Consider the following 67,722-nt stretch of genomic DNA (forward strand, 5'->3'; position numbering starts at 1 on the left):
ATATAATAAAGCATAAACGACGGCCTCTCACAGCCATCCTAGGCGAAGAACTTTCCAACAGACTCATAAGAATCCTGGAATCCTTCACACGGAAATCTTAACAGGCCACAGGACTGCAGCTGGTGATTCCATTGACTCTCCGGCGAACACGGCGGTGCGGCATACGGGGCTATTAGGCCGCTGCCGAATCGCTCTCGAGCTCTTCCGCCGGCTACGAGGGTACGGTCTGTGAGTAGAATCTTCGGCATCCGTAACCTGGCTCGTATTCCCTCGTTTCGACCTGTCATAAACGACAAATGTTGCTTGCGTCGAGGTGTTTTGAGCCCATGTAACCACGTCCAACGTTTGGCATTTCTTTAGTCCAACGGGACTTTTTACTGTGAATTGGGCATTTGAAGAAACTTATGAAGAGCGGTTTGCCTACAGCTCAACTGATCCATGATGCTTTTCAATCCGTTCTCTCGAATATAGCGGCCCATCTCTTCCTTCAATGGGAGGGGGCTGGCTGACTCCCCAAATTCCCTGCGGGTGTATTAATAGCTATGCTATTCTTCTACTCATATGGAGTATGCCGGTCCAAATACGTCAAGCATGTGGCAATTGAGATTGATGTGTCCTCCCTCGGTCGCTTGAAAAACTCTCGAGGACTTTGAAACTTGAATCCGTAGACGAAACTTGCACATTACATCGTTTTGCTTAGACGTCAATACATCAGCCGCCAATATTTACAGCTTGAAAACCATGAGAGAGAACGCAGTCATAGCTGTGATACTGTCGCGCTGCTACCACTCGAGGCACTTAAACCTGCGTCTAGAACTGGTATATTTTTGTTCATCTTCGCAAGTCTGGTAGTCCGTACACTAGGTGTGTGTTATATTGATCTACCAATTACCAGATAAGATTTATGCCTGGCCTCCTCATTCCCTGGGGTATGGTGGATTCCGTAAGTACTTTTGAGTGAATTGTAGATTTTGCTTGATCACGCTATGTCTGACCTTGGTAAGCTTAAAGTCAGTTTGCTGTGAGATGCGCTGACGCCTAAATTCTATTACTGGTGTGCTTACTCTATCCTCACATACTAGAAGGACGAGGCGTACTGCCGTATCACACTGACAAGAAAAGCAGTACTGGTGATAGGTCTTTATAAGTATGTGACTTTTTCCTACCAAGGGGAGATTTGTTCATGTTTGAAATGTCTCTTAGCTGTGTACCTATTGGTATAGCCGTAAATAACACTCCGAATCCTTTTTCTTAGCAAGTTTGAGGTCCACGTAGCTCGTCTACAGCCGCAAGATCCAGCTGTTTCAACATCATCCGAAGCGACAGACTCAGCTGACACAGTCAAATTTACGTACTATTATACGGCTGTTGAAACCCCACTAGATGTGAGAACCACACAGCTAATACACTATTACGAGTAGAAAGTGTGTCAGATGGAACCCCCAAACGATAATCTGTCAGACCCGTCCACCAACTAGATCAGACTACAGAGGCGCTATCCAAGTTGGCGCCCATGATTCGACAACCAACGCGGAAATGGGTTACCGGAGGCGGCTCGCTTCTTTTGCCCCGGGATCTTGTGCATGTACCGGCGCTTCCCCCGCACTTTGCCCCCACTAGCGCTGGCTTGAGACGGGCCGAGTTGGCCATTGAGCCCTTGTGGTAACATGTACCTAGTTTGATGGCATCGTCGTAGGGATACACCGTCACACGGGTAGAACTGATAGCATTGGACTTGAATCTACAGCTGCCATCAGTTACATGTGATGATTGTTGGACGAAAATGGTATTGTACCTCCAACCCTGAGGCGATAGCTTGCAGCAATCTCACAACCCTGCACTACGCGAAGCCGGCTCTTCCGACCCCGCGACATCGGTTGCGGAGAAGCTGTAGCCAGTATGGCCGGCGGGTGCGGTGTGAAGCTACAGTTCAAGCTACCCTCCATGGCATTTCGCGCCCGCACTTGGCCACGACACCTCGAGCTCTGTGATTTGACCGGGGGGCCGGCTTGTATGTTACTCCCCCGCATTGAGGGGGCCAGTGGCGCGCTATTTTGGCGGTAATTGGGAGGGACAAACTAGACCTCGACCTTGGCGATCTGCATCGTCCATCAAACTCTACAGGCCTGGCGGAAAACTGTTGAGAGTTGGGCGGCACCACAGCCTCCAGACGTTGTCTGAAAGCCTTAGAAAGTCTTGCGCATGCCGTCTCCTCCTCCTGCCCCCGATCTATCTCCGGAGGAACTCCTCACAATGAGTTGTTGCACCGGTTCTGTCAGGTGATGTCACATCACAGCCTCCGGTGCGGAGGAACCAAATAGTCTTTATGTGGAAAGGGAAGTCGCCAGCTCACAAGGTTTACTTTGTGTATCCCATCCTTGATGCTGCTCTCCCATCGCCCACCGCCCACAGCTCATTATTATCCATCAGTGCTCTCGTAGACTTGAAAACAAGACAGAAACCATGACAGGAGCCTTTCCAATAAGCGAGCGGATTGAACCCGGCTCGGTGAACCTGCCGCCCCGCGCATATCCCCCCTCAGTCCGCTCGACATCTGTTGATGCGGGGAAAGCCGCGGCAGATGTCATCGACGCCTTCAACGCCGCGTTGAGATCCAGAAACTACAGGGACCTCGCACAACTGTTCCTCTCCGACGGCTACTGGAGGGACCACTTGGCCCTCTCGTGGGACCTGCGCACCCTGAAAGGCAGAGACAACATCCAAGGCTTTCTCGACGGGGCGTGCCGCCTGAAGGAAGTCGTTATCGACACCTCGACGGCCTACCGGGCACCTCACTTCGCCCCGGTCGACGCCCATGGACAAGTGCTGTGTCTCCAGTTCTTCGTCAAGGCCGACACCGAAGTCGGGCCTGCGGAGGGTGTGGTGCGGCTGACCCAGTCCGGGGATAAATGGGAGATATTCACCTTCTACACTGTCCTTCGCGGGCTGGAGGGCCACGAGGAACCGTTGCGTCACCGGAGGGAGAAGGGAGTCGAGCATGTGCGCCAGCGGGAGAGCAAGAACTGGAAGGACAAGCGGGAAGATAGCATCAACTACGTGGATGGCGAGCCTGCGGTTGTGATTGTCGGTAAGCGCGATCCCTGCGTCGCAAGGTTGGATCCGCAACTCACAGTCATTTAGGCGCCGGCCAAGCCGGCCTCACGGTCGCCGCGCGGTTGAAGATGCTCAACATCAACGCGCTCGTGGTCGACAAGAACGGCAGGGTGGGCGACAGCTGGCGCAAGCGGTACTACCAGCTCGTGCTGCACGACCCCGTGTGGTACGATCACCTACCGTACATCAGCTTCCCAGACTTCTGGCCCGTCTTCACGCCCAAGGACAAGATGGCCGACTTCTTCGAGGCCTACGCCAACCTCCTCGAGCTCAACGTCTGGATGTCGACGACGCTCACCGGGTCGTCCTGGGACGAGGAAAAGAGGCAGTGGACGGTGACGCTAGACCGGCAGAAGCCCGACGGGACCAAGGAGACGCGGACGCTGCACCCCCGGCACGTCATCCAGGCCACGGGGCATTCCGGCAAGATGTTCTTCCCCGACATCAAAGGAATGTCGGGGTTCAAGGGCGACCGCCTCTGCCACAGTTCCGAGTTCTCGGGCGCGCGGCCGGGGTCCAAGGGCAAGAGGGCCGTCGTCGTCGGGTCCTGCAACTCGGGGCACGACATCGCGCAGGACTTTTACGAGAACGGTTACGACGTGACCATGGTGCAGCGGAGCTCGACGTCCGTCGTGTCGTCCGAATCCATCACGGAAATCGGCCTCAAGGGCGTCTACGACGAGGACTCGCCGCCCGTCGACGACGCGGACCTCTGGCTTTGGAGCATGCCCGCGGAGCTGTTCAAGGCGCTCCAGGTCGGCATCACGGAGCTGCAGAACGCCAACGACGCCGAGCTGCTCCGTGGCCTACAGGAGGCCGGCTTCCGGCTCGACATGGGGCCCAGCCACGCCGGCTTCTTCGTCAAGTACTTCCAGCGCGGCGGCGGGTACTACATCGACGTCGGCTGCAGCCAGCTCATCATCGAAGGCGCCATCAAGATCAAGGGCGGCGAGGAGATCGCCGAGGTCCTCCCCGGCGGCCTGCGGTTCGCCGACGGCTCGGAGCTCGAGGCCGACGAGATCGTCTTCGCGACGGGGTACCAGAACATGCGGACGGAGGCGCGCAACATCCTTGGCGACGCGGTCGCCGACCGGATCGGCGACGTCTGGGGCTGGGACGAGGAGGGCGAGTTCAGGACCATGTGGCGCAACTCGGGCCACCCGGGCTTCTGGTTCATGGGAGGAAACCTCGCGCTGTGTCGGTATTTTTCCAAGATCCTGGCGTTGCAGATCAAGGCGAAGGAGGAGGGGATCGATCAAGGGGGGCAGCCAAGCGGCGGTGGCCGGGACCGGCGGGTGGCCTAACTAAGCTTTGATAGTTTCGGCGTCAGGTATCTGACATTGGTATGGATATTCTGTTTCTCTCATTCCGATCCCATCATGCGACGCCCGCTCCGCAGCGAGTACGCGTCTGCATGGTCGTGTTTTGCGGGCTTGCGGCCAAGAGTTGGAGATAGACAGAGTCGACGAAAGTGATGGGAACCAGGGAGAGAGTAGCGTCGACGCCCCTGTTGCGCAACCACGATGATGCCTAGTTCAAACCCGATCAAGTCTTTTTGCTGGCGTCGTTCTACAACTGTTTCTACTTCCTACCCACAAAAAAAAAGAAACTCGCAGCAGTACCATGCTTCTGGGCCAGTTTCACGCTTGTGCTCTGGGGACCGGAACAACAGACAGACAGACAGACAGACAGGCTTTGCTGATCGACACGCGCTGCTCCCGAGTAACATGCTGTGTATCCGTTTGTTAGTGGGGCTTGAGGCCGATTCAACCTCCTATTGTTTCTCTTCCCGATGCAGATCTTCATTCAAACCTTATCGGTATCAACTTGGTGAGTAGCTCAGACGTGTACGCCGTCGCTCGACAGACTTCATAACACCCTCACGACATAGGCAGCGGTGCTAGTTGGCCGCGGCGGGGTTGAATTGGGCTTAAGCGTGTGGGTGAAACCCCGTCTCGTGGCATTCAGCTGCGCCCCCAGCCCCTCCGCCCCTCCCCCTCTTACTATGCGTAAACTAATGCGGACCAATGGTTGCTGAACGATGGCACGGCAGGCCCTGGTTTCTGCTGGGTTACACAGTCATTCTGGTAAGCCAAGAGAAGAAGCGATCTTCGAGATGATGGGGACTCACCAGACACCATCGTTTTGCACCGGACAGTCGCTAACCAAGAACAGATGGCCAGGGCTGCGACAACAGCGAGCGTTGCTGTTTCTGTCTGAGACCTCGTCGAACCCAAATTTCAGGTTCGTCTGTTAGTCGAGCCACGTCTCACGGTGTGGCCACCTCGCAAATCGCTCTCCTTGGCCGCTCTTTTTTCCTTCCCCCATCTTGAGGCAAAGTCCGAGAAAGCTTTCAGCGCTCGGCCGGATGCCTGGACGCGCCTTGCAGACAAAGCAAAACCAACCCGGCGGCGCAGGATATCTTGGAATGCGCTGACATGACATGCTCTCGAGTCATGAGAACTCTCATATGGGGGGAACCAGTCTTCCGACCCTTGAACTTTCTCTCGCTACCCGACATCCCCGCCGAATGGGAATATGAGCCTCTTCTCTCCCCTGCCCCCTTGTCCGCCCCACAACGCTCAAGTTGGTTACGGGTTGCGCCCAGTTCGAGTGTTGTGTGTTGTGTGCCTGGGTGCCCAAGTCGGCGGGAAAACAGATCGACAAATTGCCGTGTTTAAAGGATGGTTCTTACTAATGAACTCTATCACGTTTTACCTTCCTTTGCCCTTTCTACAGAATGATTTCGCGAGTCCAAGCGGCTGTCACGTCACCTCGTCGTCACTTGTCACAACCGCCGATCTGTCCGTTATAGCGTGTGATATTGTCCTGCAGGTAAGTCGATGCCTTATTGTTGGTCCATCGTGTAATTTGCCGACACAATGCGGCAGCCAGGGGAATAGGAAGAAACACCCTCTTCTATTTCTGTATATAGCTGGCGGCCGCTGACACTAACCTGTTGCTAAGCCCTGAAAGTTCAAGCGGGTGGCGGGCCAAGGCCGCAATCGGACGACGGCGCAACGCTCAGGGTGTGAACGGCCGCTGCTCATGAGCAGTGATTAGTGGCCAGGGGGCATTTCCGGCGTGCATAAATGCTTCCGAGCGGTATCCGGGCCCGGATGCTGGCGGCAACTAGAAAGTCAGATTTGTGTAATGTATCTTTCTGAATCCCCCGCATCCCTCTACCAAAAGAGGGAAAGCGTTATTTAAAACAGCCTTTTTTGCTGTTAATCTTAGCATTGAAAAAGGGTAGCTAACGTGATTAGTGAGTAGCCTAGATGTGCAAAGGAGGGCAACACTTACCTTATTAGTAGGAGTAGTGATAGTGATGGTGATAGTGATAGTGATGGTGAACCCCTCACCTCTAACTTTCACGATGCTTGGGGTTAGGGTTAGGGTTAACTATTACAGTAAGCGGTGAGCTACCTACGGTCTAACCCACTTTAGCGGTACTTCCAGGGGTAGCACAAGTAACGAAAAGTCCCTTCTGGCCACTAATCACTACTCATGAGCAGCGGCCGTTCACACCCTCAATGTGCCATGAAGCGTGCCAGGGCAGCCAAGGGCTGGGATGAAGGCTTCCAGAAGACTAGAGAACAGACGTTAGACCAGCGTCCCGAAGGACGGTTAACCGTTGACATTTGCAGATTGACGACGCCTTGTGATCGCCGACAGGTATGTGGTCGCAACTTGTGGCTTGTTCTTCTTGACCCTTTTCTCCTCTCCCGTGAAGCCAGCCCAGCCCAGCCAGCCAGCCAGCCAGCCAGCCAGTCACGGATGATGGTCGGAGACGCCCACAAGGCGGCAAGCGTCTCGGGCCGGGATCTGCGTTTGTTTTGAAATCCCAGAATACCAAAACCCTAGCGGGGAGGGAATGGCCGGCTTCAATTCTCCGGCCGACGCCGTGTAGAAGTGAGTCCCGGAGATCTGGTCTTCCGTTACGACTCGTAACAGGACTCGTGGCGATGCACGAACTCGATTCACGCTAGGTGATAGCCTTTTTCTTTTGCCCTCACTCAGCTCAGGGGGGGGAAGAGGGGGACACCACCATGTTGTCCTTAGCCGTAGTCGCAGTCGTACGTTCTGCGGAAGACTTTCCCGGAGAGCACATCCGCCTGCTTCCCTCCCTCCCTCCCTTCCTCCCTCCCTCCCTCCATCCCTGCCACCTCCATCTGTAACCCCGGTGAGACTACAGCTCCCATTGGTTCCTACCGCTTACACGAAATACACCATGTGGCCCCTCTTCTAGGCATCTCGCCCGGGAAGGCTAAAACTTCCTGGTGGACACGCAGAACGCCATGGGTGTGACCTAGTTTCGGCATGCACATGGTGCGGTAAACTTGCGGCGTCCCCGCTCCAGATACTGATCTCTCGGGGCTGTCTTCGTGTTGGCTGGTCCATCCCTTCGAGAGCGACCCCACGGAAAAACCTCGAGCCACGGGCCAAACGTTTACCTAGTACTATCAGCGCCTCTATTACGACGTTCAAGCAACACCCTTGCCCTCCGCAGAGATGACCCGACATTCCACATCGGGTCTTAGCGTATGTAGGACCAGAATTGCCCTTCTGTAGCCGCATAAGTTTCGATGCGGGCAAGGGGCCTAGGTGAGAGCAGGCCACACGGACGGAAGGGGGGTGGGATAAATATGATGAAGCCGCGCTCATTAGGTTCTGTCACCTTAACCCTATATTCTGTGCGATTGTCCTCAAATCCGAATCCCACCTTCACCATCTCATGCTTCGACGCCCAGCAGAATCATGACGGCAATCGTCTTCCACCAAGCACTCGGTGCGGTGCGGCATGTGCAGAGGGATGCCGCCGCCGAGGCCTCAGTCATCGACCATTCCCGAGATGGCGAGAGCCGTATCCCAGAAATCCTCGCCATACTCATCATCGGCACCGTCTTGTCGACATTAGCCGTGGCACTGAGAGCGTTTACGAGGATCAAGATGCTTCACACCTTTGGCCTCGATGATGTCCTCATGGTGGGGGCACAAGTGAGTGGCGGTCCTCTCCCTTTTCCAGATTTTCCAGAATGTCTGCTCACCATGCCGTTCAACTAGGTTCTCGTAATTGGGACCGCAGTGGCCATCGGACTCGGTGAGTCTGCTTCGCACTGCGAAATCAGCGACGCGTTTTACTGACGGCACGAAGAATCCTCGTGGGGGCTTGGCAAGCATTCCTGGGTCCAGCCAAAGGAGGACTACATTCCCTACATGAAGGTATATTGACGGTGCAAACTCCAGACCGGCCCTGTACACACACAGACACACACGTTGCTGACATCTTCTCTCCCCCAAAAAAGTCATTCTATGTCTCAATTATCCTGTACAACATCGCGACGACCGTCGTCAAGATCTCCATCCTCTTACAATACCGCCGGATATTCGCCAACAACCTGATGCAGACGATGACGACGTGGGGTCTGGCTTTCATGACCGCCTGGACAGTCATGCTCTGCTTCCTGCTTCCGATGATGTGCCTGCCCGTGGCGGCCTTCTGGGATACGACCCTCAACGGACGCTGCATCGACCTCCTCGCCAGCTGGTACGTGATGGCGGCAGTCAACCTCTTGGCCGACTTTGTCATCTTTAGCTTGCCGATCCCCGTCATCAACTCGCTTCAGATTCCTCGACGCCAAAAACGGATGCTCATCTTTGTCTTTGGTCTCGGATTCCTGTAAGTGGCCATCCCCCCCCCGTGCTGGCTCTGGTGGTGCCCAAAGACTTTGGAAACTCGGAGGCTGACGTGAACCTCAACAGCACCTGCATCATCTCCGCCTTTCGCATCAAAACCCTTCGCGTCGCAGCTCAGACCCAAGATCCGTTCTGGGACAACGTCGACGCCGCCACCTGGTCGTTCCTCGAGGTCACCATCGGCATCCTGGCAGCATGCCTGCCGACCCTCCGGCCCATATTCGTCGCCCTCCTGCCCCGTCTCTTCAACGGGTCGTCGTTACATAGCAGGTCCAAAGGTCAAACCACGAGCGAGCCCAGCAGGCTGCAGGGGAGGCACGAGCTGGGGCGCCATCTGCCGTTGAGCAGCACGGAAAGACTGAACTACCAAGCCCAAAACGATATCGAAATGTCTGGACCCGAGCCGGATAGGGCACCCGAGTACACCGTCAGCGTCAGCTCGGGGTCACCAATGGTCTCGGAAAAGATGTCCCGGGCAAAAAGTCCCGGTGGCGTGAGGGATGAAAAGGCAAACGTCATGGGGCAAATCAGGACCACCACCGTCGTCACACAGCAGGTCACTTTCGACAATGCAAAACGCAGCCCGACGCAATTGTAGAGAAGGACGGGTTTCAATCCTTGTACAATCACTCGGTGGCCTTTCACTGCTGATATAGTTTCATTTATAATGACATTATTCCATTCGTGTTGCAAAGAGGCGCCCCCCAGCCCGTGCGCGGCATAGCGCGAGTCACGCTTTGCCCCCCTTGGGATTCGATTCATGACATGAGGATGTTGCATCATACCTTTTTGACCTTGAACGCTACCCGATTGGTGACCTGAGGATGATGGTGTATAACAAGCTTCTAGGCTCCCGAGGATCCCGAGGATTGGTGTGGGCTTCTCACTGCAAGGTATCACCTTGGAAAATCAAGCATGACCAACAGCCATGACTAGGTAGCACTGAAGCCCCCCCCCCCCCCCCGGCTTGTAGAAGGCTATAGAGTGGGAATATTCTCGGTAACTATTCCTTTTTCGTTTATTGCAAGTATTCGTCCAACACACTCCTGGGCTCTACATATTTGCCCAGAGGCTTATAGTTGAGATCGTATCCGAACGCTCTCGGCCCGCCGATGTCCAAGCCGGCCTGTGTCTCTGTCCAGCGCGGCGAGCAAGCGATGCCAACTACCGTGACCCTATATCCGTACTTGAACTCGGGCACCCCGAGAGCCCGGCCCGACTCGTTGTCCAGGATCGAGATCAGGTCAGGCACTGCCGCCAAGATCTTGGTCTGACCGCTCTCGTCGGTGTGCTCGGCAAGGATGTTCTCATTCTTGAAGGGGATCTTCAGCATCCCGCCCACCGCCACCGCGGTGGCCCTGCCCTTGATGCCGGCCGACTCGTCTTCGTCGCCGCTTTCGAAGGCGGCAATGTGTACCTCGCCATACGAGTGGCCCTTGAACAGCCGCCTCTCCACCTTCATGATTTTGCCTCGGAACAGCACCTTGGCTGCGTCGGCCCCGCCCGCCTCCTCGATGATGGACTCGGCCACGGTGCTCATGGTGTTGGTGGCCTGACAGACTGCAATGCATCGCCCAATGCGCCACGCGAGCGAAACCGTGTTGAGGACACCAAACCTTTTGACTCTGTCACTGGTCGTCGGCTTGGCCGCCATGCCCACCCGCGACCCCATCTCAGAGCACGACGCACGCAGAGCGCGATCGACGATCTCGTCGTTCGGCGCCCTCGTCATGACAATGGTCTTACCGTCGCCCGAGTCGATGGCGCAGGGAACCAACTCCAACGGGGCATGTACTGCCAGTGTGGTCTGCCAGTATGTCGGGTAGGCCCTCCCCATCCAGTCGCCGTCGATGATGGGACTGTCAAAGAACCGTGACGACCCGACGAGGAAGGGCTCCAAGCCGTTGGCGCCGCCGATCTCAAGACCCATCACTGCGTCGAAGGAGTCATGGCCGAAGTACTCCATCAGAGCCTTGAAGGCGTCCACCGTCTCGATAGATTGCAAGCGCTCTATAGACACTGCTGGGGAGCCCATGTGGCCTGCAAAAATATCAGCATAAAGAGGTTCTGGATTGGGTCTTCAGCCAAGTCCAAGACGTACCGCCCCAGTAAATCACATCCGACTCCTTGAGTGAGGATGCGTCAACCACACGCATAGTGTGGCCTGCTCGGAGCATGTTCCGCAGCTGGATCTTGGAGGCTGCCGGGCTTCCGCCCCCGGCGCACCCAAGAACATAGCAGCCGTCGGCCAGGTACTCCAAGTCTGTCTCGGTTATGTGCCACTCTGCAACCGCGTGTGCGTTTCGGACGACCGTGGGCTTGTACGTCGCCGGGTCGACCTTCTTCTCCTCGTGGGTGGCACGAGTAAGATCTTTGGTCGCCTCGACCAGCTCCTCGTCCTCTCCGTCCTCGCTTCCTCCAACGACCTCGTCGAGCTTGGCGCGGAGGTCAATGTCGCCGACCGCCTTGACAAGGGTCCTGATCTGGTTGGCAACGTACTGCAGCGGCATGGTCTCGATCTCGGCAATCTTGATGCTTTCGGGGACGGCGCCGGCGGCGACGGCGCGCTCGACTGCCATCTTCTTGGCGTTCTCGATGGCCTGGCTCTCCGTCTGGTGGGTGGTACCTTGGACGATGTCGACCGCACCGCACACGCGTGCGATGGCTGCGCCGACCGCATTCGCCACGTCGTGAAAGGGTGGCCGGATGAGCTCAGAGGCCCCCCTGAGATTGTCAGGGGAAAGGATGGCGCCACCTCCGACGAGTAAGACGGGGACGGGGTCAGGCGACGTCTTGATCACATCAACGGCGCCCTCCAAGAGTATCTGAATCCGCGACACCGCCTCTTGGACGAAGTGCGGATCCAGGCTCTTGGCTTTCTCCGTGGCACCGACGACTGCCATGCTAGCTGCGACTGCGACGTCCGTTGTCGTACAAACATCGCCCCCAAAAACGAGACCGCGAGTGACCAGCTCAAGGCCAACAGACTCGGGCCCAACCTTGACCTTGCCGTCGACAGCCCTCACGATGGAGCCCCCGCCAAGTCCGATGGAATGGAGATGAGGCATGGAGTAGTTGACCCGGACCCCGGCAACGGTGACATAGGCCGAGGCCTGGCGTGGAATGCCCGAGGGGAGCAAGACGCCAACATCGGACGTTGTGCCGCCAATGTCCACCACAATGGCGGAGCTGTCGGCGCCGGAGTCCAGGCCGGCGAGGTAGGCGGCGCCTCTCATCGAGTTGGTCGGGCCGCTCGAGAACGTCCGGATAGGAATCCTGGCCGCTGAAGCCGCGTCGAGAATGGTGCCGTCGTTCTGCGTGAGGAAAAGGGGACAGGCGAGGTTGAGCCTCTTCATGGCGAGCCTGAATCTGCTCACGGTTCTCCGCGCGTAGCGCAGGATGGCGCCGTTCAAGATGGCCGCGTTCTCTCGCTCGATGAATCCGATGCTCGCGCTGGCCTCCTTGCTGCAGACGACGTCGACGCCGGGCACCTCGCGGAGGATGATGTCGCGGACCTTCTCCTCCTGCCCAAAGGCCTCGTCGATGGGCGAGTACACGCCGGACACGACGACGGCGCCGACGCCGCTCTCCCGGATCTTGACGCACTCGGCCACGACCTGGGCCTCGACGACCGGCGCCTCCTGCGAGCCGTCGATGTGCAGGCCGCCGTCGACGATGCCGACGTAGGACTGGATCACGGCCGCCAGGTCCGGGGGGAACTCGGCGAACGCTGGGACCTCGCGGAGGAACGACTTGCTCAGGCGGAGGACGCCGACGCGCTGCAGCCGGCGCACGTCACGCTCGATCACGGCGTTGATGAAGTGCGTCGTGCCGATGGTGACGCTGGCGATGCGCTCCGGGGACTCGGTCAATCCGGCCGCCGCGAGGACGGTGCTGACGGCCGTCTCGATACCAACGCTCGCGTCCGGGGTGGTCGGGGTTTTGAAGTGCGCCAGCACTCCGCGGTTGGCGGTGTGTTGAAGGCTCAAGTCGATGATAACTGCATCAGTGTTCGTTCCTTTCGACCACGGAGTCAGTTGGCTTGCTTGGGCATGGATGATGGCTGCGCTCACCTCCAACATCGACCCCAATGCGCACGGTTCTACATGGTGGTGGTGGCATGTCTTCCATGTTGACTGGGAATGCGATACTGCACCACACTTGGCCAAACCTTTAGGAATAATTCGTGTTTTTGGCCAGTATATGGCAGGCAGTCCGAGTGCCAGGATAACATATAAGCAATTTAAGCAAGCTCCTTGGCCGTCAGACAGCCACCTGGTGATAAATGACCCCGAATCAACATTACGCAAGTTGTTTATAAAATCTCTATGTAGCTGGAGATCATCCCCCCGACTAGGCGGCTGAAGCGGTTAAAGGAATAGGAATAACCAGCTCCACGTCTGTGGTATCACGTTTCCCAGAGCCCGTTTCGGTGGTCGGCAATGGAAACTTTGGGGGGATAGCAAGATAAGCAGGTTTAAGCAAGCAGGTACAAGCGTGGAGCTTCTCCGATCACCATACGGTCAAATGACATTGTTCTTTGATGTCCAAGGGCGAGCTTGCGGGGTGACCCTGGGTACTCCAGCTTGGAGACGTTGCAATCTTGTCCAGAGACGCTCTTATCATCTCCTTGCTCCACAACCCGGTTGAACTCTGATAGGCATCTCGCACCGGCGACCTGGTTATCAAGTGGTTGGGGTTTGACCCCAATGATAAGAGCTATTAGTGCACTGAGAAACACCACGCGGCGCTGGCTATCAGTGGAGGCCCGATGCAACATACCCGAAGCCATACCGAGATGTAAGAGCGCCACACGAGCTGCGTCTCGCCGCATGCCGTTTTCTCTTTCCCAAGCCGGATCCATTAAATCAAGGCCTTGTCCTCGATCCCGACATCGAGACGTTGTGGTCGCACTTCCTATGCATCAACCGACATGAATCTTAGCGGTATCGTCAGGTGGCTGCGGCTGCCCGACAGCGAGGTGGCCGAGTCCAATGTCTGGATCAACGACGACATTCGGCCCATGCCGCCGAGCCGTCGACGATGGACGTCATGGACCTTCATCTCCTTCTGGTTGACTAACCAAGTGGCCAGTAAGTGTCTCCTATGTTGTGTGGTGTCGAGAATCCGTCAACTAAGGCGCCGACAGTCTCTAACTGGCAGTTGGGAGCGTCTCTCGTCGCCGCAGGGCTCTCGGTCTGGCAGAGCGTGATTGCCATCATTGTCGGGAAAGTCATCATCGCCCTCGTTGCCATAGCCAACGGCATGGTTGGCGCTGAATGGCACATCGGATTTCCCGTGGTATCTCGCTACATTTGGGGCGTTTACGGACAGTATCTTATATTGATCCAAAGAATCATTCTTAGTCTTGTCTGGTTCTCCGTCCAATCTTGGACTGGCGGCCTGACAGTTGTCAACTGGTAGGTGAACTCGGGCTTTGCCAGGCCTTGGTAATTAATGACCACTTGACTCTAACGTGCCGTCTAGCCTGTCTGCTATCTTCCCTTCGTTCGAATCACTGGGCAACGTGTTCCCCGAGTCTTCGCATCTGACATCAAAGGGCTTCATTGGCTGGATTCTTTACAACATCCTTCTTATCCCGATTCTCTACATCAGACCCGAGCGCATCCAAAAGCTCCTTCTCGCCTTCAACGTCATCTCATCAGTCACCCTGGTGAGCATCATGATCTGGGCTTTGGCAACTGCAGGCGACGCGGGTTCTCTTGTCAGGCAAGGGTCCAAGTCCATGTCCTCGAGCGAGCTCGGGTGGCAGATTGTGCACGGAATCACCACCGTCATTGGCAGCATCGCCGTCGGCTTGACCAACCAGCCCGACTACTGTCGGTTCGCTCGCAAGCCGGGAGATCAAGTTTTCGGACAATGGTTCAGCATCATCTTCTTCGGCGCCATCTTCCCCACCTTTGGATGTCTTGCTGCGTCGGCAACTGGCGTCATTTACGGCGAACCGATCTGGAACCCGCCCTTGATCGTGCAAGCATGGCTTGACAATGACTACAACTCCAAGAGCCGCGCTGGTGCCCTTTTCGCCGGCCTTGGTCTTCTTTGCATCCAGCTCAGTATCAACTCGGTTGACAACGCCTTCTCTGCCGGCATGGACCTTGCGGGCCTGTTCAGCCAGTACATCAACATCCGACGCGGCGCTTACATTGGCCTCGTGCTGAGCATTGCTCTTTGTCCATGGGAGCTTCTATCGTCCGCATCCGTCTTCATCAGTGTTCTCTCCGCCTACAGCGTCTTCCTGGGGCCCGTGATCGGCATCCAGATTTGCGACTACTTCATCATCCGTCGCCGGAGAATTAAGCTATCAGACCTGTATCACCCCCACTCCGACGGTTCTTTCTACTACTGGAAGGGAATCAACCCGCGCACTTTCGTAGCCTGGGTATGTGGCTTTGCGACGCAGCTACCAGGGTTCGCGGCCAGCGTCACTCCTGATAGCGTCAAGGTCGGCACAGCATGGATCAACCTATACTACTTGGCATTCCCTCTTGGCTTCGCCATCTCGTTCCTCCTGCATCTGGGCATTAACACCATGTGGCCACCCCCGGAAGCTGGCGTCATCGATGATGTAGATTACTATGGAACCTTCACGGAGAGCGAAGCCAGGAAGATGGGAGTGACGCTGCTTGAGACGGAAGTTCTTGAGGGCTCCCAGAAGGTGGTTGATGTAGAGACGCCCAGTAAAGGTCCCCAGGCTTGGCTTAAGTCAGTATTGAAATAACTGTTGAGCATGGCGATGTGCTGGGTCGAATGACTACCACGAATTCTATAGTTCATGTAAATTGTCATATTCAAGACCTTGATCGGTGGGATGATTGCTGATTATTAAAATTTTACAAACAAGCTGTGTTTGACTCCGAGAGCCAACGTGTGAGATGATATCAAATACCATGATGCCAAGGCTCTTGATGCTGCTCCAAAGTGGAACTCACAGTGATTGATACTCATTCCGTATTTGCTAGAAACTGACTAATGGTCGAAATCTTGGGTATCTACAGCCCAATGTCTTCTTCCAGTCTGACGACTCGTCGCATCATAGGTATGTCGCTTCCCTTGTAAAAACAAACACTATTCTAGATATACACCAGACATCAAAGACTCGTTCTCTGATCATGTGAATACGTTCTTCATATCTTGCCCAGGACTCGCTTGACAAACGACTTCTTACTTGGTCTCGGAGGAGGCTGGTTGATGGACCGAACCTGTCGGAGCAGTCCAAGAAGAGTGGCCACAGCCAACGCCTCGGCTTCGCCATTGAGATTCCCCGAGAGCAACAATACCCCCTCGCTGTATTCGCTTGGCAGGCCACAAGCGATTCCAACATGGTGATAGACGGCATGTATGACTGGCTCGCCGTTCTCGGCAACCTCGGCCGTGTCCACGAGTGTGTATCGTAATGTTCCGAGCTCTTTTGGGAGAACTTGCCATTCGAGGTTGGAGGGCACTGTGACTGCTCCATCTGGCAACGTATGCGAGATAGTGAACCATGGGTGTCGCACTGGGATTGCACCCATGTACATCTTACTGTCTGGTACAGGAAACGAGGTCGCGACGAAAAGCTCTATGGCTTGCGCCGTGTTGAGCGAGGTGAGATGAAAGCCACGGTCGCCCTCGCGAGGTAAATGCCTGCAATGCCTTAGACCTTGTAACCAACTCAAATGCATCTTCCCCGCCTTGCACAAAACGTACATCTTGACTATCTCTCCGTTGCGGCCTAGGACTCTCCTCTCGACAGTCACGTCCGTCTTGGAGGAGCGACTCTCAAAATTGACTAGATAGCGGACGTCTGCGCCGGTGCCGTCTCCGTTTTGTCTCTTTATCATAGCCAATCTCAGCCTGTACTTGTTGCTTCCGATGAACTCTGTTTTTACGGCCTTGGCATAGGTCTCTGTTATATCGTATAGTGGGAGATGAGAGGTAACATCTTGATGCTCTGGAACGTGAATGATGCGAGAGAGATGGGCCGGGGTGGGCTTCAGATGACGCCCTAGGCTTTGATCAAGGGCTACATCAAGAGCCCCATCTGGATGACTGAGGTAGTTTCCAAACCCTGGAAGTGCAGCCATATTGGGCAATGCTGTGATGAGCATCAATGCCGAGGTCATTCTCAAGTCTACTTGGGGATTGATACCGTCATGGACAAACAGGGAAATGTATGAAGACTGTAGCTGCCTGTCTTGAAAAGGGCGATACTGATACCGGATGAGCTGACAGGGGCACGTGTCTGTTTGTAACAGGATGGCGTGAAATTAATGATGCATCGATCGGGATATCTCACAACGTAGCTTGGTTTCGTCAATAATACAGAACAGTGTGCGATATGCGATTAAATATTCGCGCGTGGAATGATGGTGACACCTTGGCAGATGCATAGTACGAGAGGAAGCTATCTTCAAAAGTTCACGATATGGACAAAAAAGGAAGAAAATTCTTCATAATCAGTGCGCTACAGGTGGATTTCTAATACGCATCACAAGTTTAGGGGGCCATATGGTTGCCGTCGCATGTGACGTCGATACGGAAGATGCTGTCTCAATAGGTAGATAAGAGCTCGCGGTTTGTAACCGACTTAAACCCAAATGGACGGTAGCGTTGCATAAGGGTCAAATGACGGGATGATCGCCAGCCGTCATACTTAGAAACCGGACTGTTGCACGATTGGAGAAAGAATATGATTTGCCCGTGGAAAATGATTTCCGTCGCGGACAGAGGGCGTCGACAGGCTATGATCACTCCCAAATATTGACACCGCACCATGCTTTGCGTGCCATGATAGTCCCGGTGTTAAGCTTATGTGAGATAGGGCCATGTGAGCATCGCCCCGCAAGATTACCAATGTGACGGTCGAAGGGAGGAAATTAAAGGTACAACACTGGACTTTAGAGAAAATGGTATAGAAGATACACTACGGTGGTCTGTATGTTGCCTACCGTGAAGAACTGGGTGAGTAATACCACTATAATATACATGTATTAGAGATGAATATCGTAGATAATAACATTCCGGTGGCACACCAAGACCATCAAAGATGTATGAATCCTTGGCGCTACAAGAATCCGCAACGTCTATAGACACACATTTTACGCATTCTATCATTTTCTCTGACTGGTTCATTGGTTGAGAGACATGCAGGAACGAAAGAAATGTAGATGTCACAATAGTCAGATGAAGTCATAGTATAATGTTGAAAATCAAGGTAATTTCGAACGTAACTAATTAACTAAGAGTTAAGCAAGGTCTTTAATGATCTATCAGTCTGGTGGACGTCGAGTTCCATAAAGTATTATCTATCATCTGTCAGATAAGGCATTATCAATAACATGGTTGTGTCAACATTATCTTGCTACTAGTCAAGATGGCATAGGATTTCGTTTCTATTAGAAGCGATTAGGGGTTTACCCCTGACAAATCCCACAAGCAAAGTCATCTATCCCAGAGGTCTCTTCTCCCTCTCTACAATACCTAAACGAGATAGCCCTGTCAACCAAACAACAAAAGGCATACCACCAGGTTATCTAAAAGTCAGTATCTCTTAACAATTAAGAACAGGAGTATTGTCCTGTTCCCTCTCTCCCACTCAACTCACAAACCAATACTACCTACCTTTTCAAGTTTATAACACTAACAATCAAGGACTTCCAACACTAACATAGCCTTTCTCTTGTGACAATCCCTCCCAGCTACTCTATCTCTTCGTCCTACCTAACTAATTCTTCCTCATATCGTTTACCAGCTTCTGTTCGTTACAAACTCCATCCACTAATGCCATATATACTTAGCCTTCTGCCCTACAAGAATGCACTAACGGTGGTCGACAATGGAAATTCCTTCTGCTGATAACAGTTTCATAAGGCGCATCTTAAATCTAGATCCTCGGGGGAGGCCGACCGTGGAGGAGGTTCTCGAGGATGATTGGTTCATAGAGAAATCAGACAATACTCGGGAACCTATACCTCCCTTCCCTACTAAGCATGAATGCGAAGGCTTCAGCATGTAAAGAACCTGGTTCCGCTGATCGTGTGGGTTAGAAAGACGAGGGATCGAAGAACCACGGATATTTTTAGATATAGGGGTCTCCAAAGCTCATCACCTGATATAACAGAATGTGACTAGAATAGACATGCGATCGTTTTATTGTCGGAGACTGAGATCCAGCGTTGCAGTCAGCCGACATGAATCTGCCGTGGCGTTGTCGGGACGACCTTCCGACATGATAAGCCATCCGATCCCGACATGTCGGCACGTGAGCACCGCACCGACGCTTGCTGTTTCCGGGCGCGGCCTCCCTGTCCAAGACCCAACTCTGGTCATCTGGCCATTGTTATCTCGTAGATCTGAACTCAATGCACCCGATGGCGGCAGGGCATTGCGAGATTTCGGTCCCATCGGTGACCCAATGGCGTCCGGATTCCCCTTTGGTGGCGGCCCTGTCTTACCCACTTCTGAAGTAATCATTAACAGCCAGATGAGCCGCAGGAACCCTTGTGACGTGGTTATAGCCGCAAATCTATACGTCAGGGCCGTATACCCCAGAGTGTACAAAGAGGCTATCGGAACGCCGATGGTGGGGTCGGCAAGTCGGAGAGATACTTCCACGATAATTTGGAGCGGCCGCGACTCAGAGTTTATGCCGTCCATAGCCGTCTAGGATAGATAAATACTTATGCTCAGGCACCCTCCCACCCGTCCGCTGAGTTTAACCACATCACGCGTATAACTCATTCACGATGTCCGCCAGACTCGTCGTGTCCAGCCAGGCGCCAGTGCCTTTCTGCAGGTCCTTACGCCTGCAAGGAGCGACGAGATATTCCAGCACCGCCGCCACCACGCCGGCGGCCAAGACTCAGACTCTACTTTCAACCACCAAGAAGTCGCCTCTATCCAGATTATCTACAGTCAGTCTGGTGCGGTCACTTGCCCTCACACAGTTCATGTCTTCACCACTGCTCATGAAGCCCGCGCTCCCTCTTCTACACTTCATCTCCAAGTCCAAGATGGCACTATTCAACCCCGACCGAAATCCCGTTCTTAAGCGTTTACTGCGATGGACCATCTACGACCACTTCTGTGCCGGCGAGAACCTGCGAGAAGTCACAAAGACCGTTTCTGATGTCAAGCGAATGGGGTATCAAGGCGTCATCCTCAACTACGCGAAGGAAATCGTCCTGGACGCTCAGGAAGCCAGCGCCGAAGGACACGCTGGTGATTACGCAGCACCCTTCTACGAGATGGTCGACTTGTGGAAGAAGGGAAACATTGAGACACTTCACATGCTGGCTCCTGGCGACTTTCTCGCCGTCAAGTAGGTTTCTTCTTCGACAATGGTTCTCCCACAATTGCCCAAACTAACACATCTCCTCAGGATTACCGGTGCTGGTCCCATTGCCGTGGATGCGATGAGAGCCCGCGCCCCTATTCCGGACGTGATTCGTAAGGCCTTGGATGAAATGTGCGACGAGGCCAAGAAGCAAGGCTCCCGTCTCTGGATCGACGCCGAACAGCAAGCCCTGCAACCTCAACTGGACGAGTGGACCATCGATCTGATGAGACACCACAACCGCAACAGCAAGCCTCTGGTTTATAACACCATCCAATCATACCTGAAGGCCTCCAAGGCCAACGCCGAACGTCACATCGCACTGGCTGCCCAGGAGGGCTGGAGCCTGGGTGTCAAACTGGTCCGCGGGGCCTACATCGAGAACGAAGTCCGCTCCCTGATCCACGACACCAAGGAAGACACCGACCGCAACTTTGACGACATCACGGACATGTTCATCAGCCAGAGACTCCCCGAGCAGGCCAAGGGCTGCGAGTTCCCCTCGAGCGCGCTCTTCCTCGCGACACACAACGCCGCCAGCTCCGCCACGGCCATCACAAACCACCGTCGGAGGCTCCTCGAGGGCCAGGCCACAACCGATCTCGAGTGCGGGCAGCTTCTCGGCATGGCGGACGAGTTGAGCTGCGAGCTGCTCGACAACTATGACTCGTGTCTGACGGACTCTGGGCTGAAGAGGGACGCGATCCCAAAGCCGTTCAAGTACCTGCCCTGGGGAACCGTTTCGGAGTGCATGGGATACCTGCACCGTCGGGCGGTGGAAAACAAGGGAGCCATCGAGCAGAGCTCGCACATGCTCGGATCTCTGAAGAGCGAGCTTCGTCGTCGGGTTTTCGGATGAGAACGCCGGGGTCTTTATTTTATGTCTTTGTTTCAAGCGATGCATGATGAATTATACCTAGATATCCCATAATGGCAGGCAAAAAAACTGAGAAATACCCAAGAGGCCACGGTTCCTGCTGCAGGATATGACTGTGAAATGAACAGAGCCCAGGATGCAAGGACCCAGCGACGTGAGCCGGGTTTTCATCGCCCAACGATCCATCCTTTTCGTCCAACTCTAGCTATGGTGCAACTGAGAATGACTGTTCCAGCGGCTCTTCTCTCATTCTTGCCTTGATCACGGAGTTCTCTGACACGCCATCCCCATAAACGCTCGACTGTTTTGCGCCAGGTATGGCGGCCCCTTGACGGAAGGCCGACTATGAACCTGGGCAGGTCACGGCCAATGACTTAAAAATAGCTGAAGGGTGCCAAGTTTCTCGTCGCAGCCTTTGATAACGCACTGGACACTAATGGCCCAATTACGATGCCGAAGACCAGCAGTTGATAGTTTTCGATCAATGAGCGGTCTAGTGCGTATGGATCGACATCCCCCTGGGTTGGATCGTCGTCACGTTCGGTTCGGACGCCTTGGCTATATTATGTCGGACTTGAGTTTGGGATTGGGTCACGTTTATTGATACACTAGAATGATCTTATGTGAGTGTTTGAACCATATCTTGTTAAAATTATTTATTCCTTACTCTGCAATGAACCATGGCAAAGTGCTCGAACCCATTCCCAGCCTAAGTTCCGGGGCTGGTAGCTCGTCTGGTGTGGCAGACGAACATGATCATCACCGCCTCCGATAAGAAGCCCAGATGTGATTGGTGTGGAAAGCATCGGGATGTCTGCCCGATCTCCACCCTGCAGGCGTCATCAGCTGCTTGGGAATGTCGGATGCGCCGCCCGACACGGGCATTGCGCAACGACTCGGTCATCCCACATCCGTATAGCAAGAGACTTTCCAGTATCTTCTCCAACGCAACCTGGCTTCTTTCGTTGGAAAAGTCTTACGCAACAAGAATCCAGGTTGTGCGGCTGTGGCATGTCAATCCGTTGGCGTTGATCCACGCATGGAATCAGCCCATGATGAATCCAGCTGATAAAACGAGTACATGCCATTCATTCATTCTCTCTATCTCTAGAGGATTCTTCAAGTCTTCTTTCAGTACCCAGCCCCTTTCGATCCTCTGCACTTCTGTTTATCATCGGATTTGCCGAAACAGTATACAGAGCAAATCGGGATGCACAGCGGTCATCTCTCGTAGTCTATGCTACACCCGGCTTGGCCGTCCACAACTCCAGAGCCGGAACTTGTCTATGACAAACTGCTCCCCGGAACCAAGTGGTCTCGTGCTCGGCCAACCCCCTGATGTTCAGAGATGGCTCTGTAGGCCTACGATTCGCACCGCTGTCGATCTTCCCCGCGAATGACGCGTATCTCGTGTCAAACGCGATACCCACCAATACTAACCCTGGAGTTAAGTTACTTTAGGGGAAGTCTCAACTTTGTGGGGTAAAACGCAGGCTTGCAACCCCCCCGAGTGATAACGACTGGAGTTGCAATATTGGCTTGTCGGCTACCTTCGGCGAGTAATTCTACCCCAGACAGACACCATGTCCGATAAGCCTGCCACCAAGAACGCTAGTGCCTCTGGAGCCTCTGTGCCGAGGTCGGTTCCCCCTAGCTTTGCCCATTCCATAAAGATGATAGGGCCCGCACGCATAGAAGTTATCGGAACGCTGCTCCGACATATCGATACTCAGACTCAACGCGATAACCTGTAACACCTCACCGAGGGAACGATATGAAGTTTTCGACCCGGCCGCGCGAGACCAGTTCGCCATGCCGCAACTAAGCCAAGGGCAATACAAAGTGACCAAAAAGTGCCAAAAAGCGTGCGTGCGTGCGTGCGGGCGGGGGTGTTCCGCCCCTCGTCCATTCCGACAGAACATGAACAAGAAAATGAGGTCCAGTTAACTGACATTATTTTATCTTTCCGGGCAAAAGATGCGAAAGATGTCGGGTGATGAAAGTCAAGTGCTCCGGCTCTCAGCCTTGCGCCCGTTGCGATAGGAAAAAGCACCGGTGCATCTTCGCCGCCGAGGACAAGCGGGTGTCGGTGTCGGAAAGGTGAGTTGTCGGAACCCCCCTCCCGACAACGATTGCTTCTCAGCGCGCGCGGCGGTGATGGTGAAGAAGCTGAATCCGTCCCGCAGTTACCTACGTGAACTTCAGAACCGGAATACCGAGCCGGGTTCTGACCGGTCAACGAGGGCTTTGAGTCGGGGGGTCGATGTTGAGGTTGAGGATGTGCAGAGCCGTGCATACGCGACGCCGCTTCACACTTCCACAGGCCGCAGTGAAGAAACGACGAACCAGCTGGAAACGCCAGGCAATGGTAACAATCACCAAATATCCAAACCGCACATCAACAGAACCCCCCCGACTCACAGGTTGTTAGTAGACAGTCCAGCCCTAGGTGGTCCTGCCCCGTCAGACCCTGATAGTGAGGTGGACGACGGTCCTTCAACCCACAGAGATGAGGGCGAGATCGGACCGGGATTTTGGCAGAATCCCCTTGTCGACAACGACTACACATTCGCAAAAGTGGGCGACCGGTATTGTGAGTAGAGACCGTCTCCCGTGGTCGGACAAGGACGTGCTGTGCTGATTCGGAGCTCGGTAGGGTACATGGGCCCGACCTCTTCGTGGTCTTTTTCCCGCAGAGTCCTGGCCCTGCTCGGGAAACGCATGCCGGACGCCGCCCCGGACCCGTGGCATCTGCCGCACGAGGGCGCCTTCAGGATGCAGTGGACGCCCCTGGGCGCCGCCGAGACCCCCGACGTGTCCAATCTCCCGCCGCTCGACTACGCCATGTATCTGCTGAACACGGCAAAGTTCTACCTCGGCGCCGTCTTCTATCTCATCGACGAGCCGTCCTTCGTGAGGCACATGCGCGAGCTGTACGAGGACCCGGTCGGGAAGGCCAGCTCCTCGAGGCTGTGGTACGCCCAGTACCTGCTCATCCTGGCGTTCGGCAAGGCCTTTGTCGTCAGCAGCGGTCCGCAGGCGACGGCCCCTCCCGGGGTCCAGTACGCGACGCGGGCCATGGCACTGCTCCCCGACTTATCCGGTCTCAGCCCGGATTCCATCCATGCCATCCAAGCCCTTGCGCTGGCGGCATTGTACTTCCAGTGCTTGGACATGAGGTTGGCAGCGTATCAACATGTAGGAAGACCCTTCACTCACCCCCCACCCCCTTCTTATGATAGTCCAGACCCTCGAGCGGACGGGCTGACACAGTCGCAGATCGGACAGGCACTGCGCATCGGCATCGTCGAAGGCATCTACAGACACATGCCCGAAGACGTAGTAGGCGCCGACTACTCGAGGCGCTGCAACATTGTGTTCTGGGTAGTGTACACCCTTGACAGAGAATTTTCCGCCCTCATGGGGGCGCCGACATCGATCCGGGACGAGGACATCACTGTCAAGCTGCCCTCGAATGGGGACAGCTCCCTGGATGCGCTGAACATGACCCTGCATGTCCGGCTCTCGCGCTTGATGGCACGCATTCTCACGAGTAGGTTCTCCCTAGTGACGATCCCTCTCCGCCTCTTTATTATGGCTTCACTAACCCCGCGCCTCAGCCGTGTATGGTGTTGGCAAGGAGTTTGATGGCTCGCTTGTCCCAAACACCCAGTCTATCCTCCGGGACCTTGCGCGTCTATCCCGAGACCTTACGGCATTGCTCGACACTCACTTCCAAGGGTCTGTCAGCAGGGCATCGAGGATGGCATTACGGCTCATCCTCTCTTACCATCACGTAAGTCCACAGCCGCTCAAGGAGCAATCGCAATTGACTAGCTAACATTGGTAGTGCGTGGTGCTGACAACGCGTCCACTGGTCATGTGCGCTCTCCACATGCACATCGAACACTCGGACATGCGGCAGTCCCATACCGTCACCCTGACGCCCCCCGTCGCCTCCCTGCTGCAGTCGTGCGTCGACTCGGCGCAGACGGTGCTCAGGACCCTCCGCGTCCTCGGCGACGAAGACCTCCTCGAGGCCTTCCTGCCTTTCCAGCTCGAAGACGCCTTCTCCTCGGCCTTTCTCCTCCACCTCATCCGGGTCATCAGCCCGTCTCTCATACAAGACGACACCTGGTGCGAGAACGTCACGAACGTGCTGGACAAGATGATTTCAAAGGGGAGTCTGGTCGCGCCGCTGCGGAAGCTGGAACTCAGCCAGCTCGAGCACATCATGTCGGCCCTGACGCCGCCCGCGGAGGAGCCGCCGACGCCGCCGCCGAGCAGCGCGAACCCGCACCATCATCACCACGGACACGAGCATGGGTCGTTTCTGGACCAGATGGAGGAGGCGGGGTGGGACATATTCGATACGGGGTGCATGGGCGGTCTTTCGCCGCAGGCGTTGTTGGATCTGGCGGAGCGGCTGGACGTGGAGGATCTGATTCAGTCTGTCGATTCCGAGGAGGTTCACAGAAGATGAAATGAGGTCTGGCTAAGCGAGGACGGCCGTCGTGTACGATAAACGCCGCTGCGTTCATGCATTTCACGAGTTCATTCTAGGTACTCAACTGAGGCCCCTCGTGGACAAAGCTACAAAGACTCTCGCACGGCAGACTTGAACTATATCACGCATCGACATTAGCGTCTCACTGCGAAGCAAACTCGTTGCAACCCGAGCATGGGTCATTGGCTTACCGGAATGACCTGGGCCTTCTCGAGATCCCACACATCGCTCTTGGCATAAATGTCGTCCCTGATGAGCTCCCAAGCCTCTTCGGCATCCTTGGCAGTGTAGATGATGACGCTGCCCTTGAAGCTAGGTGTCTTTCCTTCGGTTGGGTGCTCTTCAAACATGGCGCCTGCATTCATACACCGTCCCCATCAGACTGACAGCTTCATGTGAGAGGGGGAGGATTGAGAGGACGTACCGCCGAGAGCTATCTTTCCATTGCCCGCATTAGTCTGAGCACCGGCCAGATGCGTGCTTCATCGTGTCAGCCTCATCATCACAGTGCTTCATTGTTCTCAACGGCAGGTAGGGAGTCTACTCACGCCCTGACCTCCAACCGCCGCGCGAGCGCGTCCGGCTTATCCGGGAGGATGCACAGGAACTCCTTTGCGCTGGTGGCCATCGTGCGGTATCTGAGACTGAACGGCGAGGTCTGGCTGGCGGTGCGGGGTAGGTTTCTAGCGGCGGGGATGAATCTGTTCCTCAAGACTCGTGTGGGGATGGACATTGTGGACATGGATGGGACAAAGGGACCGCGCAGGCCCTCGAATGCTTCCTGGGGCGTATTGATTACACCGTCATGTGACCGGATCGTACACGAGCGGAGCGGAGGGAGCAGCACGACATCGGAGGGGGGAGAGATGAAGCACGGAGCTCGATCGAGTAGTTCCGATGCCGGAATAGAGTGCCGAGAGTAGCCGGCAGGGCATCTGTGGCTGGAGTTCCGCTTAACAATCAATCCTCTACTTTATGGTTATGCCACCAAAAGCTCGTATGCACTTAGTTCAAGAAGAATAGGCTTGTTTAACAAGCGAGGCTTTTTACCGCAATCACCGTCTGAGATACCCAAGACCGCCGTCAGAAAGAAATGTAATAAAAAATAAAATAAAAATAAAAAGGAGAAAGGTTAGGTCGTGCCCGGGCTCGAACCGGGGTTGCCGGAAGACATTTGATAGCAAGTGATCAAAATCCGGCTCGATGGAAGTCAGTACGTGATGAATGCCAGAGCGCTTCAACGAGAACCTACAGTGATAACCACTACACTACACAACCACTTGTGTGTGTGTGCTCGCAGAGCGGAGGCACGCGATGCCCCGAGTATGTTCGAATCCACCTTAAGACTGATAGTCCCGCACGATTACCTCGGCTTTTCTCAGATACGTCTTACCCCCGGGTCGGCAGGGATACGAAGAAGGCCACACACCATCTGAAACAAAACGATCATGATTGGATCCTCCAATGTTTCGGTGGTAAGCTTGTCTTGGGTTACATATATCCGTACATGACCGTTGTTATTCAAGATAGGTCTATACAATTACTAGCTGTGCATCACTTAAACAATGCCATTCTGTAATGTCGTGTCCACGGTAAACTGATACTCAGTCCGTCCGTGCAACGCAATGCTCTTGTTGCCATACATAAACTGCCCTTTCGTGTCCATAGGAGCGCTAATGGTGACCCCGATCTTATCACCATCCTTCCGCCACTCGACGCTGAGCTCCCCACCAAACGCGGTGACGACGCTCGCGCTCGCCCTCTTCAGCCCCAATGCCACCCCGGATGCCGGTGCCACAACCCAGTTCCTGTAGCCGAACCCGTCGGTCCCCTCGACGGCCCGCAGGCCCGCCGCCCATTCCGTCAAGACATACGTCGGGGAGCCGCCCCAAGGGTGGCCGAGGCTCGTGAACAGGCCCAGGCCGGGCTCCAGCGTCGCGGCGTTGACGTACTCCCAGCTCGCGCCGACGGCGCTCTTGTTCTGCGCCTCGCTGGCGCCCGGGAGCATCGCGCCCCAGAGGCTCCGCATCAGCTCGTCGGCCGCCTGCGTGGCGTTGCCTACGAAGAGCGCCGAGAGGAGGAACCCATTGGTGTTGGGCGAGATGTTGACGCTGCTGTCGTTGGACGGCACGGTCGAGGCGTCTTTGTAGCCCGGGCCGAGCTTGAGGCCGGACAGCAACGCAGCGATGGAGCGGGCGGCGCGGTTCGCGTCCGCCACGCCCGAAGTGATGCAGAACGAGGTCGCCGCCACGGAGATATTGCTCATGTCCGCCAGCGAGAGACCGTACGCGCCGACGTCGTCGTTCCACAACTTCTCGTTGATGGCGTCCGCCAACGAGCTTGCAGCCTCGCGATATCGCGTCGCGGACGCCGTGTCGTCGAGGGCAGCGGCCACGTCCGCCACGCCCTTGAGGGCCTGGACGGCCTCGCACCCGATCGCGGACCCCGCGTCCGCCGGCCCGGTGAAGGCAAACCCGCCCGGGAACGTCAACAACCCCGTCGTCGAGTTGATTTGCGGCAGAAGCCAGTCGACCACCCTCTGCCACTGCGGCCACGTCGCACTCGCCCACGCGAGGTCGTTGTGCAGCCGCACGTGGTTGCTGAATGCCATCAGCCCCAGGAGCTGGTAGTCCTGCAACCCGAACGCGCCGCCGCCTTGCGGCCCCAGCGCGTCCGCGGCAGACGCCAGATCGTACCCGAGGTTGGGGCTGATGTTCATCTGGCCGTTGGCGATCTGCGAATCGATCAGGAGCTGCAGCGTTCCGCGCGAATGGTCCGCCCGCGACGTGCTGGCGGCGATGATGCGCGTGGTGTGGTAGAAGTCGCCGAGCCAGATGAGCCTGTCGCGCTTGGGCCCATCGACGCACGCACTGTCGGTGTTTGCCTGGGTTCCGTACTCGACGAGGACGTCCGGGGTGGTGAGGTTGTTGGCGTAAATAGTCGAGCCGTTGACGGTGTCGTAGACGTGCGCGTTTTTGAAGTAGGCTGCTTGGTCCTGGTACGCGCCGAAGCCGATGGAGCCGGTGAAGTCGGGAGAGCCTGCGTACACCAGGGTGCCGCTGGTGAGTGCCCACGGATAGTCGGATCGCGAGATATTGAACACCTGCGTGTCGTCGATGGAGACGGCAAGGTGACCCGAGGGAGCCATGGATGCCTTGATGTGGTACCATGTGTTTTCCTTCACGTTGAATGGAACCTTGAAAACGTCGAGCAGGAACGTTGACAGTGATGTCTGGTTCACAAAGTCGGCTCCGTAGGCCAGCGAGATGGTGTTGGCCGGCGTCAATGTCGTGTTGGTGTTGGCGAAGCGAGTGGTCTCGGGGAGCTCACTGGTCAGCAGCATCATGTATCCGTTGCCGGCCACAACACCTCCCTAGGCGTCGCGCTTAGTTGCACAGTCTTGCGGATTATATGGGAGAAAGAGGGTTGGGTCTTACAGTCATGAACCAGCTTCCGCCTTTTTCGATCTTGGTGTCGAACTCCAGTGTGTAATTGCTCCAAGACGTGCCCTTATACGTCGCGGCTGGCCGCGTGCTGCGGGCCAACACGCCGTCTTCCTCGCTCACTTGCCATGTGGCTTTCTGCGTGCCCTTGTCGAAGCACGCCGCCGTCGCCGCTCTGGCGCCGAGCTTCCAAATCTCATTCAAGGTCTCGTCATCGCTGTCAAACTGCCCAGGGAGATCTTCCGGCTCGGCCGTGTCAATGGTAGCAACGAAGCCTACACTCGAGATTTCCACCGTGCCGTTGGTCAAGAGCCTGATGGACTGCCACTTCTGGCCTCCTTGGAGCAGCGGAGATGCAAGCCGGCCGGTGGCCGCGACGTCGAACGTCTCGACGCGGAAGTTGTTGCTGAGCATGTTGGTGAATGTGAACGGCCCGTCGCTGAAGGGATGGTTCAGCCCGTCAAAGTGCTCCGTGTACTTGACTTCGATTTGCGCCGGGGCACTGAGGGAGGTGACGTCGAAGATCGGATAGCCTGCCCTCTCAGCTCCATAGTCAAGGGTGGCTACCGGGGTGTCTGGGCTGAGCGTGAAAGGTGAGAAGGGTTGAGTCTGCAACTGGACAGCGTTGCCAGTGGCTACGCCTTTCGGGGTAAAGATACTGTACGAAAGAAACATTAGACTCCATAATCGATTTCTAGTGCTAGGAAGCGGGTGGGACAGGTCCTCCTACTTGGCATTGGTTGAATCACTTGTCGGTAAAGCTATCACAGATCCGATTGCAAACACTAGCAAGAGGGAGAGAGCCTCCATGACAGGCGTTACACTGACGGTTGGGCCTATGAAATATGGAAAGACATATCCAGAAGTCAAATAGTCAACCGGCAGCCCAGCCTTCGGTACTTATATGAAGAAGATCTCGGTCGTAGTGAGCCCGATCCCCTTGGGAGTGGGGCGTCCTCAAACTATTCTTTAGCAGTATTCGGGCTATTAGTCGCCGACTAGTCTTGCAAAGTGACGAGAATTTGAGATGACTCTCCAGGGGTGCGTTCCGAAGAGGGGAGACAGAGTAGCATTACCCCAGACAAGGCATACCCGGCCTGTGGGGGAAACGCGGGGAAACACATTCGGAACTCGAAAGAAACCACACTTCCCGAGCCGAACCGACGAGGTCGGAACACTTACATCAACTTCCTCGGCGAATGGGTGACGTGGGTCTGGAGAAAAAACCAGCTTGTCTTCTCGATGATTATTGCCAGCACTCGCCAAGCAAGCGCTAGGTTTGGTGCATGGCAAAGTAGGTGTTTGTTCAAACTCCTCACTGACGTCTTCCCATGTGCCCCTGCCAGGCAAAGTCAAACGACAAATCAAAGTTCATATTGCGCGCATTAGGTATCATTAAAAAACTATTACCATCCATATCTCCGGGCCAAAGCTTGTTCACGTTGGCCACCCGGACACTACCTATGTACCTAACCCTACTTGTCATTCTTCTTCTCGTCTAGGCAGATGCACAGGGCACACATGAGGGCCATGTCGACCCCAGGCGCCACGGTGAGGGCGTAGGTTTGTTTGCCCCCAAACATGTCGCGCGCACGCAACATGTTCCTGTCGATCCTGCCTAGAATCTGGCCAGTGCTCGTATCGACAATGTCGGCCTGTGTCGACAGCCAGTTGCCCTTCATCTCGAGAGTTTCGCTCTTGCCGGTGTGGGGGGACACAAAAGTCGCTGTCGCCTTGGATCCTATGACTACATGCCGTCAGCTACCTAGTCTACCCCTGAACAACGTTTAAACGGCAAACACTCACGCGCGAGGCTGCTCTTGACTTCCATAATCTTGTTGCCCTGCGGGTCCTGCGCCGCGAAGGTGGTGTGCAGGTGGAGATGCTCCTTAACGATGTCGAAGAGGTGGTTCCCTGACATGTCGTAGACGGACTTGCGACCCGAGATGGACAATGCTTTACCCTCCACCCGGAGGATGGGCTGCCCGTTTGCGAGCTTGATATCGAAGCTGTCGCCGGTGAGGGACAGCATCTTTTCCTTGAGGATGAGGGTCTCATTTGTTTTCGCCGTCAATTGTGGAAAGATGCCGACAGCATTGTTAGCCTGGGGTAGCTGGTGCACTGCTTGTGCGGCCGCCATCTTGACACTAGGGATATCTGTAGCTGTGATCGTTTGGTAGCTTGGTTGCTTTGTTCCGCGAATTATGCCTTCCAAGTTGTTGGTAGAGATGCAGTTGGCTGTGGGTACGCTGCTGTAGCAAAGCCTAGAAAATAGGGATGGGGTAATGAAGAACAGAAGACGACGATAATTGGGGATTTCGGCTGTTTTAAGTGAGATACATGTACATGTGAAATACGAGACCTGCTCTGAAGATCACGCCTATCAAATCGGCTCAAAGTCCGAACTTCAGCCTACCCAACGTACGTATGCGGCTGAGCAAAGTGCGGGAGGCTTTGTCGCAGCGCCACTGGTCAGCTCTTTGCAGGCTTCAGCATAGAGAGGGAGGCGTCACAAGTGAGAAGTGACGAGGGACTGAGCGTTGGGAGATCCAAGTCAGCACATACTCGCGGTGACGTCAAAGGATGCACCTGTGCACTGAGACCGAACGCTCGGGGGGGATTGGGTACATTTTCTGCTGTTGACATATTCAAGAAACGGAATGGGAAAAGTCTCAAGCTAATTTGCCATGATCTAGGTACGGGTCCAAGTGACCAAGCACTTTTGCGTAAAACGTTCATCTCTCTGTTTCAATTCATGATCTCTTACTTGTAGAGGCTTTATCCTTCCCTGCCCGCCAACCTTCGCACTGTTCACCCAAGTACCTATAGCAGTTGAAAGGGACTCTGGAAGCCTTGGCTTATAGGATTGTTACGGTATCCCATGCTGGTGTGTTTCTATCTGGAAACCTTCATTGTGGTGTTACTCATCGGGCATGATGCTTATAAAGACTGTACTTGAGTAATACTGCGTAGCGTTGCGACCTTGAGGAAACGCCTCGGCTACACAGTTCATCATTCTGTCTCGCCAAAGACAAGACTTTCAGCTAAGGCTTACTTGCGGAGAAGCTAGGACGCTTAACGCCAAACGCCGAGTACCTACTCCGTACACGTGAGAGACTTCATGATGCACAGCCATATATCAATGTGGCTGTGTACTCCAGCCACTCGCCACCTATCGTCATCTCGCAGATGACGTGCCTGTTTACGCCTCGGTGGATCTGCATCTCCGTAGCTAGAGGCCGCCGAAACAACTGACTTTGCGGAAATGTCAACCAAACATCGCGACTATAACTTACTATGAGTCCTGGTAGCGGAACGAGCTTCATGTTAACCGCGAACCTTCAATTCGAGGTCGGCCTGCACTATGCTTTCTCAAGCCACTCTTGGATCTTCTAATGGCCTTGGGATAAATAACCGTTGATCTTGATAGTCTCATTCATTTCGTCGTGGCCTTGAACTATTCATCGTAGTTGGGTTAGTTGCATGCAGATGTTCAATTGTTCATCGATATTGAGCAGATGTGCAGCTCAACAACAGAAGGCCCGCTCTTCACATTATCACCGTCGCATCAATTGAACTAGCCTTGTTTGAAAATGTAGTCGTAGTAGCGATACATGACGTTATACTAGGTTAAAGAAGAATCTATTAAACAACACTTGCGCTAGGAGTTTAAGGGAACATTTGTAAGCTATAGTTGCAAGAACAGCCTCTTGCCGCTAAATCACCAACAACAACTATCGAATTTCTTGATGATTCTCCAGAACTGCACCCTTGACGTTGTGCGGTAAATTGACTGACAAGCAGCTGACATAATAATGTAAAAAGCGTGTATAGGTCAACTGACCCGCCAAACACACTGCGTCTAACCGAGGTTTCTCCCGTTTTGACAGTACCAACTATCATGTCCACAAGAGTCGGAATTCTCTTATAAAAGGCTTAGTGTGGCCCATACGACCGGCAGGCGGTCTTCTTGGCCGCTACAAGTGGACCGCGGACTTCTTCCCGGGGTTCAACAGCGAGGTGGTGACCGGACTTGGGTGTTCGTCCTACTCCTAGAAGCCTAGGTTGGAATCCTGATATGTGACCATAACCCTGCAGGCTCGAAGGTCTCGAACGGTCACTCCCAGCGGCCACAGGCTCGTGGCGTGTTCAAAGGCTACTTTTTCAGTTGAAGTATCCGTACTGTGACTGGCCATGACCCTTGCATGGCAGCTCTCACCATAGACTCCCGAGAGGATTGCCGATGCTTGGCAGCCGAGATAACGCCGATGACAGTCCCCAAACCAGTAACTCTAACGATGTCGTCGCCCACGTATTAACTAATCCAGTTCGTACGGTGACAACCGGCACGTCTGACGACATAGTCACTGGCATGCGGCTTATTATCAGCGGCAAGGAGTGTCAACTTTAGACTGCAGAGAGACAACTCTGTCACGATCCTAGCGCGGAGCAACACTCCCACTTACGGCACCGCGCAGAAGCTCCAACGATGCGGAGCCTGTCACCGGGCTCAACCAGTGTGGAGATGTCATTGAGCCTCAATTGGGATAGCCCCTCGCTTGAGGGGAGTCAGGCTTTGACAAACTCACCGCACTGCGCTATTCTTGGTGGATCCAATCGCCCTTCTCCATGGACCAACACAAGAAGCATAGACGATATTGCAGACTTAGTGCACTTCATGGTCCACAAGTTACCACAAGTGTTCTCTCAGAATCAACATGACCGCCCATGCCTTTATATGCTGTTGGTTATTGCTGAAAATGAACTACGTCTCTCAGTATGGCGATACGGCTTCGAAAGAATTGACCCGATCACACTTGGGTAAGCCTTTTTCCAAGCTAGCGCTTCCAACTGCCATAGATGATGATACGCCAAGCAAGTCCAGCAGCGCGGACCCTTGTCTGCAACGCGAGATCCCCACACCCCGATCCTGCGCTGATTGGCATGATTCCATGTCGATATTGCCTGCCCGCCCCTCGTCGCCCAGAGGCCAAGCCACAGAAAGCAGCTACGGCATTGTCTCTATCACGTACATTTTGTTGCGCACAGTCTCGGCAACTGTGGAACCTCTGGGGTTGGATAATTTCCCTGGGGTAATGGGGTTGACCAGACTATCCGGGGACCAGCTTTTGGCTCGCGTCTGACCGCACAAGATCCCATTCTGGTACGATAGTTCCGGCTCATCCTCGTGTCCGCATCCCACTCCGGGGGCAGCCGCGGGCCATAAGTTTAAAGAGTCTCACCGTCACTTTGAGCCTTTTCACGCTTGAAGCACCCTCACCCTCTTTCCTCTCGAACTCCCCGCAACACTACCACTTCCGCCCCTCGAGGAATGCTGTATCCATGAGCGCCTCAGTCAAGCAACCGACGGCCAACGAGGCCAAGTCCGTTGGCCAGGAGCTGGCCAGCGTCCTCCCCAACGATGGCATCCGCTGGTGGAAGAAGAAACACCTCCTCAAGCTCAACTTCTGCATCTTGTCTTTTATGCTCTTCACCAGCTCCAACGGCTTCGATGGCTCCATCATGAACGGCTTCCTTGCTCTGCCTCAGTGGCGTGAGTTCATGGGCAACCCCACCGGTGCCTGGCTCGGCTTCATCAACGCCATGTACTCCCTCGGCGCCGTAGTCGGGTTTCCCCTCTGCGCCATGCTCTGCAACCGTTGGGGCCGCAAGCTCGGCCTCTGGCTCAGCGTCGCCTTTGCTATGGGTGGCACCGTTCTGCAGACGGCCGCGCCCAACGTTGCGTCCTTCATCGTCGCCCGTTTCTTCATGGGCGTCTCGCAGGGCCTTTCTGTCGGGGCTCCGCTCCTGATTGCCGAAAACGCCTTCCCCACGCACCGCGGTATCGCCTCCAGTATTTACAACTCAGGGTGGTACATCGGAGCGATCGTCGCCGCTTGGGCGGTAAAAACTTTTCCCCGACCCGGAATTAGTAGTCTTAATGGCTGATTTCCACGTTGACAGACTTTCGGTACGAGAAACATGGAAGGCAATATTTCGTGGCAAATCCCCTCCGGGCTGATGGCATTGCTGCCGCTCATGACAGTCCCATCACTCTTCATGATGGACGAATCTCCCCGTTGGCTCGTCTCAATGGACAGAGCCGACGAGGCACGTGTCAATCTCGCTAGAGCCCATTGCGGTGGTGACATCAATCATCCTCTGATCGCATTCGAGATGGCCGAGATTGAGGAGACCTTAAGGGCCGAGAAGGAGGCCAACGAGAAGACCTCTTGGGCTGATTTGTGGTCCAAGCCCGGAAACCGTCACCGTCTCTGGATTTGTGTATCTCTGGGCATATACGCGCAGTGGTCAGGTGAGAAAGTTTTGATTGTAAGCGTGATTTGTTCAGTCGACTCACAACCCCCTTCCAGGAAACGGCGTCGTCAGCTACTATCTCGCAATCATCCTTGAATCTGTTGGCATCACATCTGTCACCGACCAGACGCTCATCTCGGCCTGCCTCCAGATTTGGAACCTTATCTGGTCTGTTGCTGCCTCTGTCTGCGTCGATAGGGTCGGCCGTAAAGCCCTCTTCATGACGAGCGGCGTTATCATGTTGATATCGTACATCATCGTCACCGGCCTGTCGGGCAGCTTCGACGCAACCAAGCATGGCCCTACTGGACTCGCAGTGGTTCCTTTCCTATTCATGTAGGTGTCACTGATTCTTGAGTCCTCTGTTTCCGTCAAATGAACTAACACAGGATTCCCTAGCTATTTCCTCGGCTATGATATTGCCCTTACACCACTCGTCATATCGTACCCAGTTGAAATCTGGCCGTATCAGCTGCGAGCCCGCGGACTCGCTATTTCCCAGATGGTGTCACTTGGCGCCATCTTCTTCAACACCTTTATTAACCCCATCGCCCTCGACGCCATTCAGTGGAAGTATTATTTCGTGTTCGTTGTCATATTGGTTGCCATGCTATTCTCGGTTTGGTTCACGTACCCCGAAACGCGCGGCCGCACGCTCGAAAACATCTCCTGGCTGTTCGACGGCGAAGGCGCCAACGCTGCCATTATCATGGCCGCAGACACTTTGAAGAGGGAAAACATACACATCGAGGATTCCTCCCCGAAAGATTCTCAATCTCAAACCGAGGAGAGGCGTGCGTAAGTGTTATTGGTCGCTGCGCTATAGGGGTGGACAAGACAGCAGCTCTACCCTGGCTGTACAGCGAACGCTGCAGCAAACCGCATACGCTAGTTTTAGAGTTGTTGGAATTGATTATAGAAATGGTAAAAGCCTGGGCTTGCCAAGGTCTGCGAGTTACGTCGACCAACTGCGTCAATGCCCAGAATCTCACCCTCCAAGACTGATAGGTTTCAGATGTAATACCTTTGATTTTCGAATCAACCTATGATCGTCTTTAAATCCCGCTCTCGCTTATTCGGAAACACCTCTTAGGTCTATTCCCTCGTAGCTTCGGCAAATTCTCAACTTTCATGTTTCTTGTATCCTCCCAGCTTTCTATGTCCAACTCAAAATGTGCGGCCGAGAGGCTGATTGTATTCCGTTCCCGCGCATTCTCCCGATTGTTTCATGTTTTCTCATTGCTACACACGAGTGCTTCTGGGCCCTTTCTCTGTGACGATTCAAACAGTGAAAGGACGGAACTCCATCTATAGGCCTCAGAAAAGCACATACTTGAAGTGGCATTATGCATGCACCTTGCCATAGGGTTTGAGTATGTATATGGTATGGTATCGAGGTTGATGGCGAGAGATGTGGAGGGTAAGGAGGTCAGTGTCTGCAGGGCGTCAGCACCAGCTGACGGGGGATGTGGGTAAGCGGCATGTGTGATGGTTAATAGACATATGTAAGTGGAAATGAGAGTCACGTCAATGATGCACTTGTCGAGCCTGGCTGAATTTGTCACATAGCCAGGCAGCTACACCAAGTACTCACCCGATTGTACAATTTTCATGTCAATGAAGGGCAGTTGTAGATGTCAAGCGGGGTAGTAGCTTCCTTCCAAAATTCAGAAGCAGCGCATAATATGTATATCTGTTGTCCTCCTGCTTGCAAGTTAAACAGAGAGCAGGGTATGTACCACTGTCGGCTGTAGGCTAGAGATACGCATGTTAGCAGAGGTTCATTTCTTGAGCAAGGGCAGAAGGCATGAGATGCTAGCGGACGGAGGTGTTCCACTGCAGAAGTGCAATAAAATCCTTTCAAGTCTCGCAGAGGGTCTTTTGAATGTAGCTATGTGCGCCCAGCCAAGACTGGTGCATGAATTCATTATCTGCAGTAGAAAGTAATTACAAAAGGAAGATTAGACCCAGATGTCTTCAGAATATAAACCTCAATCCGTTCAGCTCGTTCATCCCCCGCGCACCATTCCCCAGAAGCCCCTTGCAATGCTTTTCATTAATATCTGACCCTTATTTTTATCTACCTAGACTTTTGCATGAGTGACGTGATGGCTTAGCCGATGTAGCTGACAGTAACGGTGCTGCCGCTGCTGGAGGCCTGAGTAAGGTAAGTTTTGCCGCCGTTGGGCGAGATGTCGAAGATTTCGGCACCGGAAGGGGTGATCGAGCCACCGGAGCCGGAGGCGGTAGCACCCGTGAACTCGATGGTGCCGAAGTCGGCGAGGGTGACCTGTTTGCCGCCCTCCTGGAAAGCCTCGACAATCCACTCGGCGTTGGTCTCGCAGAGAGTGGAGGGCGTGCTGGTGAAAGTGTGGGTGACCTTCTTGCCGGTGGTCAGGTTATGGAGAGTAGCGACGCCCTTCTTCGTAGAGGACGCGTCGACGGTCATCTGGATCTGGTCGCCGACGCTGACGTCGAAGTTGTCGAAGCTGTAGGCGTTGTCGGGGATCCACTCGTACCAGGCGTCAAAGGTGCCGTCGGCGTAGAGCGAGATGCCGGTCTGGAGAATGGCGGTCTCGCAGGTGTCGCCGTCAATGCCGACCCAGGCGGAGGCGGCGTCGCCACTGTTGCCGCTGACCTCGGGGACCGTGATGGTGCCGGTGACGTGGTTGTAGCCGTTTCCGATCTGGACGGCGCCAGACCAGTTGCTGGAGTAATGGGCGTTCTTGACGCCAGTGGAGTTGAGAGTGAGGGATTCAACCGACTCGGCGGAAAGCCTCCTGTTGGGAGCAGAACTGTGTCTGGCGCGGGCAGAACGAGGAACCAGGGGGGAGTAGTCGCGCTGGACGAGCTTGGTGCCAGGGGCGGCGGCGACGATGCCAGCAGCGGCGAGGGCGAAAGCGGAGAACTTCATCTTGATTGGAAGGTTGGGGAGGAAAACTGTGATAGAGTTCTAGTTGGCTGGGCTTTGGGGATTGATGCTGGAGATGCTGGCGATGCTGAGTGGAATTCCTGTGTCTTGTCACTGGGGCTCGGCCATCTTTATAGTCGTTTGAGACGCATTCGGCGTGGTCACCAGTCGGCGGTTCTCCTTCATCTTCATCGCATCAACATTGAAGACGCTATACTCCTAATCGCAGGTCGGTCGATATCACGATGCCGTCTTGCCGGTGAGGCTTTGGATCATGAGCAAAGCCCCAATCAAGTGGCATGGAGATGGGTCACTGGCTCGGTTCCATACTCATGTTTGGCCAACCTCCTCCCTAATCGGGAAACATGGTGAAGTTATTGCTGTGAGCATTGGTCAGAGGGTCCATATCTGCATACTACATTCCTCTTCAAGCTTGTCTTACTGTACAGGACCATCCTTTTTCGTAGCTCAAGTGCCGATTGACTTTGGGGCAGTGGGGATTATTGACCGGAGGATGAGGCGAATTGTCGATTGGCAATTAGGCTGTTGGCTGGGGACTTGGCGCTAAGCTGCCAAGACTGGGGTTCGCCCATGGCTGAGGTCCCGGTTGGGGTGATGGGCATTGCTCACAATCTCGGATAGAGGTACGCATTGAGAAAGGTGCGTTGCGTTTTCTCCGCCATAGGGTTCGCGCGAGGGACGGCACCGTAGCACTCCCGCCGGCTATCCGGCACCGTCGCATCCACTCTGGTGGTAATGAGATGACCCATGAATCGTGATGGACCGAGGTAGTCAGTCACCTACTACTCCGTACTAACGGAAGAATTGCCAATACTTCTAGCACTGAATACTCTCTCCAAACACAGTGATCTCAATAGTGCGCAGGCGAGAGAGCAGTAATAAGTACGGTTCTGGACCTGCATTCATCCTTTATTGAGATCGAGAGTTAAGCCCTCGACTTGCTTGCTTCCGATTACAACGCGATAGTTACGTCACAAATGAAAACGTCGTCTTGATCCGTAAAACTTTTCGACTGCATTATCTGATTCATATCTGCCATCCTATCCGGAGTACAGAGTACTCTGTACTTCGGTCTATATTGTTGAGGGTAGCAATATTGCCGCTGCTATCAAGCGATCAGACAAGCTGATAATGCCCCCCCCTTGACAACCCGAGAGTACCGTGCGCGCTGGCCCGTGCAGGCTTGAGTTGACAATGGATACAGTTATAGCCAATAGATAAGGGTATAGATAGAGGGGAAAAGGGGAAACAGAGGCAAAAAACGGAGGTAAAAAACAGAGGCAAAAAGGGATAGTCTTGGCCTATCCCAACCTAGAGCGCAGAAGAGGAAGCAGGGTCAGATAGACCATTCTAACCCTCCCTAGTAGAGCCGTGTTAGAATTACCTAAAGAAAAAGTTAACAAAAGCTAGGGTTAAGCCTAAAGCCTTTAGATTATTAGGAGCACTACTTACTGCTAGACTATATAGAGCAAGAAGAACCAAAATTCTTGTTTAATTTAGAGCTATAGACCTTTATGACGTGTGTGCGCGTATCTATTAGTTAGAGCCTTATCACCTACTCCACTGTCAGCTCAACTGTGCACGGGCCGCTATTGGTTATTGTGCACGGTACTCTTGGGTTGTCAGGGGGGGGGGCATTATCAGCTTGTCTGTAGACTCACCCAACCTCCCTGACCCCTGACTTTACCTAATAAGTAGCTGTCGTAGGCCTTATCGGACAAACAATAGACAGCGTTGCATTCAAAACAAACTCTAATAGCCAGCTTACCAACCGAACCACATAATTCTGCAAATAGCTTGACTTCAACCAACCAATTTGAAGGCTAAACTTGGCTTAGGTGTTCTCAATACATAGATATGCAAGGAGGCTCCTCCTAAGATGGCTCAGGGAAGTAGCAATACTCTAACACGACCGGGGAAAAAACACAGTGTCTGTGGATGAAGCACAACAGACACGAGTGAGTCAATACAACTGTGTTGGTGATGATGATGATGGATGAGGAAGAAGCTCCTCATCAGTGGGATGTGGGCTGAGCCTGGAAAAGATGAGGGGCTGTGGGATCACGTGACTGGTCTCACGGGCCCCCTCACAACAGTATCAACATTATCCCCATGACTCAGCGGGGTGGGGCCGACCCGATATCACGTGACTCTCCTAGACCGCCCACTTAATATATCGTGAATATCCACGGCAGCGGCCACTTCCCTTCTTCTTCAATCAGCAATCACCATCAGTAGCAATATTAACACACCACTATTTCTGCCACTCGATCGATCAACCCGTGATACCAACAGAAGCACAGCACCATAGAGTCCCGTAATCAAACCCCCGTTCGTAATACAACTCCGACCGTGGATAAAAACAACCCTCGTCGGTGTCGAATCAATCCACATTTCCTATCTTATTCTATACTGAAAGTGTTTAGGGTAGTTTAGGGCTCGTGCGGTGCGGTGATCAAGAGAGAACACTACAACCTACACAAGCAACCAGCGCTTCATTCAAAGCAATCAACCCAACAACTTTGGCCTTGAAGTTGGTTAGTTGACTCGAAGCTATTCCCATAGTTAATTGGTCGGTTGAATGCCATTTTTCCACGATAGTTGTTTGAGTTGGCTGTTTTTAGTTGAATACCCTGGGGCTCATGATGCTATTCCCATGGTATATAAAGGCAGCCCATCGCAGCCCATCGCGGCAGCCCTATCGCGGCAGCCCATCGTGGCAGCCCATCGCCCTACCATAAGAATAAAAGGTCTGATTGGGGGGGAGGCAAGTATAAGGGGCTATGGCTCGTGGCAGAGCATCCACTTTATAGCTACATAAACACTAAGAATAACATCACTAGTAGGGATATAGTGTAGGTATATTTGGCTTCGCAACAAATAAATAGAAGAGGAATATAGAGATAATCTGACTCCACATAAGTCAGCCAACCAACCCAACTGTGGCCTTAAGTTAGTTGGTTGAAGTGAAGCTATTCGTAAATTTGACGGGTTGGTTGATGAAGCTGGTTGGTTTGGTTGATCTGAGCGAAGCGCTGCAAGCAACATAAGATTCCTCACCGATCCGTGTACGGGTTTTCCCGATCGCAGCTGCAATCACTCTTGATTGATAGAGTTAACGAGCTGATCGAGACACTGCCAAGACGGATCAGAAGAGCAATACTCCTAATCAGTCTCGTGTTATCACGCTCAACGGTCAACTATTTGAAAGGCCTCAAGTCAATCAGGATCGGGAAAGGTAGGTCTAAAAGATATTGTAAAAAAGTGTCGATTCTTCCTCTACCTGTCTGCCGCTCGACTTGTATCTGTTGGTAAATCACAGTAGAGGGATATCCCAATTATCACGTAGTGGATCGTGATCAGGAATGTGGTGTTGTTACTTATTAGTTGTGTGTGTGTGTGTGTAGACTTATGGCACTTGTGTTGGTATATCCCCTGTAGTGTGGGAAGGTGGATACTGCCAGAGGAGGCGGTGTGTCACGTGAATATCACGTGACCCACCTCCCCGGAGCATTCCTACCGTATACCAACAGTATCCTTTAAGTCTCGATCGGCGTATCTGAGTTACGATCGATAATATCCATCTATACCTACGGTCTTATCTACTTCGCCTTATTCCAATACTAAACATGGAAAAGACGCAAAGCTGGGAAATGGTCAGCTCACTCAACTCCTTTTAAGGTGTAATTGTTGGTATTGCAGGTCGATCGATCGGAAGAGGAAAAAAGTAAGGTCGACGAACAAGGGGGGAAACGATGCTTGAAGAAATCTTGATACAGGTAATTGTGCTAGTTTGGGCGGAGGAGATTAGTAGAGAAGCTGTATGTGACGGAGGGGCCCTCTATGAAAGCGACGAAGTCGATGGGTTGCGTAATGGACGCAGGGCTGAAAAGGTTTCTTCGCAAGATATCTTGAGATAATCTGGTTACTGACGTTCTCCAGTTGAGTATCACCCCGTGCTTCCGCGAGTTATAGTCAACAAGTGAAGTATCGTGAGCCTCTTCTGTAGATTCTTGCTGATCTGCAGTAGTGGTAATTGCTAAGTTAACCAGTGATCAGTTTTAGTATCACAGATCGATCGATCAGGTAGCAGAGATAGGTTATATTGGCTATTAGTGTTCAAGTTGTTGATGATGAGAAAATGGGAAAAGTGACTGCTGTCGTGGATATCCATAGTATAAGTGAGCTGCCGAGGAGGGTCACGTGTGGAAGCAAGTGACCCCGGAACAGTCCCACCCTCCACGCGTTGATGTCCCGATAATGTCATTGTCGGATGAGTCCCAAATCACGCCCGTTAAACTCCTGGAATAGAGTCAGAGTGGGTGTGCCTGTTCTTGTGTAGGTAGCTGTGGTCTTTGAGTTCGCCACAACGCAGCTATGCCACGGGAAGGGTGTCAGCGCGCATCAGCGCGCCGCGCCCTGCACTCATCCGCTGCCTGGCCTAAACTTGCGGTGTAATGAGATCCAATGATAACAGCTAGACTACAACATAAGCATTCTTGTAGGACTTTGCTTCGGAGATGGATAGGCAATGTCAAAAGCCACGTACAAGGCTAAAGTGTCTCATGCTTCGTGCATCATGCTTACCGATGTGGGATTATAAAGGCCCTTTTACGAAACAATGTAGCTTAAACTATGTATCAGGAATACAAACTATGTAGCTGCGTTTTCATGGTGTAGGCGCGTTCATATCATGGCAGTGTGCTATGAAGCCCTTGGAAAGTGAATTAGTCCTCCCCTACCGTACAACTAGGCAGACTCTTCGCCTACATAGTTTTATACCTTGATAAGGGAAGCAGAGTTCGCTTGAACTTCAGGATCATAACCCGGGTAGTCTAAAACTTACTTGTCTTTCTTCCTCTAGCCCCCTTCACCCCCTCACTAATGACCTTGCCTCCATATGTCTCTTTTGACTTCTCCTAGCCCTTCTAGAATTACTCTGTGGACCTAACTAGACACTGCTTACTACGGACACGAGCCTACTTGATGTAACTATATTTTTTATAATGCGTACCATGTCCGTTGGTACCAGGCTGTCTATCATGTGAGACATTGATGGATGTAGTCTTTCCAAGCCCTCATATTGTGAGATCACACTACGTCAAAGCTCAATACGCTGCACCTCTGACCTGTGCCACATTCTCATCTCTTAATACGATATAGATCACTATATAACGCGTCACGTAGGGTATAGGCCGTTAGCTACTGCCCGTGACTAAGGACATCGTTTTTGCGTGACACCGCCACTTAGCGTGCGTTACTCCATCCATATCTAAGCTTTTGTACTCTTCCCGAGAGACCTCTTTGGCAAAAATACCTAACAAACTCAGGGTAAAATGTCTTCTACCTCCCCACAAAATAGCGTAGCATGTAAGAATCGTAGCCAGAATCTTCTCAATAGAACTGTTGGAATATGGGTAATAACCGGGCGCGGAAGAACTGGGCTGCCGGGCTACCTGGCAGCCCAGTCCTGCCCACTTCTTTTCAGCTGCTGCATACTTTACCTTCTTCTTTCTTATTCCCTTCTTCAGACAACTGTAGGTATAGCCAATCGAGATACTGCTGGCTCACCCTGCCGAAAGATATTACCCACCTGGCGATTTACCAGCAAGACCATTGCATTGATATAGCCACAAGCTGTGTCAGAAGAAGAGAGTACATAGTCCTGGTCGTAATACGCAAAAGAAAAACTGTAACATCGTTCATGAGATATCGGTCATACATTTGGCAAACGTCGCTTGGAAGACAACATAGTTATCAATATATATACGTTGTATTTGGAACTCCTGTAGCCAGAGTAGTTCTTTGGGCTGTTGCCTTTGCGAAAACATGTAGTACCTCCTGTTCCGCAATGTGTCAGGCCTTTGCACTATGTATGTATGCCGAACGCTGCACTCTGTATGGAGGTCTACAGGTCCTTTAGTGTTGAGTGAGGGATTTTGGATGCTAAGGGGAATATGATGTAGCTGACGTTTGGCAACAACAATGGCCTTTGTTTCTCTATTCAGACACCAGTTTTGGATTTTGGCAATGACGGAAACAGGCCGAGACACCCAAGGAGGCTATCCTGTCGTATATTGCTCGCAGTGGATGGCATATGGGTTGACTACTATACAAAGGTGCCACCATTATCTACTTAAAGCTCCCAGCTGTTTGGTGACGCCATAGACCCCGGGCAAGGTGTTCGAAACTTGATCGAAAGCAACCTGTCACGCGGTAGTCTCTGAGGCGCCGTTTCCCTGTTTTCTAGGGCGTCCCTCATCGGATCCCTGTGCCGGCGCGCCACAGACCGGAGACAAGCTGCTACTGCGGGAGCAGATGTTGCTCGATCACACATATCCCCGCAATTTATGTCATGAATCCCTTTCTCGCCGTCATGACGGTGCTTCTCGACCCGAAGCTGAGTCTTGGGAGTTACCTGCCCACCATCCGGCACCCCACATGAGCTCATGCCGGTTATACAGGTGTTGCTACCTGCTTGTCGGGTCGCAGGAGAAATTGTGCGCAGCGAGGTCACAGCTGGTACATTTACGCGGAGTCTAGTTGCATTACCGTGATTTCTTGCAATTCCAGCATCACGCAACACTGGTTTTACAGCGTGTTTGGCTTTTGGGTCTCTCGTCATGTGTTGATGTCGTTTATTTACATAACGGTTATGCCAACACTGCAAGGATGATGAAAGTCGGTCATGACCCGATACTTTCTGGAAACAAATATTGGTGGTTTCTCATATGATGTGTCAGAGATAAAAATAACGACACAGAGGTATCTGCTTCGGGATAAGAGGGGAAACTGGAGCGCACATGACCTTCGCATCTTGGTGTTTCTTCCTTAGGCAATTTGTCAGTCCAAGGTTTAACCCAGGCCGTAATGGTTGCACTTCCTTACATACAACAGCATACGTAAAGATAATCTTTAATGGTGTCCTATATGACAAGACACCGATTGCCGAGTAGCCGTTCAGCTGCACCGCCATTGCTCAACTTCAAACAAGAACTTGCAGCCAAGTCCACAAGACCAGTTCCTAGGGCGGGGACCTGCACCGTTCGTTGGATAATGGAAATCTGTCTCCATTTCGCCAAGCCTCCCAGCCTTGTTTTCGTTACATAGTACCTGGCCGGCTTAGACACCTTCCTGTATTGTAATCTGTGTTGCGTTGCTGCAATCCCTTCACAACAAGGAATCTCCAAGCTCCAGTGGACCATTCCTCCATCCCGCCAAGCTTCCTCCTTTTTCTCCTTCCTCTTCTTCTCTTATTTTCTGCCCGTATCGTGCTTCGTGGAGTCCGGGACGCAGCGGCTCGCATGGACAAACCCCGGTGGATACGGAGGCCGATGGGAATAGCCCTGATGGCCTACCCTGATGGCTGGATAAGATATCTGTTGTCATCCTGGACGGATATGCGGCATTGAGCTTGGGACTCGTTCCGCGTTTTTTTTTTTGCTGGGAATACCATGGAAATACCATCGGTCCACTGCAAGGGACCCCAAAGGTAGACCAAATTATGTATCCTACCTCACGCTACATAGTATAACGTTATTAAGGATAAACATGCTCTTATTGCCTGCTTTCTTCCGTCATGTCCGGTTTACCTTGCAAAATTACAACCTACTGCAGGCTTCGAAAACGTGCCAGGGGTATGCCCCATTGCTGCAAAAGCCCCTGTCGTGACACTGGCGCGGGTGCAACCGACTATCGACATCCCCCCTTTATTTGAGACCCACCGTCAACAGACTAGGGAGCTCCACGGGAGCCAACGTGCCATCATCACGACATTCCGCTTCCATGGCCTGGAAATTGCCCAGAATTCGCTCCACTGGGCTCTATCGCCCGGTGCCGGAAAGCTGGCCTTATGTTATCATGTGTCTTGATAGCGTTGCTTTGAGCTCGGATCTTGGCCTGCAGATGTGGAGGTCGGATGCGGATAAGGGGCAATATATGGGTGCCAACAAACAAGGCTCCCCCCGAATACCAAGGAGCTGCTCGTATTACAAGTACCCAATGAAAATGAAGAATAGAGGCGCGGCAAAATAACCAACCCCCATAAGAACCGAAGAGCGCCCGAAAAAGGAATGGTTGGAAAATCTGCAAAAGGTATCTACTAGTAGGTAAGGGAGCTCGGATCGGAACCCGTCCGTCCCATGGAACAAATCCTACGTTCTGGCGCGTACCGAAGTCTTTTCTGGCACGCAACGTCGTATTCCTCGTGGGGGTGTTGATGTCTAGCCCACTATTTCTTTTCTCCTTCTCCCTTTTTTTCACGTCGAATTCATCAGATTTGCATATGCGGGCACCACGGATTGATTTAACAGTTTTATGGACGACGCTGAAAGACATGCGGATCTTTTAAACACGTAATGCCACGTAGTCTATAGGTATTGACACGAAAACCAAACAAACGCCTAAGATATTCGTAAAAGCTCGGAATGGACCTCCCGCGTCCGATGCCGCTTGGACTAGAAACCATTTCCCTGGATCCAAAAGATGACACTTTTTACCCAATTCATACTCCATCCCGAGCCACCCACGATCCAGAAGGCCGGCTAAGGACGCCAAATGTGGAGTAGTGACGGGCTCTCCGATCCAGCCTTACTCATAAGGCGAAGCAGGGTGCTTAGTGCAGCGTTGCTAGCGAGAAAGGGACGGGAAAAATACAACATCATCATCATGCTTTCGTCCAACCGAGAGAGGCTTAGCACCAGCCACGGACCTCGTCAGGGGGGGCAGTGCAGCGCAGGCCCTGGCCGTCAGCGCACTGGAAACCGGAGGTGGCGACTTCGCGGCAGGCTTCTTCCCACTGGTCGCCGGCGATCTGATCCGTGTCGGTAGCCTTGACGCACTGCGGGGGAGGTCAGCATCGTGGTGTACAGAAGGGGACCATCGCTCTGATGGAACGGGGACTCACGTTGCCGGACGGGGTGTCGTAGACGGTCTTGCCCCACTCGTAGTTCTTGGAGGCGTACAGCTCGCAAGCCTTGATGGTGATGCGCCAGTTGTAGCTGTCGCTGTTGCCGCAAGAGCAGTGATCATGCAAGTCGGCGGAACTTGGTGATTGTTAGCCATTACTGTTCATCTCAACACCCGGAGAAGCTCTCGACTACTTACGCGACGGATAGAAGAGCGAAGACGGAGGCGATCTTGGCGATGGAGAACTGCATCTTGGCGGTTGTGGAAAGTTGACTGGGAGGCTTTGGTGAAGAAGGTAGTGACAGTAACGGCAGCTGAAAGGTGAAAAAAACAATGAATGAAGTTGGCACTGATTACTAGATCTGTCCGAAGAAAGGAACGTGGTGGGCGTGGGATGTGGCTGGAGCTGATACCTTGAGTGATATATGTTGCGGAACCTGTCGAGGTTTATATCCACGGTCACTTGCAACGAGTCAAGGACACCTTGATCCCGCTCTTTCGTCCGGCAGGCGATAATCTACTAGTATCACCATGCAGACAAGTCCATAGTGTGGACAGACGAGTGACGGGGGCCATCATCCCACCGCCCAAGGCTCCAGGGCCCGCAATGATAATTTGATCATCGTTGGCTGCGGACTCAACGTGTGGATAGATGTGACCTCTGGGCGCCGTCCCGGGCGGTGCAAGATAGGGCAAAGCACACTCCTGACCACCCGTCCGTCATCAACCATGAGGTGAGTCCTCTGGATATGGATTAGCCCAGTCTTGTTTTGAGAACCCTGAGAGCTCCAAAACCTCTCCTATCCTTGGTCACAGGGCTTCCTGTGCCCATACGCGTCTTACACAAGGTTCTTGGCGACAGATAGGTCGGGGGTTCTTCCGTGTAGGGGGAAGATCACATGCGTAGCAAAAAATTAACGTCTAGGTACTTTCCTAACTGGTCAATGACAAGGTGGGCTTTGAATTACGTAGTATGGCATGAAACGGTGAGGAGGGGGCGGAAGCCGGGGACTTATACATGACTCGTAGCCGCTCCCAAGGGTCGCCCGGGCCGGACGTACCCCGTGAGCCGCAACAATCCACGTGCAAATCATCCGCGCCTGAGTCTGGCGTCTAACGATATCAAAGTGAAACAAGGAGACCCCAGCTATAGAGTCGCTCTCGTTCGTCCGATTCCCATCTCATCTCCCCTTCATCCGAGCAACCTGCCGGCGTAAGCCCCTCCGCCCTACCGATTGAATGGAATGCATTCCACCTTCGAGTCAGCGCATCGTCGTATCACAGTCGGGCCTCTTTGATTCAGCCATAGGACGGATTCTATCCGTATACATGGGATGTTGACCCGTTGTCTCGTTCTTAGCCGTGAAGGGGGGGGTTGATATTGCTTCTCCATGGACGTCTGGCCAGGCTCCGAGCTTGGCTCTCAAGGCGGCTATGCCAGACGCGGTGTAGGGATGCTCTTAGAGATGACCCGGACGCTCTCCCTGGACTCTTTCCCCACATACGGGTGCGCGAACTGCCCATCCATGAAGGACACTCGCAAAGCGCGCGACCGGAGGCAAAGAAACTTCGATGAGCGCCATAGCCGCTTGACAGGACGCCTTAGCTCCGTGCGTTATAAGAATAGACGCCTCCCACCCAGAGCATCGGATTCTCATCACTCGAAAGGCAGGCATTCACCATCAGTCTTGATTCCCCCACACTTCTTTTTCCTTCTCAACCGACGTTATACCTTTATGTCTTTACTTTTCGAAGCCACTCTTGTTGTGCAAGATATCATTCGCCTTCGTTTCGATATTACTACAAACTAAGAACATAACCAACCCACACCTTCACTCTTCAAGATGCGCTTCTCCATCCTTACCACCGCCGGTCTCCTCGGCGTAGCTGTCGCCGCCCCGGCCCCCTCCCCCGTCGCGCTCAACTTTGACGATGTCGTCGTTGTTGGCCATGATGGTACCCATCAGATCATGAAGAGTGCCGAGTACGACGCTCTCCAGCAGTCTGGCTCCGCTCTCGCACCGGCTCCCCCCCTCAAGATCCGTGATGTCTCTCGCCGCGACTGCGCACAGTCCACCGAGATCCAGATCATGTCGGATGATGAGTTTCTCAACTGGGACGTTGCCATCTCCCCTGTCCTGAGCTCCAACGGCGGCGCCGCGACTGTCTCCGTTTCCAACGGTTACTCCATCGCCAACACCGTCACTGTCAACGCTGGCATCACGGCCACCATTGAGAAGGTCATTGGCCTCTCCCTCTCCGTCAGCTACGCTCAGAGCTGGACCACCACCGAGACCCAGACCATCGGCTTCAGCGTCCCTGAGGGCCAGTTCGGCGTCGTCGTCTCCCAGCCTAGCGTCCGCCGCGTCACTGGAAACGTCCTCTCCGGCTGCACCGACAGCCCCGACAAGAGCAGCTTCGTCTCCGATACATACACCTCGCAGTCCTACGGCAGCCTCTCTTGGGTCAAGGGCGTCATTCGTCTTTGCAACAGCACCACCTACCCCATCCCCTACTGCATTGGCCAGGGCACGCACAGCTAAATGTCCCACGATGCGGCCGCCCCGGACCAAAAGAGTTTGGGTGAAGAAGCCTGGCGATCATCATTTTTTCAGCTCTCAGAGAGAGTCATCGAATCTTAGGAACGTCTGGAACGGGCAGGCGTTTTTGCAGCTCTTGGCTTAGAACATCTGGGACACGCATGATGTAATGCCCACATCATCTCTTGTCCTGTCATACCATTTCAATTATCTGTCTTACGCGAGCTACGCATATTATTGTAAATGAACAACGGGGGTTTAGAAATCTGGATAGACTTTATGTGAAAGTTGATCAATTGCGACCTGGCCTGTCTTGACCTACAGTGATTGTTGAACATATGATTCAAGTGACGTATTGAAGTGACCAATAATGGTGAAATGGCAGTACAATGCCTGGATACTTGCAATGATTCAAATTGCCAGCAACGGGACATTGCCATCAGGATCCGCTCATACGCCGAAGTGGACGTGACCGAGAGCCGGAAAAGCCGTGAAGGGGTTGGTTGAGGGGGCCACCGAGCCAACATAACAAATCCATGAACCGAACCAACGGAGTTCCGCGACCATAACAGAAGCATAAAGAGCCTATAGTAACTTTATTCATTTGTAGGAGAGTTTCTGTTAAGCCAATCCTTATGTAATTGCCGTGGAATAGGCGGACTGATGGCAGTAGGCTCTAAAGTGTCCGTGTTTTTATTTTTATTTTTTAATCTCTTCTTCTTGTTTTTTCTTTCTCTTTTTGTAAGCCAGTCAAAAGTCAAGACATGCAGAGTCAGCTTTTAAATTGCCGGGACATCGTGAGTGATCCATTAGGTCACAAGAAATTGATTGTATCCCCGTCGTCAAACACGGCCAACCAGGTGGCCTTGGATCCGCTGACCCACCGGGGGTCCAGACCCTTCACGCCTTTGTCCTTTTACAGCATCAAGTCCGAGCCCAAAAGGGGACGCGGTCCCGGTTGAACCAGAACAGTACCATCATGTCGACCAGCTGCATAATTAAGACAACACTGCCCACGTTTCTCTACATAGTATAGAGCTTAGTTCGAATCACATATCTTTGAAGAGATGAAGTTGGATGAATAGAGGCTGATCCCTGGGAGACTGAGTCATCTGTTTCCCCGCAAACATAAGGGTATGGGCAGCATTGGGGTCCATATGCAGGACACTGAATAATTAAGCTTATGGAAAATTATCCATCTTGAGTCTAATGAATGTCCCGCGCTGGCGGACACACCCTGAGTCAACATCCTTCCAGACACACTCAAATCGCATCCTGGATCAGAAACAACGGATGGGCGAGTCAAGTACCATGAAACTTCACACACGCACATACACAAAGGGGTTCTTTGCTCCCCCGGCTGCGACTCCTCTCTATTGCTACTTTCGGCCGGAGGATTCCAATTGCCCCAGGCCCCAAACCACCCTCTCGATTGAGTCGCCGGATCGACCCGGCAATGCAGCACCCTCCACAACACCACGGGCAGAAAAATGCACCGTGATGCTGACTCGGTTCAAGTTCCACATCCCCGGTTGATCATTTCCATTATGATGCTGACAGAAGAATCTCGACTTCTCCGTGAGCATGACCGACAGCGTTTCCGACTATAATCGCTGCTAGACCACCACCCAGTAGTATAAGATGCTGTCGTAGTGCACACTCCATAAGGCGTTAATTGCTGCCTGCAGTTCACGGCGTCGTTTTTTGCGACAGATGTTTTGTTCCTAGTACAGATATTGTTAAGTCTCTTTTTATTTCCTGTTCCAAAAGTTTATCTACTTTTTATTTGTAAACTGTGACAAATGGCGATAACCATTATGTTTGGAATGATGCTGTTGTTACACTCGTTCCGAAAACTAGGAACTTGCTGGAAATATAGCAACTTCGTTCTATCTGAAACATGATGCTTTATGATCAGCAAATAAGCACACTAAAGTCATATGCTCTTGGACCATCACCCATATAGGTATTATTAACCCTAGTCCGATCTCCCGTCAGATCTTCACTTGATATTACTGCCTCCGAACCCGACGGGCGCAAAAACGCATGATCGGCGCTCGCCAACTGCGGGGTATCCGGCCACTGACAAAAGGCTATCCAATGTCAGCGTCGGCTTCTCATCTGTCAACTTGTTTTCCTTCGTGAATGCACGACACGATACCTACGCTGGAAACATCGTTCAAACGCATTCCAGGGACCCCCGTCACAACCATGCCTCATCTCGCCAAGCTCATGCCCAACTACGTGACAGCGTCCATCGCCCTGTCGTTCGGGGGCTTCCTGAATGGCTACGACACGGGGTGCATTGGCGCCATCGTCCATATGGAGCAGTTCGCGGCGACGCTCGGTGCTCTCTCCGCCACCGTCCGTGGCATCACCGTGTCCGTCATCCTCCTGACGGGCACTGTCCCCTCCTTGTTCGCCGGACAGCTCGCCGATAAGCACGGCCGTCTCCGCGTTATCTTACCCGGGGCTGCGCTCTTCGGCCTCGGCGCCTTGCTGCAGGCCACGTCCTTCAGCCTGGGACAGTTCATCTGTGGCCGCGCCGTCAGCGGCGTCGGCCAGGGCGCGTTCCTCGCCAACATCGCCGTTTACATCGCCGAGATCGCGCCCTCGAGCCGGCGCGGTCGCCTGGCTGCCCTGCCGCTATTCATGACCACGGTCGGCATCTGCCTCGGCTATTTCTCCTGCTACGCGACGAGCAGATCCCTCGATGACAGCATGGCATGGCGTCTTCCGTATGTACTCATGGTGGCCGTCTCCGTCATGCTCGCCCTTGCGTGTCGTGTGTTGCCCGAGTCGCCGCGTTGGCTGCTGCTCTGGGGGAGGACATCGGATGCAATGACCGCGCTGGTTTTGCTTGACTTTAACATGGACGAGGCCCGTCGGGATTTTCTTAATACCCCCCAAGAGCAGTCGAGTCTCTCGATTCGTCAGAATTTCATGCTGCCTTTCAGAGGCCCGTACCGCTCCAGGACCCTTCTGGCCCTGTTCATATTGTCTATGGTTCAGCTATCAGGGATCGACGCCATCACTTATGTGAGTTGTCCCTACCTTTGATCCTCAAATGTACTAAGAAAAGGAAATGAAAAACTGACTGTAAATAGTATGCACCAGCACTCTTCGATCAGGCAGGGATCTCCAATTCCAACTCTTCGCTCGTTGCTTCGGGGGTCTCATCCATCACTATGCTTCTCATCTCCATCCCTGCCTTCATGTTGGCCGATAAATGGGGACGGCGAACCTCGGCAATCAGCGGTGGTGTCTTCCTATCGGGGCTGATGATATTAATCGGAAGCCTTTACGCAGCTGGTTCCGTCGGTCCCGCAGGCGCAGCGCGATGGGTCGTAATCATCTCCGTCTTCGCCTTCGGCATGGCGTATTGCGCCACCTGGGGCATCGTTGCGAGGATCTATGCCAGCGAGATCCTCCCAGGCAACACGCGAGCCGCAGGAAACGCGATCGGGATGGCTTGTAGCTTCGTAAGTCGTGTTTTTGTGATACGTTAAGGATATTGGCTGACGCTGCAAAGTTTGCAAATTGGCTGGTCGCACTCATCACGCCGATATTGCTATCGGAATCGGCCTACGGCGCCTACTTTCTCTTTGGCGCTTTGACCATATTCACTGTTGTTGTTCTCACGGTTTTTATGCCCGAGACTCGCGGCCGCTCACTCGAGAACATTCAAAGCGAGTTTCGGCGCCCAGTCTTTGAGAACATGATCGGTTCTCTATGCCTTCCAGGAGTCCGTCGCCGCGCTGCCGCTTCTCAAGGGGCTTCTGAGTTCCCTCTTGAGTCGCAGCCCCGGCCTACTGAGCCGTCATATGTGGCAAGCTCATCTGCAGTCGCATCTTGATTTTGTCAGAAGAAATCGCGGCATCATCAGGTGCAGGTTGATCTGGCAGGTTGCCGGTACTCAACATTCTCACCCCTGTATTCACAAACTGTAGAAGTCTGTACGAAACTGATCACAAATGATCCCATTGTACTTGGATCATCTTGGTTTCAATAAAATTGGGTATACAATAATCGACAGCAGGATGTAGCTTCCTAGAAAATTCCTTTCGTAGTTTTTTGCAAAGATCATCCCAAAAAGTCAGTCCTCATCCGTGCCCTCGACGAGTTGCGGTCGTCCCCGTGTTTCAACCGTATAATGATGCTGGAGTGAATGTTACCAAGCTTTTATGAGTGTCACCCGCTGTGTACCCCTTTTTTTCACTTCCCCAACATACCTATGCTGTCTCATATACAACCTGCGCCTTGGCGCAACTACTCTAAAGGTCCTGACTCTGACGCTTCAAACTCCGCCTCCCAGTCTGATAAAGCGGAAGCAGAATCTATGGTATCAGGATGATCAAACCCCAGGTATCGTTCCCTACGACGAACACAGTCCTGCATCATGTAAATTGCGTCGTTCCATCGCTTTTGACACGCCCAAGTTCTTGCCAGGTTAGCCATGCTGATTAGTGTGTCAGGATGCTCCTCTCCAAGCAGCCTCTTTCTTGCCTCTAGAACCTGCACCTCTAGTACCTCAGCCTCCTTCTAGCGGTCTTGATGACTATACGTAAATGCTAAGTTACTTATACTCAATAGTGTGTAAGGATGATCCTCTCCAAGCACCCTCTTTCTTGCCTCTAAAACTTGTGCCCCTAGTACCTTAGCTTCCTTCTAGCGGCCTTGTTCATTATATGCAAATGCCAAGTTACCTGTGCTGATTAGTGTGTTAGGATGCTCCTCTCTAAGCACCCTCTTTCTTGCCTCTAGAGCCTGCACCTCTAGCATCTTAGCCTCCATCTAGCGGTCTTGATTATAATATGTTAACGCAAGGTTGCCTATGCTTACTAGTGTATTAGGATGCTCCTACCTAAGGATCTGTTGTCGCAAGTTTGTAGACTGTAAGTCGTAACTTTCTGCCTTGTTGAAATCGCCCCTGTAAATAAAGTAACCCGCTATGCAATTTAAGAGGGAAGCTCTAGTGGCGTTCTTAGCATGCGATTGTGTTCCTTTGTTTTGAAGCACAGCAAGGGCATGAGGCAGGCAATCTATACATTCTTATCGAGTCTTGTGTTCCCTAAAAGGGAACAATGTGGATACAACATCCATAGAATATTCCAAGTATTTGGTATACTTATCCCGCATGATGAGCCACTTTTGTGTCACTAATTGAACCAAACGATGCATATCGAGTATGTCACCCTTTGACTTTGCGACGAATGAAAATGCTTTGAGAGTTCCTAAAGCTTTGGTGACTTCTTCTATGCCGGGTTGTTGCGGTCTGTTGAGGTTTCAGTTACAATACCGTGAAACGAATTTCTTTGGAATAGTTTGACGGTCCAGAAGAAAGATGAATGATAGAATCTGACTAACAAGGGCGCCCCGTTGTTGGATTTGGTTGAAAGAAACGATCCATGTGGTTGTGACTTTATTGGGTACGTCCGAGTCTCGACCGACGGTGGTGAATGGCTCGCTCAACTGGTCCACCAAATTCTCATCACTCTCATCCAGGAGTTGGAGGTACTCCCTGATTGAAATGCTGTTCTCTTGTATGAATGCAGCAGCCTGGACAAGGGCCAATGGGAGGTACTCAAGCCGGGCTGCAAGGCTTTCGGCATCCTCGAGGGAAGCTTCCTTGCCTAGAGTCTTTTGTAGTAACTGCACTGTCTCGTTTTGATTCATTTTTTCAATCTCAATGATGGATGGCTTTCCTTGAGAAAACCGCAACGCGGCCTTCTTGTCCCTGGTCGTGATCAAGATGGATCCGTGGGCGCAATCAGGGAGATAATCGCTCAATCGACTCGATGATTGGACGCTCGTTTCTTTGGAAGTGTTGGCTCTTCCTGTCTCTCGTGCAAAGAAAAGCTCCTTGTCGTCAGCGTTGTCGATGATCATAACCCAACGCCCACGCTCTTCCCTCTCTAGCCATCTGCGAAGGAGCATTGGCACGTCAGATTTGCTGTCGTCATGTCCAGGGACCTGGAATTCTGCAGCCATGGATGTGAACGCCTGACGGAAACGGTCTGTACTAGCTGCATGAACCCAGAAGATAGAAACGTCCGAATAGTTGTCTCTGACCCAATAAGAAAATGCCAGTGTAATCTGTGTTTTCCTGCGTGGTTTGTCAGGATAGAAAAGAATACAGGCCACGAAAACCACATACCCAACTCCACCGAGGCCAAAAAGCGACACTCTCGAGTACCGTGTGGTCTGGCTCTTGCCGTAGCCAAGTGTTTCTTTGATAGTGTCTAATGTCTCAAGGCGGCCAATGTAGTCTGGGTTTTGGTTGTATGGTACGAGAACTAGATTGATCAGCATAAATTCGGAAATCTGTAGCTTGTAAAACGTTACATACAGTTTGTCTTCCCAGCCCTCAATCGGCTTTGTACGGTAAGCGCTCGTTGCGCCAGGGCCTCAAGTTTCCCCCGTACCGACTCATAATCATGGTCCTCAACCCCAAACTTGACCATATCCGAATGCGACCGGTTGATAGCACAGATGTTCTCCGGGCCATCCTCCCAGTGCCGGCAGTGAGTAGCCGAAGCCTTCGTGACAAGTATTATTCTCTCTCCACTCATGCTTCACGTGACATCCTCGCCCTATGGCTTGTCAGCAGCTGTGGCCTAAAGCATACGTGTTTCAAATACCTCTTTGGCTGTAGGTGAATCCTGAGTTTCATAAAAACAGAACACCTCTGTTTGGCCCTTAGGCCCTAGTGCCCTCAAGTCTCATTGTTGTATACTGAGAATTTGCGAGTTGATTTGGTTAAGAGATCCAGCAAGCTCGTGATTCAGCCCATCCCCAACCATTAGGACGAGCGACCTAATGTCCATGCCGTCATGAGGAACTCCAAAAAACACAACGCCTTACACAGCTTGAAGAAGCTTATGATGGTCATCCGCTTTCGAATTTGCAAGAGTGATGAGGGCCTGGCTTGCGAATCAGCACGCTGCTATTACCTCGAAGAATAATCACTAACCTGCTTTACAATCAACCCTCCTAAGCTGTATGCGACGAAAATTAACGGTCTAACTTGCCAAGAAGATATAAGTGCACTAAGGCTGTTGCGAAACGTCGTAGCGAGGTCCTCTAAGTTTTGCATGCTGCGGCTGTTCACAACTGCAGACTCGTAACCGTATGTTATAACGCGGGCCATAGGGTAAAGCGTCGCGTAGCCACATGTGCTGGCCTTTGGTTCTCTGAAAGATCCAAATGGGTGACCCCCCAGCCCCGATATCGCCACAATGCTTCTCAAATTATCAGTGTCACCCATAAAGTCATTCTTCGGAGTACATACTCCACCCTGTGGTCTTCTGGCGAGGGAGTGAAAAGCGTAGTCAGTCCAAGAAAGCCGTGGTCCAGTATGAGCGTCTGGCTCTCCTCTTCAGGTCGTAAGCTGCCTTGAAGCATCTTTGGAGGGTCTGTCCCGTCCTGAAAAGTGGCTGTCCCGGTCTTGGAGCGTCCATGGGCTTCTCTGGCAAGTAATTTGACGACTGGATCGTGACAGTCATCATGCATCAAAAGGAATGATTGAAGGTCATTTTTATCCCATACGAGAGGTACGCCTCGAATACGATAGTTCTTGGCACCGCTTGCTTTTTGACGTTTTGGTGGCGGAGTCAAAGGTACCGGCGCCGGGGCGAACAGAAACATGTTTCTAATGAAGATGCTCGCGATTGCGACGATGATTAAGAAGACGGCGGCGGTAAGGTCATTCCATGCTATGTTGTAACTTGTGCCTAGGTGAACATAAGGACCGCTGATTGATTAAAAGTAAGATATCGATATGACGAGTTATGACTGATGCTTCCCGCCGGTCAGCCTCGAAATGCTTTGGCTGGAAAGGATTATATGCCCCGAAACAACTAGACAGGACGGCTCATGCAACGAGAAATCCATATAGAAAGGACAAGAGAAATGATTTTACATTTGCAGGAGAAGAGATCAGGCAGAACATAGTGTCAAGATGGGTAGTCAGGCAGCCGGATGGCTGAGACAGAGGTGAGGGGGGGAATGCACGTCAGCAATGGCGAACCCTTATCTGACCATTCGATTAATTGAACATGCACATTCTTTAAGCGCAGAGCAACCTTGAACTTCAAAGTAGATCAATCAGTATCTTCAGCCCATGGGCCTTTTGCTCTCTTAGGGATAGCACAGGCGTTTCCGTTGGAACCTAGCAGGCCCGAATAAAACACAACGAATCAGACGTCTATCTGCTGTTGTCGAGAACCCACCTTACGAAATTGAATAGTCGATACAAGATGAAACCAAAAGAGTGCTGGCCACATAGCCAAGACGATACTGACAGTGATCATAAAAAGTCCTATCGACGAAAACGCTATTCCATCAGAAAGGACCTGGAAGCGAGCATCGTTTCCAAGCCTTTCTGTGGCTAGAGCTACTTGCATTGCGAATAGTAGAACTGTGAGATACACAAATACAACAAACAGCCAGCCCAAATTGCGCCCAAAGAAGGTGGTGTAGCGTTGTGAGCCCGACATGTGACCGAGTACCAGATTTTGCAACGATAAGCCAGGTGCCCCGATTCGGTAAAGCAAGTTAAGACGAGATAGTCGCGACTCGCCATATGCACCGGGCTCGGGCCGGAGTGGACGAACTGCGTTTCTCCGGCTCGGGAGCGAGCCCGTACGACATAGCAGGCGATCGAGTCTGACCGTTGGACGGCCAGCCGAGATAGTGATCAAGACAAAGGTGTGGAAATATGAAGACATCCACCTCCGTGTCCGAGACCACGTCGGAGACTTGCCCCCTTTTACCAGCCCAGTAAGAGTCAAAAGTTCTCCACGATACAAGTCCACCTCCGCATTGAATGCCAGAAAGGTAAAACAAATTATAATTATGGGGGTTGCCGGGCTCTTTGGTACCTAGGCGATTACTATATATCCACCATTATATACAAGATTGTTAGGTGTATGTATGCTGTAGAATGCGTGTGCAAACGCTTACTGGTGCGCCAGTGTATGCGAAATGCTGTAGACCATTTCCGTGCGACGCGGACTCCAGTGCTACGCTGTCGTCTCGTCTCAAGCCAAATATCCCGACTCCGGTTGTCCATGTATAATGCATGGCCCAGTCACAAACACCACCTTCATCCCGCTCTCCCTCCATATGAAGAAGACAAAAGAAAAGGTGGAGGACTCGTTACCAGTCACAGAACATAAAATAGTGGTTGATGAAGAGGTTGTACACGTTGATGATGATGAGCGGCAGCGGGTGGTACCACGTGAAACCAGTAACGATGCGCCAGGTGACGACACCGATCATGGAGCCGGTGACGATGATGGTCCATACAATGCAGAGAATGCGCATGTTGCGATATTTGTTGCTCTTGTGGGCTTTGGAATCACCGGAGGCGGCCCACAGAAGTTCAATGTTGAAGAGACGGTCCTTGATGGCGGTCAGGTAGGCGTAACTCATGATCGTCATGGCGTGCTGCACGTTGAAACCGTACTTGGCCTTGGCCCAGCAGCGCATCAGAATTATGCCGTACGCAATGGAAGGAATGGCGAAGGCTAGGTTCCAGAACTTGAACCACTCAGGGCGGATGGCGAGCAGAAGAGTACCGGCGATTGGGGCGAGGAAGATGTTGAGCGAAACAGCCATGTAGTACATGAAACCTGAAGCAAATTAGCGTAACGAAAGACTACAAGATGGCGATTAACAACATACCTGACAGGTAGCAGATCTTTTGCATCAAAGTTAGGTTGGAAACCCAAAAATGGCTGTTGGTGAGGAGAGTCGTTGAACCGCGAGCCCAGCGCATCTGCTGGGAGAAAAAGGCGCGTGGAGAATTGGGACAGACACCGGTAGCGAGGCAGAGAGGAATGTACTTGACCTTCCAGCCACGGTCAACAGCGCCGAAACTGCACATGTAGTGTTAGCGATCAACTCCAGGCTTTTCCGGCAATCTTCACATACCCAGTGTGGACATCTTCCGAGAACCCAATCTCGGCCGTTCCACCGACTTCGACGAGAGATTCGCGGCGATAGAGCGCGTTGCTTCCAACACAAATAGACGCCCCCCATCGGTTGCGGTTGACCTGGACGACGCGGTAAAACAGCTCCTGTGTGGCACCGGCGCCCTGCTCGACCCACGTCTGGTCGTCGGTGACACGGAAGTACTGGGGGCTCTGAACAAGGGCCGTCTTATCGTCACCCAAATGTTCCACCATCAGCTCCTTGAGGAAGTCGGGGCGCGGGCAAAAGTCGGCATCGAAAATGGCGAAGAAGTCTCCGTTGGTCTTGGCAAACGTCCATCTCAGGTTACCCGCTTTTCGGAGGCGAGGGCGGTCGTCACGGACGGAGTAATTGAAGCCGTACTTTTGAGCAAGCAGACGGACGGGCTCCGAGGCGCCGTCATCCATGACATGTACCTGGAGCTTGGAAGCGGGCCAGTCAATATTGACAATGTGCTTGTAGGTGTTCTCGAGGATCTCGACCGGCTCCGAGCAGCAGGGCAAGAAGATGTCGACGGTCGGGGCATTGTCCCCAGTGATTGGAAAGCGCTCGACTAATTCCAAATGGGCCTTGTAGTCCCAATCCCTTCCGATGATACCGACAGCGTACGAGATAAGAAGGTAGATGCACATGGCACCCGCAAACACGCCATACCAGTAGAATGCCGGAGCGGAGAGGGCAAACAACCACATACCGGCGCCGAGCGAGAGGAACGAGAAGACACCGAAGACGTAAAGAAGAATGCGGTTGGTGTGAACGTAGCTAAGCTTCTCGGTGTCGTTGGGGCAGACAGGGAGGACCAGAGGCGGCTCCTCCTTGGGACAGTAGGTTGCTCGAAAGCGGTTGTATAGTCGCTTGGGAAATGAAGCACCGGACGAGGCTGGAAGAGCTGTCGTATGCTTCTCGTTCACCTTCTCAGGGTCCGAAACAACGGGCGGGACGTGACTGGCCTCGACATCCGTGTCAGATGACGGTTGCTGGTTGACTTTCTCGTTGGTGACGGGGACTTCTCTAGCCAAGGGCGAAGGCTGTTGATTCTCAGTCAGTTTGATTCTAACCAGGAGCTCGTTCTCCCCATGGCATAGTATGGAATAGCTTACAATATCGGGTCTGCTCAGGCGGTGGTTGGAGGAGTCGGCCCAGCTCGACCTTTGATCTGCGCCATAGGGTGTGCGAGAATCGCCAGGGAGTGACGACTGTGGGATGGCATTCTAGGCAAAGTCAGTTCCTGCTTGATTGGCTTCTAGTCTGGCCGTGGAGCTTGGGCATCGCGCGAACGTACGACGGTAGAGGTAGAGTCGTTAGGCGTAGGAGCAATACTGGACTCGTTATCGGTGTCGAACGGGTTTGAGGCAAAGGGATTCGCCGGAGGCGCGAGGCCCGAGTCGGGGGATGTACCCCGCGGTGTGTATGGACGCGACATTACGTGATTAACGACGATGCTTGGAACAAGAGCAACGAAAGAGTCTTCTTCTCGAAGCGCGATAGCGGTAGGTGATGACAGCCAGGGAAGACTTCCGCTGGTGGAGTGGTGAACGCGCCCGAGGAGATTGGGCTTAGGGCGATGGCTTCACGGTCGATGGACTGCCGTGACAGTTGCGATGTGAGCGAAGGCGGGGCGACGTGATTGTGAGGTACAGGGCAATGTGAAAAACAGCGAATGTTGTCAACGTGAGCAATCCCAGATGCCAAGTCGACCAGCCTATCTGCGAATATGGAGCGCGGACCGAGACGACGAGGGGCGACTTGGTCAGAGGCAAGCCACACGTGTCGGGCTGGAAGCAAGGGGAATCAAGTTGGAAGGAAGACTGGAACGACTGTGTTGATGTTGTCGGTGGTGATGGTGAAGTGAAGGTAGCGTCGACCGGGTGAGTGGTTGGTGTGTGCGGTGCAATGCAATACGGAGAGGAAGCCACAGCCACTACGGTATTCACCACCAAGCATACATGGATACGAAACAAGAAACAAGAGAATTGAAGGCTGGCCGGGGATTCAAGTATGCGCATGCAAGGTCGCTGACCGTCGTCTACATGGTAGCCTCAGTATCCTCCTCACCATTCCTCCTTCTGCTTCGTACCCCCCCCCCCTCCCTCGTCCTCCTTCTGCAAGGATGAATATGGTAGACCATTACGGAGTCCTCAGGACTGATGCCAACTGCTGGGGGGCCTCCTTCTTGCAAGTTGATTCGTCCATCCAAAGCCGCGTGAGCGGACATTTCTGACCCTGGCCATGGGCATCTCTCAATCCACCTAGAACCAAGGACTACGGAACCTAGGAGAGAATCGGACCTTTGAACCATTGGATTGTGGGCTGGCTCCGCGGTTAGAGCCCGTTACCCACGCTTCAACAGGCCCAGGCAAAAGTTGTTCGCTTTTGGACATGTTAGTCGCCAAGCCGCCCACGTCTTGGTGGGACTACCTAGGCTTGGCTTTCTACCCACGGAGAGAAAGATGAAGAATTAGTTTTTGCTACAGCTAAAGTAACTCTAAACTTATTTTATGATTTCTCTGCAAACAGCACATAATTCTTTACCTTTAGTGCTGTACAAGGTTAGATAAAGCAGAACGAAATCGAAAACGGATTTGTTCTTGGTATTTCCAGAATCAAATTTTAGCTACCTAACAGATACATTGTAATAAGAGGTACTAGGATTATTGGTAGTCCTGACAGTTGAAGTGGTGACTGGGCCATGTAGCCGCCGTCGCAATGGCCCGGTGCAAAGGAATCAGTGACATCATTGGCCGGGGGGTGAACAGCTGGAGGCATGCTTGCCGTTGTTTTTTTTCTGCCTGCTTGCATATCGCCTGGCAACACATAGACCATACCCTGGAGGGGATGGGGGGCAGAAAAGAAGCAGGACGTGGTTGGTTGGCTGCGTTTGCAATAGGCAGGTGAGAGCTCGAGTGCAAGAGTCAGAGATAGAAGGAAAGGACGGATACGGGATGGCTCGAGACAAGATAGGAAAGGACAGGGGAGTGAAGTGAGATATGATTCCTACGTAGTAGGTAGTAAGTAGGTAGGCTACGCAGTACAGGGAAGGAGAGAAGGAGGGACAGCGGGACAAAGCACATGGGGCCGAAATATTGGAGGTACGTAGGTGGATGTCCCAGACTTCAGGTGCCAGCCAGGCTGAGGAAGGAAGCACCCGCTTCGCATATTGCATGCTCTCTTCCCGGCGAAGCTCGGTAAGGTGCCTGTCCAAGAAGGCAAGCGGTTTGGGAGAACATGCTGGCGGGACCCAGACAAACTACAAACGTGGCGCATGACAACCGGCCATCAGAAGGAGGGAAAACGACGAAAAAGAAAAAACAAGACAAAAAAAAGGCGAAAAAAACCCCCCCAAGTCGGAGGACTGCTGCATGCATGCGCGGCTGCCATAGGTGGGGTGGGGGAGGGAGACATGCGATTCCAAGAAACACGAGAGGAGGAGAACATATGGATACAGCGGTACGTACATACATGCCTGGTCGACGTAGTATCGAGACGTACCTGTAGTTCTCCCAGAGAAAGAGCCGCTTGCAAGCGTACCTTAGTGGAAGGAGATGAAACCCCATCTACGTTCGAACCCCACTCCTTCCTCCTCGCTCGAGACAAACTGACCTACCTACCTACCTGGCTGCCTGGGCAAGAACGGATAGGTACAGGGAGTGTAAAGTGCATCCGAGAGCGCGTACCAGCACGGGGTACGGTACCGGCACCGAAGGAGGAGGTAAGGCTCAGTGATGAGAGCAGGGATGGCGGCAGGCTCTAGCCAGGGTGACAGAGTAGTGTACTTGCTATGTACAGCTGGTCTGGCCTGTCATTTGCCAGTCATGTTTCTTGGAGAGGTCGACGGATACGAAGCGCGCCTCAACGTTTTCATCCTTTTGTCAAAATCAGTTTTCTGATACCAAACGTCCCGGGAACCACGCCCCCACCATTCCTCTCGTTGTTCTCTCTTTTCCGTGTCGTTGACGGCGCGCACTGACTGACTCGAACGTCCGTGCTCTTCTTACCTTCTGGAAGCTGGCCAACACCGCGACTGACTCATACAGCCAACGCCAGCAAGCATGGCCAACCGTCGTCACTGCACGGCCACGCAAGACGACGTTTGATGATGCGTCCTGTCTTACTCCAAGATGTACTAGCGACAGACAGGTAGTCGCTATTTCGCCGGACCGCAAAGCCACAGACAGAAATGAGAAAGGAAGAAAGAAAATGCCAGGCGGGCTTGAAGATCATCGCAAACCCGCCCGGGGCCTCCACTCCAGTCCATGGCCAGCCACTGCTCCATTCCGAATTAGCCCGCAAACTATGGCAATAAGCGTAAAATTCGAAAGCCTCCACCGGATAGCCTAATTTGACATGCCTGCTCGCCTACCGTATGCGGCTCCCTCCACTTCGCACACTTCATTCGTCTGTTCGGTCACAGACCGACCGTTTCTTGCTCTTTTGGCCTCTGGGAAGGCTTTTCGCCTGTTTGCTTTGGTGCCAATCATCTTGGGGGGTTTCGAACCCTGATTCTGCTGCCGTTTGTCGTTTTCCGCCGCTGCCGCCACCGCCAACGGTGACGAATCGCTGTCTTACAACTGCCGTTGGTAATATCCTTGGCATCAGCCCCAGTGACGCATTCCCACGCATCGGTCTTCCGACACGGACTTCTTGGTCAATGGTAACGCAACGACTCAAGTTGCGGCAGAGCTGTGGGTTTGCATCCCGTGACGAATGCATCCTTTGCAACGGTGCATCTACCTAGCTGTCGAGCAGATGGACGATAATCCCATCCATATTCGGACGTCATCTCCGCACGCATTCGGAGGCTGGACCAACAGGAACGAGTTCCTTGCAATCTCACCACGCCTGGCCGATACCGATTTTTTTTTCTTCCTTTCCCGTTCCACATTATCCCTCCTTCTATGCAATCGAATTCACGATTCCCACCCGTTGTGTCGATCCTGTCTCCCAAATGCCGAGACGAGCCAAACCCAAGTGCAGCTAGCAGCAGAAGCAGAGGCGGCGGCCGGACCACTTTCTGCCTCGTATCTGCCCATCCGCACGCTATCGGAACCTCACCCCATCGATTTACACCAAAATGGTATATTGAACCCGCATTCCACTCTCCCAATCGCGGTCGACGCTGGCTCAACGGCGCAACAGTAGGCTTGGTTACTCACAGTGGGCGCTATCGGGGATGCGGTCGGCCGATGATGACCTGAAAGAGATATGTTGCTTCATTCAACACAAAACAACGTCCAAGCGGCCAAGAGCGGGCGGACGCTGGGCAGATACTACAATCAAGCCGTGTCAACAAAACCACGCAAAATCCAAACTGACCTCTTCATCTCGGTTCGCATCTCGACTCCCGGCATCACATCAGAGGCTTTAGCATCACCTCCCACTACGTCTCGGGCCTTCCCCCCGACCATCCAACTGGCGGCCGTTACAAAGGCGCCCGCTTGTCTTGGCATCCCATTCGGCATGGCGGCACACGCGCCAAGGCGCCAAAAACGAGGGAGATAAGGCACCTCGTCCTTTCAGGTCGAATCTTTGCTGCTCTGCCGCTGCAGACGTCAAAGATCCACGACTCCGGTTGCATGGCCGCATTGCATACGGGTACTATTCCGTAATAGCAGGAAAGGGGGAGGAAATGCCCGGATTTAGGCCCCTTGTCCTTCGCGACGGGTCCCGATGACGACACGACGTCTTGGACGAGCTTCCTCTTCCGACGACGGTGGAGGATAAGGGGCCTCTGACCTGGCTCTTGGTTGGCCTTCTGTGATCCCGCTCCGCCCACCCCGCCGCTCGCTCGTTCCAGCCCCCCTTTCCCGACTGTCCGTACCACCTCTCCGCCAAGACCGTGCACACCCAATACCGGTTCTGTGAGCGCGTGAGAATGTGTAAACTTCCCGGGACCTGAACCTTTATGAGCTTACGGCCGGCGCCCTGCTCACCACACCACCGTAACGTAACCACCGTTTGTACAGTAATATTGTCAGATGCGCGCGGCTGGCCACTGGCCTCGGCGGGGTAATGAGAAGAGAGAAGACGCCTCTCGGGTTATTAAAAAAAAAAAGCCAAGGCCCGTAGCGCACGAACATGGTAGGGACCAGATCAGAACCAAGTGCTTACTTCTGACTGCGTGCATGCCCGTATCGGACAGGACCACGCCCGTTGACGTGATGTGGTGTTGAAAGTCTCCCACCACCCGCCGCTGCTGCCATGTTTCTTGCCATCTCCAAGGTGGCCAAGGCAGGGCCTTCCCCTTCCCTCCCCGCCAGCTCCCCGGCCATCCGAGTTTTCTTTGCAAGGCTGGGAATACAAGACATGGCCATTAGTGGCCCGTTGTCGACGTCATACACAGACGGAGACGCGTGCGCTTCACAGGAGAAAGTCGCGAGGCCTCATCACACTCCGGCATGCGAGCAGGTGCGCGTACGCCTTCCAGCCAGGTCCGAGACAGAACCCCACTCCTCCCTTATTCGTGATGTGTTGGCGTGCATCGTGTGTGCGTCGACAGCGTGTCGCGCCTCAATGAACCCAATATCACAGTGGGGATAGGGGCCTCTTCACCAAGGGCAAACCAACGGCAATGGCGACAATCGTGGTGTTGGCATAGAGGGACAGCTTCGAGCAGCCCCTCCTATCGTCTATTCGTGAAATTACAGCGGTTGCCAGAGGACACTCTGCCCTTGTTTACCCATCTAAGGCCTCATTAATCCTATCGTACCGTGCCACGCGCTTTCTCTTGTGGACCTCGGGCAGCATGGCTGATTGTGCCCGCTAAGCACCCTAAAGACCGAACATGGACATGTTCATGAGGAGCAGTGAAAGAAACAGCCACGACGAGAGGCTGAACTTTGTCGCTGAATTCTCGTCATTGCCACTGCCGGAGCCGCTGCCGCTGCCCTCGGCATCCAGCTCCATGCTAAAGTGCGCGGCGCTGAACGTGACGTTCTCGGGGGAGTGCCACGCCTCGGAACCGAACTCGACCAGGCCGAGCCACGACTCGTTGTCGATCTCGCCGGAGTCGAGGACGTACTTGAGAAGCGGAGTGATGTCCTCATTGAACTGGTTGACGTCGGATCCGTCGCGCGTGACCCAGGTGAAGACCTTTTGCTCGCGTCCGTTGGTGTCGTACCAGAGAGAACTGTCGGGCGTTAGCACGAACTGTATACTAAAATGGGATGGATCACGATACGAGCCTCGATCCCCCAGTGGGGACGGTGCCGCAGGACACGGCGCAGGGGGTGGGTTGTTTCGTCACTCACAATTCAGTAGAGCCGAGGGTGATGTTGGTCAAGATGGAGTCGCCCATCAAGGGGTACGGGTTCCCGACCTTGCCGAGCCAGATCATGATCTCGGCCTCGGCATCGATGGGGTTGTAAGTCCTCGACTTGTTCCTGTCGACGAAGAAGTCCCAGGCGGCGTTGGATACGACGCCGTCGAGCCCGCCCTTGTTCTCGGCCCAGGCAGTAGCGGAGAAGTCACGGGGCGGGTCACTCTCGGGGTTCCCCTTGCGCATGGTCCAGTCCACGGTGAGGCGCATCGTCTCGATGGCGCTCAGCTGAACCGGCAGCTTGGTCGAGTTGAAGCGCACGTGAGGGAACGAGTGGACACTGTTCCTCTCCTCCTCCCAGTTCCAGTTGGCGTCAAACGCCGGTGTCGACTCGTCAACCTGTAGGCGGAAAGAAGCATAGTATCAGCGAGTGGTTGGGCAACGGCCAATATCAAAGCGAGGCTTTGCTAGGGAGGGAGGATGGGGTGGGATGGGTGTTGTGGGTCGGGGGCCTCCGGAGACGGAGGCGGGAGAGAACAAAGAACAAAGGCCCGGCGCAGACCGCAGAACAGCGGGTGATATCAGACATTCGGCCGGAGGGGGGCATGACAAAGAGCACGGGAAGAGATACGGAGAGATGGTGGGGTGAGATTAGAGGTAGCTTCGCATGCGAGAGGACGTCAGGTGGCATGACTTACAAAGACACAGGATGCGCCATCACCAACGGGATTCCAGGCGTTGGACTGGACTATAAGTTTATCGAATCAGCTTCTGTGTCAAAAGGCACGGGGAAGAGGCAGGTCCCAATATCCCGAAAAT

The 67,722-nt window shown here is 53.3% G+C and overlaps 18 protein-coding genes and 1 non-coding gene across 19 annotated transcripts in view; 8 read left to right on the forward strand and 11 right to left on the reverse strand.

Moving 5' to 3' along the window:
* Positions 1-2,463: 2,463 nt before the first annotated feature.
* On the forward strand, positions 2,464-4,418 carry GLRG_01890 (uncharacterized protein; the record flags this gene model as incomplete). Its single annotated transcript, XM_008093224.1, has 2 exons — positions 2,464-3,088; positions 3,142-4,418. The coding sequence occupies 2 exons, from the start codon at positions 2,464-2,466 to the stop codon at positions 4,416-4,418; spliced, it is 1,902 nt and encodes a 633-aa protein (XP_008091415.1).
* Positions 4,419-7,872: 3,454 nt separating this feature from the next.
* GLRG_01891 (uncharacterized protein) lies at positions 7,873-9,409 on the forward strand (the record flags this gene model as incomplete). The annotated part of the gene is made up of 5 exons (XM_008093225.1): positions 7,873-8,112; positions 8,179-8,215; positions 8,270-8,337; positions 8,421-8,794; positions 8,878-9,409. The coding sequence occupies 5 exons, from the start codon at positions 7,873-7,875 to the stop codon at positions 9,407-9,409; spliced, it is 1,251 nt and encodes a 416-aa protein (XP_008091416.1).
* A 420-nt stretch (positions 9,410-9,829) lies between these two features.
* On the reverse strand, positions 9,830-12,942 carry GLRG_01892 (hydantoinase/oxoprolinase; the record flags this gene model as incomplete). Its single annotated transcript, XM_008093226.1, has 3 exons — positions 9,830-10,851; positions 10,913-12,829; positions 12,885-12,942. The coding sequence occupies 3 exons, from the start codon at positions 12,940-12,942 to the stop codon at positions 9,830-9,832; spliced, it is 2,997 nt and encodes a 998-aa protein (XP_008091417.1).
* An 802-nt stretch (positions 12,943-13,744) lies between these two features.
* GLRG_01893 (NCS1 nucleoside transporter) lies at positions 13,745-15,553 on the forward strand (the record flags this gene model as incomplete). Its single annotated transcript, XM_008093227.1, has 3 exons — positions 13,745-13,904; positions 13,961-14,231; positions 14,299-15,553. The coding sequence occupies 3 exons, from the start codon at positions 13,745-13,747 to the stop codon at positions 15,551-15,553; spliced, it is 1,686 nt and encodes a 561-aa protein (XP_008091418.1).
* Positions 15,554-15,959: 406 nt separating this feature from the next.
* Positions 15,960-16,898, reverse strand: GLRG_01894 (uncharacterized protein; the record flags this gene model as incomplete). Its single annotated transcript, XM_008093228.1, has 1 exon — positions 15,960-16,898. One exon carries the CDS (start codon positions 16,896-16,898, stop codon positions 15,960-15,962), a length of 939 nt encoding a protein of 312 aa, XP_008091419.1.
* A 2,661-nt stretch (positions 16,899-19,559) lies between these two features.
* Positions 19,560-21,008, forward strand: GLRG_01895 (proline dehydrogenase; the record flags this gene model as incomplete). The annotated part of the gene is made up of 2 exons (XM_008093229.1): positions 19,560-20,134; positions 20,195-21,008. 2 exons carry the CDS (start codon positions 19,560-19,562, stop codon positions 21,006-21,008), a joined length of 1,389 nt encoding a protein of 462 aa, XP_008091420.1.
* A 2,014-nt stretch (positions 21,009-23,022) lies between these two features.
* On the forward strand, positions 23,023-25,509 carry GLRG_01896 (fungal specific transcription factor domain-containing protein; the record flags this gene model as incomplete). The annotated part of the gene is made up of 6 exons (XM_008093230.1): positions 23,023-23,126; positions 23,213-23,619; positions 23,683-24,224; positions 24,306-24,579; positions 24,647-24,822; positions 24,877-25,509. The coding sequence occupies 6 exons, from the start codon at positions 23,023-23,025 to the stop codon at positions 25,507-25,509; spliced, it is 2,136 nt and encodes a 711-aa protein (XP_008091421.1).
* A 110-nt stretch (positions 25,510-25,619) lies between these two features.
* GLRG_01897 (uncharacterized protein) lies at positions 25,620-26,266 on the reverse strand (the record flags this gene model as incomplete). The annotated part of the gene is made up of 4 exons (XM_008093231.1): positions 25,620-25,649; positions 25,725-25,888; positions 25,958-26,013; positions 26,082-26,266. 4 exons carry the CDS (start codon positions 26,264-26,266, stop codon positions 25,620-25,622), a joined length of 435 nt encoding a protein of 144 aa, XP_008091422.1.
* A 401-nt stretch (positions 26,267-26,667) lies between these two features.
* GLRG_13061 lies at positions 26,668-26,811 on the reverse strand. The gene has a single exon. It is a non-coding gene; the product is annotated as a tRNA-Glu (tRNA).
* Positions 26,812-27,091: 280 nt separating this feature from the next.
* GLRG_01898 (uncharacterized protein) lies at positions 27,092-29,651 on the reverse strand (the record flags this gene model as incomplete). Its single annotated transcript, XM_008093232.1, has 2 exons — positions 27,092-28,906; positions 28,971-29,651. 2 exons carry the CDS (start codon positions 29,649-29,651, stop codon positions 27,092-27,094), a joined length of 2,496 nt encoding a protein of 831 aa, XP_008091423.1.
* Positions 29,652-30,451: 800 nt separating this feature from the next.
* GLRG_01899 (uncharacterized protein) lies at positions 30,452-31,116 on the reverse strand (the record flags this gene model as incomplete). Its single annotated transcript, XM_008093233.1, has 2 exons — positions 30,452-30,723; positions 30,783-31,116. The coding sequence occupies 2 exons, from the start codon at positions 31,114-31,116 to the stop codon at positions 30,452-30,454; spliced, it is 606 nt and encodes a 201-aa protein (XP_008091424.1).
* A 3,203-nt stretch (positions 31,117-34,319) lies between these two features.
* Positions 34,320-36,096, forward strand: GLRG_01900 (uncharacterized protein; the record flags this gene model as incomplete). The annotated part of the gene is made up of 4 exons (XM_008093234.1): positions 34,320-34,880; positions 34,941-35,292; positions 35,351-35,630; positions 35,694-36,096. 4 exons carry the CDS (start codon positions 34,320-34,322, stop codon positions 36,094-36,096), a joined length of 1,596 nt encoding a protein of 531 aa, XP_008091425.1.
* A 1,311-nt stretch (positions 36,097-37,407) lies between these two features.
* Positions 37,408-38,208, reverse strand: GLRG_01901 (peptidase A4 family protein; the record flags this gene model as incomplete). Its single annotated transcript, XM_008093235.1, has 1 exon — positions 37,408-38,208. One exon carries the CDS (start codon positions 38,206-38,208, stop codon positions 37,408-37,410), a length of 801 nt encoding a protein of 266 aa, XP_008091426.1.
* An 8,710-nt stretch (positions 38,209-46,918) lies between these two features.
* On the reverse strand, positions 46,919-47,384 carry GLRG_01902 (uncharacterized protein; the record flags this gene model as incomplete). The annotated part of the gene is made up of 3 exons (XM_008093236.1): positions 46,919-47,065; positions 47,132-47,270; positions 47,332-47,384. 3 exons carry the CDS (start codon positions 47,382-47,384, stop codon positions 46,919-46,921), a joined length of 339 nt encoding a protein of 112 aa, XP_008091427.1.
* Positions 47,385-48,977: 1,593 nt separating this feature from the next.
* On the forward strand, positions 48,978-49,676 carry GLRG_01903 (uncharacterized protein; the record flags this gene model as incomplete). Its single annotated transcript, XM_008093237.1, has 1 exon — positions 48,978-49,676. The coding sequence occupies one exon, from the start codon at positions 48,978-48,980 to the stop codon at positions 49,674-49,676; it is 699 nt and encodes a 232-aa protein (XP_008091428.1).
* Positions 49,677-51,884: 2,208 nt separating this feature from the next.
* Positions 51,885-53,529, forward strand: GLRG_01904 (uncharacterized protein; the record flags this gene model as incomplete). The annotated part of the gene is made up of 3 exons (XM_008093238.1): positions 51,885-52,712; positions 52,781-53,155; positions 53,206-53,529. 3 exons carry the CDS (start codon positions 51,885-51,887, stop codon positions 53,527-53,529), a joined length of 1,527 nt encoding a protein of 508 aa, XP_008091429.1.
* A 1,430-nt stretch (positions 53,530-54,959) lies between these two features.
* On the reverse strand, positions 54,960-56,245 carry GLRG_01905 (uncharacterized protein; the record flags this gene model as incomplete). Its single annotated transcript, XM_008093239.1, has 3 exons — positions 54,960-55,779; positions 55,831-55,969; positions 56,023-56,245. The coding sequence occupies 3 exons, from the start codon at positions 56,243-56,245 to the stop codon at positions 54,960-54,962; spliced, it is 1,182 nt and encodes a 393-aa protein (XP_008091430.1).
* A 2,587-nt stretch (positions 56,246-58,832) lies between these two features.
* GLRG_01906 (glycosyl transferase family 2) lies at positions 58,833-61,071 on the reverse strand (the record flags this gene model as incomplete). Its single annotated transcript, XM_008093240.1, has 5 exons — positions 58,833-59,308; positions 59,361-59,554; positions 59,610-60,676; positions 60,749-60,859; positions 60,931-61,071. The coding sequence occupies 5 exons, from the start codon at positions 61,069-61,071 to the stop codon at positions 58,833-58,835; spliced, it is 1,989 nt and encodes a 662-aa protein (XP_008091431.1).
* A 5,345-nt stretch (positions 61,072-66,416) lies between these two features.
* The window catches only part of GLRG_01907 (uncharacterized protein), a gene marked incomplete at both ends in the record, with an annotated part of 1,475 nt that continues 169 nt past the window's right edge, over positions 66,417-67,722 (reverse strand). The window contains 3 exons of the mRNA XM_008093241.1: positions 66,417-66,774; positions 66,896-67,302; positions 67,602-67,651. Of these exons, the coding sequence (XP_008091432.1) occupies positions 66,417-66,774; positions 66,896-67,302; positions 67,602-67,651 (815 nt within the window). The remainder of the gene's footprint in view (positions 66,775-66,895; positions 67,303-67,601; positions 67,652-67,722) is intronic.

Source organism: Colletotrichum graminicola (assembly GCF_000149035.1).
Source record: "Colletotrichum graminicola M1.001 genomic scaffold supercont1.7, whole genome shotgun sequence".
Lineage (NCBI taxonomy): Eukaryota > Fungi > Ascomycota > Sordariomycetes > Glomerellales > Glomerellaceae > Colletotrichum > Colletotrichum graminicola.